This window comes from Misgurnus anguillicaudatus, unplaced genomic scaffold (genome assembly GCF_027580225.2).
Source record: "Misgurnus anguillicaudatus unplaced genomic scaffold, ASM2758022v2 HiC_scaffold_27, whole genome shotgun sequence".
Taxonomy (NCBI): Eukaryota; Metazoa; Chordata; class Actinopteri; order Cypriniformes; family Cobitidae; genus Misgurnus; species Misgurnus anguillicaudatus.
The window spans coordinates 2,450,277-2,518,108 of NW_027395277.1; the positions used below are offsets into that span (position 1 = coordinate 2,450,277).

The window sequence follows — 67,832 nt, forward strand, 5'->3', positions numbered from 1 at the left end:
CTTCACAAAAAAATGCAAGTTTCAGCTTTTCCCTCAAATTTTTTTTATTTTTTTCCTGTTTTGTTTTTTTGTTTATTGTTTGTTTATAAGCAGAGAGTCTGTTCTTTCATTTGATATATTTTTATGTTAAATATATATTCAAAAACAAAATTTTCCTGGAAGGCAAAATCACAAAAAATGCTGGCGGGCAACTTTTGAAAAAAAGGTTGGCGGGGAATAAGTTATTCCCTAATAATGGTAAAGTAAATGATAAAGTACAGTAAACAGGATAAACCAAAATTTTAAAATGACCCAGGGTTAAGTCTTTCAATTGTGAAAAGCCAAAAAAAATAGAGACCTGCCATTTTAACATGGGAGCAATTCCAGCATTATGGAAAATTTATAATTAAAAAATTAAAATTCTTATAGAATGCATTTATTACCAATATAGTGAATCACCTGTTTATATTTTCCTAAACCCCTGATCAGAAAAATATCAGTTTATATTTATATCTTTTTGGGAGATTACATACTTCAATTTAAATGCACAAACGAGAAGCAATAATACCCAAACAATAGAGAGGGGACCGGGTTTATTTTCATTTTTATGTGCACATTTATGAGGAAGAAACTACCTTATGGATGTGACCATTCTGAATGCTGAGCTTAACTATGGAAAATAAATTGCAAACTTTTTTGAAAACTTGGTATTTAAGCCACCAAATATTGACATCCGAGTCAGTATGGGTAAAAACGTTCGGTACAAACTTTATATTTTCATGGTAATGTTGACATTTGCATGCAAATTGCTTACAGGCTAGCAAAAACAACATATACACTTCTCAGTAAGACTTTAGCGATCACCTGTGAAGAACCCCTAGAGGTTTTTAAGTAAATATTTCAATAATTTAATAGCACATTTAACATTTATGCATTTGGCAGACACTTTTTATCCAAAACAACGACTTACCCCATATGGCAAAAATATATATATTTTAAAGGAACAGTATGTAGAAATTTATATCAATTAATCATAAAATGGCCCTAATATGTCTCTAGACATTAAGAAATAATTTTCATTTCAAATACTTATATCACTGACAACAGTGGTCCAGCCAGGATATTGTCATTTAAAAAGTGGAGTTGCAGCCCTCAACTGATGTTTATGTTGTCATGTTGTGTATTGGCCACCAGTTGTGTGATTGCAGTACCAGTTTTAGCCACAATCCTACATACTGTTCCTTTAAAGTCGCAATGAAATTGAAATGAAAAACTATATATATATATCTAATATTGTGGTATTATTAACAAATGACTTATCTGTGAGCTTCATTATTTTTTTAAAATTAGTGTGTGCTCATAATCTTTAATCAAAAATGCAAATCTCCTCCCCTCCTCAAAACGATCTCTCTTCACTTCCTGTCAAAAGTATGGCAGGTGGGCGGGGTCCGGGAGAAGATCGCAGTGATTAACAATTAAAGCCAATTTATACTTTTGCGTCGGGGTTACGCCGTAGGGTACGCCAGACGCTACGCACGTAGGCAACGCCGTCATGAGCATTTATACTTCTGCGTTTGTGTTGCTCTGCAGTTAACCGCCGAAATGCGTAGGAGGAAACACAATGCATTCACGCCGACCAATCACAGATCTTGCGGTCCGCGTCGTTTCGATGTGTAGTTACATTTTTGAGGAGGTGCACGTCAGGTACTGCGAAGGCTACGGCGACAGGGTTCGCGTCTATGCGTATGTTACGGCGTACATATAACGCGCACCTAACGCAAAAGTATAAATTGGCCTTTAGCAACACGACTCAACTTCAAACGATCCAATCAGATCTCGACGGACAAATTCAAATCCAGCCCTGCCTTATTTCAACTCAAAAGCTGTTTCATTCGGATATACGTCACCACAGGAAAAATAAGGCAATTTCTACTTCCGTTTCATGGCGACTTTAAATATAATTTTAAATAAATTACAAAATATACAAAAAATGGCCAAATTATATATGTACTAAAATATATTTTTGAAATATGTTAACAAAAATGTATTTTTCACCAATATATTTTTGGGCCATTTTTTGTATATATTGAAATATATTTTAAAAATAAATATATTTTAAAGCATATTAACGTCGCATTCAAAGAAAAACTTGTATGTTGCAAAATTGTAAACAAATTTGTATAATTTTATATTTTATACATACTTTTATATTTTATACTTATACTTTATACATTTTATACAAACATTTATATTTTTTTAATTATATGTTTACTTTAAAAACATTTATTTTTCATGTGTTTTAAGGTTTTTATCAAGATTATTGTACATGGTTATTGTTATAATACCCATAATTGGATTCATTATTTATTTACATTTAATGATATAATTTTCATTTATTTAATTTTTATCAACTCACAAACACCCTGCAATTCCCTTGCGAACCACCAGGAGAAACCCTGGATTGGTACATGGAAATGGAAAGAGTAGAAAAAAATGCTTTAAATAAAGCATAATAAAATAAATGTGGATAGCATAACATATGGAATTTTGTGATTCACAGTGCATTATGGTATATCATGCACTTAAACACAGATGTGTTACACAATGCCATTAAAGAACCATTTTTAGCTGTATAGTTCCATGTTTTCACAAAAGATTGATAAGGGTTCTAAGAACCTTGGACCAAACATGGTTCTTGAATGGCATTACCGTAAAGAACCCTTTTTAACACATTTATTTTTAAAAATGTAACTAGCAAGCCCTTCAAAATGGGCGGCCATGCGTAGTCATTTTTAACAGCCGAGTGGCCTCTTTGCTGCGAGTGGTGGAATTGTTCCCGACTAATTTGTGCACTGAGGGACGCGTTCGCCGCTGGGCTGCGTGCGCGAGGGATCTTTGTGTCTGAGGCAGAGGCCGAGGTCGCCCTCGCGGGGCTCCGCCGGGGGCTCGAACAAAAGCCACGGCAGGATAATCCACCCTGGGACAAAGTGTGCGATTAGCATAAGAAAGGCTCGGTTTGGCACCGTTGCCTTGGGCAGAGAGAGCGCGGAGTGGTGGTCTACAAGGGTTCGAGGGGAGAGACTTTGGAGGCATAGATTAATGCGTCGGTACGCAAACAAAAAGGCCTCAAAGGTGGTTTTCATCATCTAAGATGCTTTCGGTGGAAAAATCTAGATGTGGTTTGGTATCATTGAGCGTTGAGTATTAAGAGGATCCGTGACAGTCCTGCTGTGATGACTAAACTGATCCATTGAACGGCCGCTGTCCTAAGCCCCCACTATGCAGATTTCCCCTTTTTCACAAACTTTCTTGGACCTGCAAATTAAGAGGATGAGGCGAGCGGCGCTATGTAAACCCCCTCCACCTCCCAGGTCCCTGTTTTAGAGGAGCACAAGTAGCACTTGTTTTGTCTGGGTAATAAGAATGCTCATAGCAAATCCCTTATCTCATCTGTCTTTTCTAAGAGCGTTTGATGTGTTGAAGGACGGTATTAGATGTCCAAGCAGATGCTACGATGTTTCTCCTTTTTTCTGTCAAAATTTCTCTGAAGTTACACATTACATAAAGTAGATAATTGTCTACCATCGGGATTAAAATGCATGCTTAAAGGTGCAATGTGTAACTTTTAGGAGGATCTCTTAACAGAAATTAAATATAATATACATAACTATATTTTCAGGGGTGTATAAAGACATTACATAATGAACTGTATTGTTTTTATTACCTTAGAATGAGAAGTTTTTATCTACATACAACGTGGGTCCCCTTACATGAAAGTCATCCCCATATATATGTATAATAAAAGCTGGATGTCTTACAGGAGAGTCTCTAATGCTGCGTTCAGACCAGCCGCGGTAAAGGCGTCAAGCCCCAGTGATTTCAATGTTAAATCAATGTGAAGACGCGCGTCTGGAGGTCTCGCGGTGCGAATGAAGTGTTTAGCGGGGCACTGTAGACGCGTTTCCGCCTCGTTCGTGCGAATTGAGCGTTGAGCGGGAAACACGCAAGTTGAAAATTTTGAACTTTGGCGGAAAAACGCACCGCTTCCTCAGGAGCTTCCTCTAGTAGTGACGTGATAACAGGAAGCGAGCGGAGTCGCAAAAGCCCCTCCCATGACGTGAATATCCGCGTCAATGACTAGAATTTCACGCACGGCTTTTACACGCAAATGAAGCGAGTAAACCCAAATGTTCAAGCGGCAAACTAGACTCGAATTTGACACCTCAAGCGCGGCTGGTGTAAACACACAGTAATGTCATCACCGGTGGCCATCTTGTCTCAGTTAGCTCACTCACTCGTGGCATTGTGTTTGAATGGCGCATGCCCTTTTAAATAACCATAACTTGCTCAATTTTTTACCGATTTTTAACCGTTTTTGTTTCTTACAAATGTTATCAACGTGGCTATTATTCTGGATGCTTGAACATGTTTCATGAACATTATTCATAAGTATACAGCGTCATGGGTACATCTCTGACATTTATAACAAGCCAAACCGTTTGAAAATTGATAGAAAATTGAGCAAGTTATGGTAAAAGTACATGCACCATTAAAACACAATGTTATGAGTGAGCGAGCTGACTGAGACAAAAAAGTGCACGTGTAAATAATCAACACATGTAGAGCTCTTAAACTTTATTTTGTTTATAAATGTTTAACTTTCATAAATTGTTACATTGTTACATGTCTTCTCCTTAAGACTAAAATTGCATTTCATGTTTTCTTTTTTTAATATTTTAATGTATGCCTTTCAATTGTACACTACATCCAGACACGACGGTCTGAGTTCGCCCCCTAGTGGCAGTCGTAATGAAATTTCAGTTTAATCATAAATCTGTGTCAAGGCAAGAGATATCAGTCAGATATCAGTCGTTTTTAAGGGATTCAAGTGTTACTGATAAAGTTAAACAAAAAAGGATTAGTCGCCGAACTTAAATCCAAAGCTCAAACTGGATCTGATAATTATGTACCCGCGGATGGTTGGCATCCCGCGCAGCCCATTTCTGACTCTATTTCCGGTTTTTCGGCCATCATTTGTAATGTACAGTGGAAAGGAAAAAGTAACCACGCTGATTTTAAATAAGACAAAGATGACCAGTAGGCCAGATAAAGATAATTGGAGGGCCGCATTTGGGCTGCAGGCCGCCAGTTGACTACCCCTGCCCTATGGTCTTGTAGACTAAGCGAGCACGCACAATTTAGGGCCACGAGACAGAACATCCACAGGAAGTTCCCCATTTGGGACAGGACCTAAAAGCTACAAGAAGGTACAAAAGTTGTCACTGGGGCGGTACTTTTTCAAAAAGTACACATTTTTATTGTATTGATGCCTCTTTAACTCTTTCACCGCCAGCATTTTTTAAAAAAGTTGCCAGCCAGCGCCAGCGTTTTTCATGATTTTCACAAAAGTTTAATGCCTTCCAGAAAATTTTCTTCTTCAAATATATAAACATACAATATACCAAATGAAAGAACAGACCCTCTGCTTTAAAAAAAAAAACGTTTCATCCTACCTTGAGTAGTTCTTTTGTAATCAGCTTTTGAATATGGTTAGGTTTCTGCAAAAACACCACATTTTGAGCAAAAAGCAGAGATAATTCCATTTTTGTGACGGACTTTTCATAGAGATCCCATTCAGAGCGATCTTTAAAACAGACACGGACATGCAGCTGCTTGCCATAGGGCAATACTTCCGGGCTTAAAAAGTTGCGGAAGGGTAATTATAGCGGTATTGCGGAAAGACGGAAATACTCGTCATTGGCGGGGGAGCGTTTTCTCTTGATTGATGAGATATCTCGTCAATGGCGGGGAAAGAGTTAAGTAATATAATGAAATACAGTGTATCATAACTGCTCATTTTATTTTATTCTATTTTACTCATATTTCACTCATATTTATATCAAAAAGTACACATTTTTCGAATATGGACCCTATATTTTTATTGTATTGATGTCTCTTTAAGTAATATACTGAAATATGCATCATAACTGCTCTGTTTTATTTAATTATTTTATTATTTATTTTTATTTTATTTTATTTTATTTTATTTTTAAAATTGTTGAAATGTTAGTAAAAAGATGCAAAAAGTACACATTTGTACCTCAAAGGTACATATTAGGACCTTCTTAAAAGGTACTGTCCCAGTGACAACTTTTGTACTTTTTTTCTGCGAGTGTACACCGGTTAGTCTATTTGTAACGCATCGGTAACCGATAATCGCCGAATGATTCTGCATTAGTGACATCTGGGGTTATCAAAGAGGTCAAAAGTTCACCATACTGCCGCTCTGACTGGCAATATCTACAGATGCTTTTGTGTCTAGGCTTTGCCGCTTTGTTTCGGTGTGTGTACGAGTGTGTGTGGGTGCTTGTGTATTACCCTGTGATATTTTACGACTCCATTGTGTTCGGCCTTGTGTCTGCAAGTACCGTCTCTTCCTCTTTGGGGTAGAAGGCAGGTCAAAGCTTGAGCAAGATATCTCGGTTAAGTGATGCATTGTTCGGTCTTTGTCTCTAGGAAATAGCTGTGCGGATCGCTATAGCAACATGCGTTTGAAGTACAGTTACAGGAAGGCAACCGAATTTAGGGTGACAAAGAATCGTCGAGTAATTCAACAAAGATTTGTCTAACTTAATATTTCACAAAAGACGCCGGCTAACCAGACCAAGTTTTATAAAGAAGGTACTTTTACATTTTTCCGCTATTCGTTTACTTAAAAAAACTAAAACTGGCATAGATATAGTATAAGCAAAATGTAAAAGGATGATAAAAACTATTTTTGTGAAAGAGAAACATGAAAGTGTGAGGATGCTGGTTGCGAACCTACATCCCCATGAGCATGACACCACAAGCATGTGTATTACCCACTACACCATAGTTTTAACCCAACATTGGGTCAAAAAAGGACAAATTCAATTTGCTGGGTTGTAATTTAACATATGCTGGGTTGTTTTTAACCCATTGTTGGGTCAAATATAATTTTTTTTAGGTTAATTTAACCCAAGGTCTGGTCCCATTTTTGACCTAACACAAAATAACCCAGCATTTTTAGCTGTGCCATTTAAAACATTTTTCAAATTAAATAGCCTTTAACCCATTACATTAATGCATGAAACTTACAAGTGCTTTCCAGGTACATTTTTCCAGCATATGTTTTCTCTAAAAATCAAACCCATGACCTTTTGCGCTGCTGTACCATTTAAGCTTCATGAACTACTATCTTCTTTGTTTTTTCATGTCTGGGAACTTGAACGATTACGCGTTCAGTGGGCACAAATCAGGAATGAGGCCTATAGGCTAAAAATATCCACCCTGGTTCTCCTTTCTGTACCCTTTCTCATCTTGGTGCATATTCATCCTCATACCTGTGGGACAAAAGAAAGCAGAATAAATGATTTATTGCGCAAGGAAGAATATATATCTCATTTTGGGGGAATAGAATAAAGTTTGGGCTAAAATATATATCATGATTCAGCAACAAATGGGAAATTAGACAGTCAGCATTGAAGACATAAACTCTTGTGCGAGCTGGCTAAGAATCTTTCCTGGGTTTAGATCTTAATTTTTATTTAAAAGATTAGTGCATTTTCTTAAAAAAATCCAGATAATTTACTCACCACCATGTCATTCAAAATGTTGATGTCTTTCTTTGTTCAGTTGAGAAGAATTTATGTTTTTTGAGAAAAACATTGCAGGATTTTTCTTATTTTAATGGACTTTAATGGACCCCAACACTTAACAGTTTTAATGCAGTTTAAAATTGCAGTTTCAAAGGACTCTAAACGATCCCAAACGAGGCATAAGGGTCTTATCTAGTGAAACGATTGTCATTTTTGGCAAGAAAAATATAAAATATGCACATTTAATCCACAACGTCTCTTCTTCCTCCGGTCTTGTGATGCGCCAGCGCGACCTCACGTAATACGTCATCATGTCAAGAGGTCACGGATGACGTATCAAAACTACGCCCCAGTGTTTACAAGTGTGGAGAAAGAGGACCGTTCAGACGTTGTTGTATGTTGAATGATACTAATTTATGTCTGTGTCAGTTTATTGTTTAAAATGGTCCTCAAATGTTCGTTTCATATTTGTAACTCGTTTCGACATCATTACGCAATTACGTGAGGTTGCGCTGGCGCGTCACAGGACCGGAGAAAGACGAAAAGTTGTGGTTTAAAAGTGTTTTTTTTTCTTGCCAAAAATGACAATCGTTTCGCTAGATAAGACCCTTATGCCTCGTTTGGGATCGTTTAGAGTCCTTTGAAACTGCATTTTTAAACTGCATTAAAACTTAGGGTTAGGGTTAAGTGTTGGGGTCCATTAAAATGAGATAAATCCTGGAATGTTTTCTTTAAAAAACATAATTTCTTCTCGACTGAACAAAGAAAGACATCAACATTTTGGATGACATGGTGATGAGTAAATAATCTGGATTTTTTTAAGAAAATGGACTAATCCTTTAATTGTGTCTGACATTATTCTATGTATTGCATGCTTTTAAACAGTAGTAAAATGTGTAGTAATAACCCCATCTGAATTGGAAAAGAATTGGAGATATATGATTAGAGATACGTGAATGGGTAACAATCCTAAATGCTAAATTGTAAATTTACTGTAATTGATAAAGTTGTTCGTCGGGGATGCCAAATAATAGCATTAATTCGAGAGATAACCAAACTTCTGTACTATGATGAGAAATAAAATGTAAATAGAAAAAAAAAACGCGGAACGTAAAATATAATTAATATGAAAACTAAAGGAAAGTGCGCCATCGATTATAACCCCAATACTTTTCACCTGGGTGAATAAAAGTGTCTGCTGAATGCATAAATGTTAAGTAAATGTTAATTTAAAGTTTTAATAGCTAACTTTCACTATGACCAAACTATCATTTATCATTTAACTCAACCCAGTCTCATGTAGTTGAAAAATTCCAATTTTGCGTGCAAATGATACACCAATCCTTCCCGTTCACTTAATACGACGCATCTTTTTGTGTCATTTTATGTATTGGTGTCAATTTTTTTTCATTTTTTTTTTACTATTTTTGCTTGGGTTTGTGGTCAGATTTTTACCAAGCCCCTAAGATGACATTGGAGTAAAAAAAATCTAAAGTTTAGTTTCATGTGCACGTGAAACTTTCATGTGCTAACGCAAAACCTTCATGTGCAGAATTCTTTTTTTAAAGTTTAGTTTTGCGTGCTCACATGAAACTTTCGCATGCTCACGTGAAACTATCGCGTGATCATGTGAATCTATCGGGTGCGCATGTGAAAGGGAAAGTTTCATGTGTGCACGCGATAGTTTCACGTGCGCACGCAAAACTAAACTTTATTTAATTTTTGCTCCATGCCCCTTAGGGGCTCCGTAGATTTGGTATTTGCTTTAGGGTGTAATTTAATATATAGGTTCCTCAATGTTTTTACAGCGCATCTTTTTTTGTCATTTTTATGTATTGTTTTTTTTTACCATTTTTGCTTGGGTTTGTGGTTAGATTTGGGGTTTGGTTTAGGATGTCATTTTATGTAACAAAAAGTTGTTTTAACCCCAAACCCAAGCAACAATGGTAAAAAAACAGAAAAAATTTGAATAAACTAATAAAACGACACAAAAAGATGCCCGTATTAAGTGAACGAGAAGGACTGGCGTATCATATGCACGCAAAATTTGAATTTAGTGTCTGTATTGCACAAGTTTTCACAGCATCTCCATGAGATTGGGCCCAGTTAACTATCAAACACACTAAATGTGTTATGAATGACAAATAACCAGTGCTGTAGCTTTTATTCTGGGCCTTGATCTTTTTTCGTTCCCATCCGTTACCCTACCAGCTTACCCATTATAGATACACAAATACATACAAACACAAATGAGGCCCTTGTGGCGATGTTTTAATAATGAGATGATAGTATATTTACTATACCTGTCGACAGGACCGTGTTGGTTGCACAATCGCTCTACAAAATTATCAAAAGGTTGTCCGCCCTTATAGCACAACATCCTGTTTGAGTTTTTTACCCTTTTTCCTGTGATTTCTATTTGATAACATCAAAGATCAGGATACATTTACCAAACAAAAGTCCAATGCTTACACAATTAGACATCATTTGTGTCTACAGTAATGCACTTACAGTCAATAGGACATTGCAACAGTATAAACAATGCACGCTGTTTCACATGACCTAATATGAGACTATTGTGATAAGATCCATGTTGGAAATCTTATAGCCATTATTTTAATCCTATCATATAGTGAACGTATAAAGTAGAGCTGCACCGATATATCAGCTAATAATCGATATTGGACGATAGACGCAATTTTTCACACTACTGACTATCAGTGTTGGGGAAAGTAACTTTTAAAAGTAATGCAATATTGGGTTACTTCCCAAAAAGGGAACTAATTGCATTACTTAGTTACTTTTCATGGAAATTAATACTTGCATTACTTTTAAGTTACTTTTGCGTTACTTTTTCTTACTTGTCTGAGGCTTGATCTCTTTCAGGCCTTGTGGGTGTTTTTCATGACTGAGAAGTTCTGCATCAGAAATTGCATATTTCCATCGCAAAAATGTCAAGCTCTTGCCTGCCATCTCCGTTTCAGACTCAAACTGTTCCCGCACAGGTGCGCACGCATAGAGTTTGCGTAATTATACGTGACTATGTTCAGTTTAATTCAGTACATTATTTTTTTTAAATCAAATTAAGTAAACTGAAAAGTAACTTGCATAAGTAAGTAACTCAAAAATTAATGTGTACATTTAAAAAGTAATGCGTTACTTTACTCGTTACTTCAGAAAAGTAATATTATTACGTAATGCATGTTACTTGTAATGCGTTACCCCCAACACTGCTGGCTTTTAGTCGATAGCTTAAAAACAGCCCATAGTCACGGCCGATATATACTGTCATGTAATAAAGAGAAAGTTCGCAGACTGTTCTTCTCCCTTTATTTATAAAAATTCAAAGTGGCAACGTTTCAATCAAAATATCTTCATCAGGCCATTTGATACTTTTGAAAATAAAGCGAATGTACATACTTAAAAATACCAGATATATCCTGTCAATCAAAAGAGAACAGGAAATGAAATGAATTTGAGCTCTGTGTATAAAAAATTTAAAGAAACATCACTAGTTTAATGTTCATTATTAATCGTCATTATATGAATGAATAACAATTTTCAGAATTTAGTCGATGCAAGTTTAAAATAACCATAAACTATCGGTATCGGCAGGTATCAGTCTGAAAAAACTGTGGTATTGATGGATTTTTTTGTCAGTGCATCTCTTATGCTGCGTTTACACCAGTCGCGGTAGAGTGTCAAGCACGAGTGATTTCAATTTTAAGTCAATGTGAAGATACGTTGACATGCGTCTGGAGGTCTCGCGGCGCAAGTGAGGCGTTTGGCACGTCGCGGTAGATGCGATTCCGCCTCATTCGCGCATCTAGTTCGTGCGAATGGCGCAAATTGAGCGTCTGTCGTGGAACGCGCAAATGGTGCTTTTAATGCATTTTGCGTTTGACGCTGATGCCCGAGTTGAAAAATTCGGCGGATTTTTGCGCCGCGTTAACCAATCAGGAGGCTGCTTGCTGCTTTGGCGGCAGCCCCACCCGGAGTTACTCATTTAACATGAAGGAACGCTTGATATTGTCCGTAAGCAGTCACCCGGAGCTATACGACACAAGTTCTTATTTCTATAGAGACATAAAGAAAAAGGACCTCGCTGAAGAGTGTCAGTGAGGACATTCGGCAACCTGGTAAGTTGTAAATACACATTTCACTTTTGAGTCACGTTACATTTATCGACCCGCACCGTTTATTTTCCCCCTTTAGTAAGGTGACCAAATACAAACCGGTAACTCTCTCGATAAATGCACAACGTCAGCCTTCTGGCAAACAGACAACCGCATAGCACTTGCCCCTCCCACAAGAAGCGGATTTTGCCTCTGACGCGCGTCAAATGCTTGCTTTTTCTTCGCTTCTACTTTGCTCTACATGCGCGAATGCATTCAAACTGTTCAAGCAGCAAACTAGGCGTGGTAGACGTGATTTTGACGCATGAAACGCGGTTGGTGTTAACGCAGCATAAGTGCTTTAGGAAAATTATGAACATCACATTTTTGCCCTTTAAAGTCCCATCTTGACACATTCATTATGTAATGTAAGTAGCATATGCGTGAGTAAAATAGTTAAAATTTTACAAGCTGTCACTGAGACGGTTCCCTTTAAAAGGTCCTAATACCTTTGAGGTACAAATATGCACTCTTTTGTACCAGTATGTACCTCTGAGCTAATAAAATGAACTCTGTAGGTGCAAAGGTGCACTTTTTGAAATGGTACCACCCCAGTGACAGCTAGGGACTATTTAAAAAAAATTCAATTTAATACATTTTACTTACATTCTGCAGTCAATCTTTGTTAGACTTTTAAAACATCTATAAACACTGAAATTTGTCTTTTTGTTACTTAAATATTTGATTTAGCTACCGTACTCCAAAACACACTGTGTTGCATTTCTTCAGCTTGGATGATTTTAATGCAAGCGTTCTAGTTTTGTCACGCCGCATCATTGGCTGGCGGTGTAGACACAGTGTTAGGGTGATGGCTGAGTTCAGGGGTGGATCCCTCCGGCCCCTTTGACAGGCACAAACACAGAGAGTTGCTGGTGACCAGGACGGTCCGAGGGTGTGGAGATGTGGGGGGAGTTCACAGAGGTAAAGCACAGCCACTCCCTCTCCTGAATAGCCCTTCATTCTGGGCTGTTGTCCTGCTGAAGGGTAGGCAGTCCCGCCGGAGGCCGGGCCAGAACCGGGAACAAAAGACAAACTCAAAACCACATCACGACTCTCAACAGCTACTTTGTGCCTTTTATTCTCCATATTCCTTTGTGTGTGTGTTTCTGACATAGCTAACTTTCTCCTACAGCTATAATAGTCGAGGACAAAATGCCCACATATGTTATCTTTCAAAACTTCAATTTGGAATCTTCACTGTTGTATCAATGAAGCAAATCCCGTTAAACGCCACAACATTTTTCATCAAAGCCCTCAAAGGGCACAGAAGATTTGCATGAATTGTCAATTGTCGAGGAGGTTTACCGGATAGGATATTAACCATTTTTTTAGCATTTTACCTTTATTTAGAAAACACTTTTAATATTTTTATATTTTATTTTATTTATATTTTTGGTTTTAGCCAACTGTACCTATAAATAAAGCCGCTAATAAAAGGGATAGTTGTCCCAAAAATAAAATAAAAATCTGTCAGCATTTACTCTCATTTTGTTACAAACCTGTATACATTTCTGATGAACAAAAAAAGATATTTTGAGAAATATTTGTAACCAAACCGATCAGAGGCCCCATTGACTAGTATCAAAAAGTACAGCTCCGCACCTAAAGAGTTTATAAAGGGTACCAAAATAAATTATGGCATTTTAGTACCTCAGAGGTACATTATGGAACCAAAATATTGCATTTTCATACCTCAGGGGTACATAATGGTACCAAAAAGTGCATTTTAGTACTTCAGAGGTACATAATGGTACCAAAAAGTGCATTTTAGTACTTTAGAGGTACATAATGGTACCAAAAAGTGCCTTTTAGTCCCTCAGAGGTATATTATGGTACCAAAAAGTGCATTTTAGTACTTTAGAGGTACATAATGGTACCACAAAGTGCCTTTTAGTCCCTCAGAGATACATTATGGTACCAAAACAGTGCATTTTCATACCTCAGAGGTACATAATGGTACCAAAACATTGCATTTTCATAGCTCAGAGGTACATAATGGTACCAAAATAGTGCATATTAGTACCTTGGGGGGAATATATTGGTCCCAAATGTATACGTATCTGTACATAAATAGCATTAACGAGTAGCAAAAGTACACCTTTGCACTTAAATAGTTCATATTTGTATACATTTTGCATTTTAGTACCTCAGAGGTACATAATGGTACGAAAAAGTGCATTTTAGTACCCCAGAGATACATAATGGTACCAAAATATTGCATTTTCATACCTCAGATGTACATAATGGTACCAAAATATTAGTACCTTGGGGGGAACATATTGGTTCCAAATGTATACGTATTTGTACATAAATAGCATTAGCAAGTACCAAAAGTACACCTTTGCACTTAAATAGTTCATATTTGTATATATATTTTGCATTTTAGTACATCAAAGGTACATAATGGTACCAAAAAGTGCCTTTTTGTACCTCAGAGGTACATAAGGGTACCAAAATATTGCATTTTCATACCTCAGAGGTACATAATGGTGCCAAAATGTGCATTTTAGTACTTTAGAGGTACATAATGATACCAAAACATTGCATTTTCATACCTCAGAGGTACATAATGGTACCAAAATAGTGCATATTAGTACTTTGGGGGGAACATATTGGTCCCAAATGTATATGTATCTGTACATAAATAGCATTAACGAGTAGCAAAAGTACACCTTTGCACTTAAATAGTTCATATTTGTATACATTTTGCATTTTAGTACCTCAGAGGTACATAATGGTACGAAAACTGCATTTTACTACTTTAGAGGTACATAATGGTACGAAAAAGTGCATTTTAGTACCCCAGAGGTACATAATGGTACCAAAATATTAGTACCTTGGGGGGAATATATTGGTCCCAAATGTATACGTATCTGTACATAAATAGCATATGCAAGTACCAAAAGTACACCTTTGCACTTAAAGAGTTCATATTTGTATATATATTTTGCATTTTAGTACATCAAAGGTACATAATGGTACCAAAAAGTGCATTTTAGTACTTTAGAGGTACATAATGGTACCAAATAGTGCATATTAGTACCTTGGGGGGAACATATTGGTCCTAAATGTATACGTAGCTCTACATAAATAGCATTAGCAAGTAGCAAAAGTACACCTTTGCACTTAAAGAGTTCATATTTGTATATGCATTTTAGTACCTCAGAGGTACATAATGGTACCAAAATAGTGCAGTTTAGTACCTCAGAGGTACATAATGGTACCAAAAAGGCGTTTTAGTACTTGAGAGGTATATAATGGTATTAAAAAGTGCATTTTAGTACCTCAGAGGTACATTATGGTACCAAAATATTGCATTTTCATAGTTCAGAGGTACATATTGGTTCCGAAATATTGCATTTTAGTACCTCAGATGTACATGATGGTACCAAAAGAGTGCATATTAGTACCTCAGAGGTACATATTGGCATTCAAAAACTACACCTTTGTACCTAAAGAGTCCATGTTAGTACCTCAGAGGTACATATAGGTACCAAATGTATACATATGTGTACCTTAATGGTACATATTAGAAACTTTTACTGCCCCAGCTTTTGTACCCTTCGAGCGGACTAAAAAAAGGAGTTTTAGCACTTACTATACGTCCATCAAATACTTTTGCTTCAAATCTGCCTAATCCGGGCCTCAGGCCATTCAGAAATACAGGTTTGTGGGCAGAACCCATTAAACGCCACAACATTTTTTCAGCAAAGTCCTCTAAGGGCACCGAAGATTCACCCCAAATTGAAAATTCTGTCATCATTTACTTACTCTCATTTTGTTACAAACTTGTAAAAATGTCTTTGTTCTGATGAAAACAAAAGAGATATTTTGATAAATATTTGTAAACAAACCTATCAGAGGCCCCATTGACTATTCCTTTTTGAACTGTAGAACTCAATGGGGCCTTTGATGACAGAATTTTCATTTTTGGGTGAACTATCCCTTTAACTAAAGATACTAAATAATAAAAAAGTGTGTGAAGGATTGGTGTAACAGTTTAAACTTGCTTCTGTTCTTGTTTTAGTCTTTATATTTTGTTGGTCCATCAGGAATATTTATAAGAGACCAAACACACACGGTGCATTATGCTGATAAGGAAAGTATTTGTGATGAATGTGTGTTTCTTTGGTGCGAGCGAGCGTGCACGTAGCACATTGCATTTATTACTGATACGGAAACTCGTACATCATAAGCAGACAACAACGGGACCTTGATAAAGTAACAGTGGTCATTCGAGACCACACACATTGAGATTTTACTGCCAACAGGCACAGTGCATTATTTCTACTAGTGTAATGTGCTTTGGTATACTGTGCTGTACAATAACCCTCATTGACCTTTAGATTGCCCTTTATTGTGCAAACACAGAAAACAGCATCGTTTTTGTCTGTTTTACTCGGTTTCCACCTTGTAAGCTGGAATGTAGAAGACAAAAGTCAAACTCTTCAATGCATGCTTTCCCAGAGATCTCTGATGCGATGGTGAAACCCAGCAGTGGCTGTCAAATTAAACCAGTTGGTACTTTTCTCAAACACTGTACGAAATGCTAAAATGGTTTGATGGCAATTAAAATTTAAATGCGCTGGTCCCTAGCGGTCACTGCGGCTGTACCCTACCCAAAAAGAACATAATTGCACCTAAAGAGTTCATATCAGTACCTCAGCAGTGCATAATGGTACCTAATGGTACATATTAGTACCTCAGAGGTACATAATGGTACCAAACAGTGCATTTTAGTACCTCAGAGGTACATAATTGTACCAAAATAGGTCATATCAGTACCTCAAAGGTACAGAATGGTACCAAAAAAGTGCATTTTAGTACCTCAGAGGTACATAATGGTACCAAACAGTGCATTTTAGTACCTCAGAGGTACATAATTGTACCAAAATAGGTCATATCAGTACCTCAAAGGTACAGAATGGTACCAAAAAAGTGCATTTTAGTACCTCAGAGGTACATAACGGTACAAAAATATAGCATTTTAGTACCTCAGATGTACATAATGGTACCAAAAAAGTGCATTTCAGTACATCAGAGGTACATAATGGTACCAAAAAAGTGCATTTCAGTACCTCAGAGGTACATAATGGTACCAAAAAGTGCATTTTAGTACGTCAGAGGTGGTACCAAAATATTGCATAGTACCTCAGATGTACATAATGGTACCAAAAAACCCCCTGCATTTCAGTACATCAGAGGTACATAATGGTACCAAAAAAAGTGCATTTTAGTACCTCAGAGGTACATAATGGTACCAAAAAAGTGCATTTAAGTACCTCATAGGTACACAATGGTACCAAAAACGTGCATTTAAGTACCTCAGAGGTACATAATGGTACCAAAAAAGTGCATTTAAGTACCTCTGAGTTACATAATGGTACCAAAAAAGTGCATTTAAGTACCTCTGAGTTACATAATGGTACCAAAAAAGTGCATTTAAGTACCTCAGAGGTACACAATGGTACCAAAAACGTGAATTTTAGTACCAGATGTACATAATGGTACCAAAATATTGCATTTTCATACCTCAAAGGTACTTAATGGTACAAAAAACCGCATTTCAGTACATCAGAGGTACATAATGGTACCAAAAAGTGCATTTCAGTACATCAGAGGTACATAATGGTACCAAAAAAGTGCATTTTAGTACCTCAGAGGTACACAATGGTACCAAAAAAGTGCATTTCCGTACATCAGAGGTACATAATGGTACCAAAAAAGTGCATTTCAGTACATCAGAGGTACATAATGGTACCAAAAAAAGTGCATTTCAGTACATCAGAGGTACATAATGGTACCAAAAAAGTGCATTTCAGTACATCAGAGGTACATAATGGTACCAAAAAAGTGCATTTCAGAACATCAGAGGTACATAATGGTACCAAAAAAAGTGAATTTTAGTACCTCAGAGGTACATAATGGTACCAAAAGAGTGCATATTAGTACCTCAGAGGTACACAATGGTAACAAAAACGTGAATTTTAGTACCAGATGTACATAATGGTACCAAAATGGTGAAGTTTAGTACCTCAGAGGTACTTAATGGTACCAAAATATTGCATTTTCATACCTCAAAGGTACTTAATGGTACAAAAAAGTGCATTTTAGTACCAGAGGTACATAATGGTACCAAAATGGTGCAGTTTAGTACCTCAGAGGTACATTATGTTACCAAAATATTGCGTTTTCATACTTCAGAGGTACATAATGGTACCAAAATGGTGCAGTTTAGTACCTCAGAGTTACATAATGGTACCAAAAAAGTGCATTTAAGTACCTCAGAGGTACACAATGGTACCAAAAACGTGAATTTTAGTACCAGATGTACATAATGGTACCAAAATATTGCATTTTCATACCTCAAAGGTACTTAATGGTACAAAAAACCGCATTTCAGTACATCAGAGGTACATAATGGTACCAAAAAGTGCATTTCAGTACATCAGAGGTACATAATGGTACCAAAAAAGTGCATTTTAGTACCTCAGAGGTGCACAATGGTACCAAAAAAGTGCATTTCCGTACATCAGAGGTACATAATGGTACCAAAAAAGTGCATTTCAGTACATCAGAGGTACATAATGGTACCAAAAAAGTGCATTTCAGTACATCAGAGGTACATAATGGTACCAAAAAAGTGCATTTCAGTACATCAGAGGTACATAATGGTACCAAAAAAGTGCATTTCAGTACATCAGAGGTACATAATGGTACCAAAAAAAGTGAATTTTAGTACCTCAGAGGTACATAATGGTACCAAAAAAGTGCATATTAGTACCTCAGAGGTACATAATGGTACCAAAAAAGTGCATATTAGTACCTCAGAGGTACATAATGGTACCAAAAAAGTGCATATTAGTACCTCAGATGTACATATTGGTACCAAATCTATACATATCAGTACATAAATGGCCCACATTGGGACCTTTTTTAAAGGGTACTGCCCCCCAGTGTACTGCATTTTAGGGGATTTATTTTTTATTGGTACTCTCTTAAGGTTGTATTTGTTACCATTAGTTATTGCATAACTAAATGAACAATACTTCTTCAGCATTTATTCATCTTAATTCATATTAATTTCTGAATTGACTAATACACTTAAAATCACGTAAGTTAATGCACAATGAACAAACGTAAACATCTGTAATAGCATATTTTTATACAATAAATAAGTTGTAGCAACTCATCTAAATAGTAGTATGAAAAGACTTGTAAATCTGAGTTGATTGAACTTAAAAATTTAAGGCAGCAAAAAAAAATTTACAGTGTGGATTTTGAGCAACTTCAAAACTTATCATGTTGAAGACCACTAAATGACCAGCGTATGTGAATAAGTAGCTTTCATGCTTAAAGTTTTCCAACGACATTATTTAAAACAAGACGCGGGTCGACCAATGCAAACACTATGCAAAAGCGAGATAACGCAAGGCCGCAGTGAGCAAAGTTTTCTTATTCAAACTCTCTGAATGTTTCTTTCTCCATCTTGCTGTCTGTGTGCATACCACAAGCTGCCTTCTTTCTGATAATACCACAAAGAGGATTTCTGTGTTTGTAGATGTCTTAGTACGCAAGTTCCCACCCTGCTCAGAGTGTCTGCTCTCTGTGTTCAGGGTCTGCACGTGGGACGCTGCAAGCTGTTCTTTTCTGTCGGTGCGGGGTTTGAAACAGGGCCTGCACAGAATCAGATAAGATCCGGTAAGAAAGATCTGCAGAAGCCCTCTGTGGCAACAATACGCCACACTCACCACTGCCTCGCATCATTTACATCTGAAAAAACAATCTTATCTGAAGTGTACTGAAGCACAGGACTCAGATCGCTTGTGTGCTGGTTAACAGGTAGACCTGCAATGACAGAAATTTTATTGCTTCGATTCTGCTCTTTCAAAGATCAAGAGTTTCATGGAGTTCTCAGTTAGGTTTATTTTAGGTATCAACTTAGTCTCAGACGTTTCTTTTTCCCTTGGGGGAATAAAATAGAAAAAAAATAGTTAAAATACATTAAGAGTATCTGAAGCTGTAAATTTAATGTAGAATGCATTGGTAAAATAATCTGGATTTAAGTAAATTTGATGGGAAATGTTTGTTTAAATCTTTAATTTAATATTGACTTTTGGTTGCAGATTTGGCAAATCTGAGCTCAGTTTGTTTTCAGTTTTCTCATGAAACATCTGACTTGAGCAAAAAAGTCTTAAGCATTTGATCTCCGTTTAATCTCATTTAATGTCTACACTGTAAATAGTGAAAAGTTGGATCAATTAAAAAAATATTCAATTGTTAACACCTAAGAAAATGTAGTTGTCTCAACCTAAATGTTTTTACTTAAAGTATTTTCACTTAAACTTATAAGTTGAAAAAACTTACTTTCATTAGGTGTTACCAATTAAAGTAATTTTTTAAACGTTTATCCAACTTTTTACTTTTTACAGTGTAAGAGAAATAACTGAGATATTAAAGAGATATCTTGCATGCGAGTTTTTATTTTTATGAGGTAGAATCACACAAAGACACACGTTTTAGGGTATGGTGAATTGATAGAGACTTAAACTTTTATCTGTATGTTGACGCATATTTAGTTTAAAGTAAGTTAAAGTCTATATAATTATATTTTGCACATTTTCACTAACCATTTTGAAAGGTCCTGTGGTTTGATAAAAAAATAAATAATGCATTATAATGTCCAAAAACTGCTCCCATAAGAACAATGCACCTTAAAATAGTTTAAGATGGATTATAGCATGTCACAGAATAGCTCAGGAAATTTTCAAAAGTTGTACGCCATTGTGTATGAGGCTAATAATCACAAATAACTGGATGCAAAACACCACTCAGTAATTACACAAGCTGTGGTTTCCCAGACAGGAATTTCATTAGGAAATATAACTAGTTTTAACAAACATGCCTTACTAAAAACATTACTTGTGTGCATTTTGAGGCAAAACATACACTGAAAGAACGATTCATTCAATTTACTAAATTTTTAAGGGAAGTGGTTGCAATCAATTTATTTAAGTTTTTTGTTTAAAAAAATTGATTGCGACCACATACCTTAAAAAATTGAGTAATTGAATAAAAAATTATTTTTCAGTGTAGAGTACTGATATATTTTAAGATATGCCAATGCAAGTTGGTTTCAGTTTGGACAGCTCTTAAAACATTTTTAGTCTAGGACTAGTCTAATCCCTGTACGGGAAACCGCCTCTTAAAAAAACAAACACACAATTTAAAGATGAAATATTAAGGATCTATAGCAAAACCAAAAGGTAGTGTTTCCAAACATCACAGCACTCAGATAAGTGTCTTAAAGCCCAACAGGATGCAAAAAGACCACATCGAAAAGTGACAAAATGGGAAAATAAACTTGTTAAAACCCCTCCTGGTTTATTATGTGGATTCATGCTGCCACCTACTGGACAAGATAAGAAAGCACAAGTTTCAGAGTCTGACCTTAATGGAACTCATGTTGAGAATGCAATACTAAGCCTTCCTTTGTCTGGATTATAAATGACTTTAAATTGTTTTTTCTTCACTAAAAAAGATCCAATCTACTAAAATTGCAAGGAAAATGTGTAGTGACATCTAGGAAATTACTATTTTGATTAATCTCTCCTTATATACTGCTCTAAATATTATTTGTACTTAGCCTTTTGCCTTGTATTTAAGCATCTCCCCTTTTTGGTTTTATTTTTATCTGGAAATACTTTCTGTACTTTGACATCATGTATATTGTATGTACGCATGTATATCCTGTTCCCCAACGAGAATTTATGTTGGTGTTTTTTAAAAAACGAACTAATTTCCGAAAAAAAAGAGAATGCAAAACTAGTGTACATCTTACCCAAAAGTTTTTACTGTAAACTGCCTATATTTAAAAAATTATATGCAGAATGCAAGAATTGTTTGCATAATAATGTTGCATAGCAAGTGGTTTCCGGCATCAGCCAGAATATTATTTTGCAACTTTGATCCATTTTAAATAAATCGTAAAAATCTTTGTCTGACATAATGTTTGCATATACATTTTATCACTATTACATGATGATAAAGGGGCGGTTTACCAGACAGGGTTAATCCTAGTCCCAGACTAAAATGCATGTCTGAGCTGGCTTAATTAAAAAAAAAAAACTTGCATTGACATATATCAGTGCCATTGTTTTGTTTCAAAATGCACATCAGTATTATTTTTTGTAAGGTATGTTTGAATAAACTACTTAAATGTCCTAATATAACGAAAGCCTAGTCCTGGATTAATCTAAACCCTGTCCGGGAAACTGACCCATAATCATATAATCAGTGTTCGAATTGAGGGGGGCTGGGGTGGTCCCGGACCCCCTATAAAGCACTAAAATATAAATTAGGGGGTCCCCTGGTTTTTCATTCAAATTAAAGTACTACATGAATTTAAATTTTCATGCTGCGCTGCCACAAAGCGATAGTGTCCATTATTTGTAACAGTTCCACAATCAAATCCAAAAGATTTCTGTTCGATATAAACTCTTAAGTGAACCTTAGGCGTTTACTTTTAGCCAAACAACGTTTAAATCCATAAAAAATCTTTAATATTCGTCCAATTCTTTACAATAGAAATGATACAGTCTACAAATGTAACCTTCAAAGGCTTTTGTTTGAGAAACGGCCAGAATTTCACCTCCACGAGAAATCTTGTGACAATTAATTTCGCGATAACGTAACATATTTAATCTCGCAAGATCTCGTCGTCAAACCCCTAGTATTTACCATATTAAAAATATTTAAAAAATTATACCCAGAATGCAAGAATTGTTTGCATAATTATATTGCTTAGCAAGTGGTTTCCAGCATCAGCAAAATTATATTTTGTATCTTTGATTCAATTTTAAATAAATCGTAAAAATCTTTGTCTGACATAATAATGTTTGCATATACATTTTATCATGAGTACGTGATGATATAAAGGTGGTTTCCCAGACAGGGTTAATCCTAGTCCCAGTCTAGTCCCTAGTCTTAACATATATCAGTGCCATTGTTTACCTCAAGATGCACACCAGTGCTAATGTAACTAAGGCCTAGTCCTGGATTAATCTAAACCCTGTCCGGGAAACTGACCCATAATTATATAATCAGTGTTCGAATTGAGGGGGGCTGGGGTGGTCCCAGACCCCCTATAAAGCACAAAAATATAAATTAGGGGGTCCCCTGGTTTTTATTGAAATTAAAGTACTACATGAATTTAAAGTTCTCATGCTGCGCTGCCCCAAAACAATACTGTCTATTATATGTCCCAATTTCGCAATGAACCCAAAATATTTCTAAAAGAAATTTAAACTGAAGTGCACCTCATGCTGTTTTTTTGGAGGTATTGACAGATTGTTAGATTTAGAATTGGGTTCGGAGCTTTTAAAATTTTCCCCAAACTATTATTTTACACTAATTTAAGGGGGGGGGGGGTAATTAGGGTTTGAGTAAAGGGTAATTTGGGGTTGATCTAGGACTAACAAAAAATGTTGATCCAGGATCACGGCAACCCTATAATGAAGAGGGGGCTTCGTTGGGGGACCCCCATAATCTCTTACAAAATTCAAACTATGCATATAATGAAATAATGCAAACATTTGAAGTGCTTGATTGAACCTAAATTAAAACCGAAAGTAGGATTGAAATGATCAACATTATTAAAAAATGAAATAAAATGGCAAAGCAAATATTTGATCAGCATTTAATTTTATTTCATGTCATAACTGAGAACAATGTTATATACATAGGACCTTAAATTCATCAAAGAGTGTGCTTTGGTTTTAACAAACAGGTTGCAAATACTTTAGTGTCTGTATTTTTTTGAGCATCTGTAAACCACATTAAACCAAAAACGTACACAAAGACCTGTACTGAGAGTGGTAATAAAAGCTGCCGAAGCTTCTGAAGGCTTATTGGGTTGTGGAGAATATTGAAATACATCTGAACAAACACAGACAAAACATAGCTGCAAAATCATTGGTTAATGGCGCTTTATGGTTTAAAATTTATCGGTGCTAAAATGTTCCCTGAGGTTCGTAAAGGACGTGTAAGTGTCACAGTTTTGAAGTTAAGTTTCAAGTCCATAACTATTAAAAAGTTCCTGAATATTCTCAATTATTTTTATTGATTTACAGACAGTGTCAAACAAAACAAAAAGAAACCAAACAATGAAGAATCTATTATTTAAAGTACCCTTTTCATATTTGCCAAAACAGCTATAAAACCAATAACACAACCTCAAAATAAGATTTTGAGAGCCCTCCAGCATGCAAAAACATACAAAACACCCAGAGGTAGTTTAAAATAAACATCTCATAAAGAAATTAAAGCACAGTTAGAAATATCTAAAAGAGTAAAAGTATGTGATACACCATAAGCAACGTACATCACATGAATAAAAATATTTACACTAGGTATCGCTTTTGGTCTCATTTCAACACTAAACGCATGAACGCTAAATCTAACTTCAATTTTATAAGGACAATTCACATGCCACATCGGTAAAGCAAATACGCACAACATGCCATATAAATAAAGCCATTGGTTAAAGCATTGGAGAAAAAAAAAGAAAAAACCCCGAAATAAAGAAAGAAGACTCAAATATAAACCTGAATCGAAGCATAAATTAGACTTAAATATTTAGCAAGAATATAGATTTGGTTATAGTTTTACAGTATTTCTTTAGCATTTCAACATTCAATATTTCTTTGGAACTGTACATCAAAACACCCAGATCGCGTCTCTATAGTGAAGTATTGGCTTTCCCCCTTAAAAGTTTACATTAAAACAGGCAGTGTGTTTCCTTCCGGAACGGATGCCAGCTTATTATTTGAAAATCCTGCAAGAAAGCTAACGACTGAAACGTGGAAGACGGCGAACGTATCTAACGCGTAGTCTTAATCTCATACAGGCTTAACAGAGGGTTTGGTTTAATCTGAGGTAGCAAGTTTGTGTATTCAAGTAAACAATCTAGATAGCATTACTATAGAGGTCCGTATCCGAAGCGTAAACGAAATAAGATTCGTTATCAATTACATTCGAGAAGTATCACAGCTGTAAAAACAAAACAAAACATTCGTTCGCTTCAATTCTGAGAGGATTATACGATCATTTAAACTACATCTCTAAGTGGATAAACTTTGTTTTTAACTAGTACACACTAATGATAATAATTCATGCACGAGAATATTAAAGAACGTAATAAAGAGGTATAGCTGGAGTTGGCTTTTTTAACGTTTGAAAACAAACGCAAATTCAGCTCGTCTTTCACCCAGACCAAAGCTAATATGAAAATCTGAGGTATCGCTGAAGTTTCGGACTCTTTGACCTGTCCTAGGACGGTGAGGTATGCATCCGCATGTGACTAATGAGGTTTCTTTGTTGCGTAAACTTGCCCCCGCAGACCTGGCACTTGTACGGTTTCTCCCCCGAATGGACACGCATGTGCTCGGTGAGTCGATATTGCCTGGTGAAGCGCATCCCGCACTCCTCGCACGCGAACGGCTTCAGGCCGAGGTGGCTGCGCATGTGGCGCGTCATCGTTCCTCGCTGCGTGAACATCTTGCCGCAGATGTTGCATGGGAACGGACGCACGGTGTCTGCGTCTTTGAGCGACTTCGGTGGGCTTCGCTCCAGGTTCTCGGGAGCTTTTTGCGAGACTCTTGTGACTCCAGGGTCTCCGTTGCCTTCCTCCTCCTCCTCGTCGTCATCTTCAACCTTCACATCCATGTCTTCAACAATATGGGTTTCCACGTGAGATTTGAGGCTTTCGGAAGAAGGGAAGCCCTTTTCACACGGTATGCAAACGTAGGGGTTTTCCCCTTCGGATTCTTTCAAAAAGGTCTCCTTTTGATACACGAAATTGGTGCTGCCGTTTGGCGTATCATCTTGCGTTTTTCCTCCACTATCTTTCTCTTTCTTCACAGACAACTGGACGGTAAACGTTTGATTCTGACTTAGTTGATTTCCAGGCTTTCCCATAGGAATGTAACCATTAACCTTGGATTTTCTACGAGATCCCTCCTTTTTCCTCTCCTGAGCTCCATCCAAAGGAATGATCCACTTTTCCTCCTTTGGAACGCATTTTCCATTTATTCCCGGCTGCACGTTGTTGGAGATCGTTCTTGGTACGAAAACTTCATTGGCGTTCATTTCGATATTCAAATTTTTCTTTGACAAATCCAACCCCAAGTCTTGCTTTTTCCTCGAAATGTACCTACTTTCAACATTATGCCTCTTTTTGGGAGGGGTCATACACGTGTACGTTTCCGTGTCCGATGAATGCTCCTCGATTCCCCTGTCGTACAATCGGCCCGAAGATTTGTTTGAGGTAGGAGAGGAATACCTCTGCACTCGTAAGGACATCCCACGAGCCAGGTTACCGAGGGAGCCATTCTGGTTGATCTTACTGGAGCACAGGTTAGCGAGGTCATTAAGCTGGAGAAAGTTAGCTGTTGTGAGCAGCGAACTCAAATCCAGACTTTCGAGGGTCTCGTCTGAGAATCTGCCTGTGTAAATAAAGTCCAGGATCTGTTGGAAAACAACCGGGTCCACCATATCAGGGTCGAGGTGGATGAGGTTGTCGTGAAGAACGAGGGATTTGAAGTAGTGGCTGGTGGCGGCGAGGACGCTTTTGTGGGCTCGGAAAAGCGTGTTGTCGACCATGATGATGACGTCGCACAGGAAGCCCTTGGAGCGCTGTTGGTTGAGCTGGAGAAGCAGCTGACTGGCGTAATTGGGGAGCTCCATCGCCTACCCTTGATGTCTTGCATTGGTGTCACTGTAAGACAGGACGACATGGTTACAAACATTAAATATGGTGTCTAAGAAGTATGCAAACAAGATGCTTTTTATGTGGTATTGAGGTGTCACCTGGTACTAAATGTTTCTTTTAAAGACCTAGCATTAAATCTGAAAATGTCCCTTACAAAATAAATTACCACAGCAACTATAATTTTCACCAAAATAACAAGTTACTACAATATAAATGTGGTACATTTGTAGCCACCACTGACTTAAAAATAATAATAAAACAAAACATTGTTTACGTATTAAATTTAGGGATGCACGATATATCGTTATCGGCCGATAACTGCTTATTTTTAATATTATCGGTTATCAGTCTGATAGCAAAATTAGGCCGATAAATGAAAGCCGATAAATAATGGATTATTTTGGTTTGTTGAACCACTTCACTTGCTCATTGCTGGCCATGTGGAGTTTTGATTGGTGCTTTCTGTGACATAGCACGAAGATGACACATGTTGCGAGGCTTAAGAAAGAGTATGCTAGTCTAGCGCAAAGACAAGATGTCCGCGGTCTGGGAGTTTTTCATTGTGAAATTAATATGATTTTTTATCGACCTATATATATCGTTATCGGCCCCCAAATATAAAGAGTTATCGGTTATCGGTATTGGCCAAAATTTCCATATCGGTGCATCCCTAATTAAATTACATTAAGATTCTTAAGCAATAATTGCACTACATTTGCTTTTTTTAACTACCGTTACCATCTCTTACAAGGGGCGCAAATTCAAAATATGTGTTTGGGGTGTTATGTGAACCATGTGCATCATGCTTCATATCAAAATACGTGCCTGCTGCACACGCGTCACTAGGATTTATGATAAAAGAGACGCCCATGTTCACATAAAAAAACTCACAAGACGCTAACTTAACACTAAACTCTGAGTACACATGAGGGTGATTCTCGCGAAATTAGACTTATGAGGTGTCATGAAACATTTTGATAAAAAAACAAAATGCAAAGAGTATCAAAATAAGAAGCATACAGTTACAAACATCTCTTCATGTACTATTTTGCACATGATTTCAAATTACATCATACAAACCAATTTTGTTGTTTTTTTCCACATTTAAGGGCGAAATTTTTATTACCGCAATGTGTCCATGACTGTAATTGGGTTCTTTGACATGGAAATATTTATAATTAAAAAATCTAAAAAAGAAAAAGTTTCAGTGCATGTTATACTATAAACATTTACAGTAAAGAAACATGTGGTATTTGGTGATCATTGGAAAAAAGAGACAATAATAAGGAATATAAATGTGTCCAAAACCAATTTTCTCATCCTCCGCAACAATTTTCAATCATTGTTTAAGCCCTCAAGGAACTAACATTTTTTTTTAAATTAGTTGGAAGGGACATAATTGACTGTGACACTCAAGATGGCTACCAGGTAAGCAGTTCTTCTTATTTCTCTCCAGATAAAAGTTGATATTTTGTTTATTATAGTACCTAGACAACTTTTTATTTTAGTTCTCATTACCGAAACATGAGTTTGTAAATGCATATATTTAATGTTATACCATGTTGCGATAATGATAATTTCTGTTTATGATAATCTAAAAAATTTAAATATTCTATAAGAAATATTTTTAAATCCTCTAAAAATAATGGTTATAGTAAGGTCAGACCTTAATAAAAAATGGCTTCAAGGGCTTTGTAAACATTCTGATGCTGGACACTTTCTAAATCTGGATTTTGTGAGAATCACCCGCTCGTGTTCACAAAATACTCGCAAGATGCTAACTTAACCCTAAACTCTGATTATGCATGAGATTAAGCGAGTATCTGGCAAACGCGAGCATCTCTTTAATTATAACTTCTTTAGACGCGTCTGCAGCAGGCTCGTATTTTGACATCACACGTGACGCACATAAGTTAACATGACTGAGTACATATTTTGAAATGACGAGCCACACATATGACGGGCTAAATACATGTTATGACGAGTTTCGCATCGTGCGACATCGAAAAAAAAGTCACCAGCCGTCACTGGTTACCATCACACGAAAAATAATATGGTATATACTATTTACTACAATAAACTGTAGTATACTTCAGTAGTATAATAAAATTACTATAGTACATTATAGTATTTACTATAGTAAGGTTCAATAACTATTTTATCTACCACAGTAAATACAAGGACTCACAAAAATTAATAGCGCATACCGCGATATGCATTTGCAGATGGTTCGCAATAAATTCGATTTAATTTTAATACTTCAAAAAGTAACATATAGTCAAAGTTTTAGGTGGATAATATAGTATATGGCACGTGGATGCTAGTGGAATATGCATGCATGTGCAACTGCGCATGATGGTGGTGATATTTTTTTATTTTTAGATTTCTTTTTTTTTTTAGAAAAGTTTTATTTAACCGTAAAACATTGCTGTTCACACTTTCAGTAGTTGCTGCAATGCTTTTTTCCCTGATATAATTAAAATATATTTTATCGCATGTTTCTATATATTTTCTATCGCATTTTCTTTTAATACCGCACAGCCCTAGCCCCTAGTAAAATACTATAGTATTTTTCATGTTGGCATTTTCATTTAATGTACATTATATCAATGTGGTCACAGTTTTAGTATTAACAATTACGCTTGTTTTCATTTCGGTTATCTTGCATTAAGTTTGATAAAATTGATTATAAATGATACACGGTAAAACCCCAGAACAGCGCGCAATGTGCGCATGCGCTAATTAATGAGGGCTGGTCTTGGATTAAAAACTGAAGTAGCGCGCATAATAAACCGTGAGGTTTTATCAAATAAACATAAAATACACTCTTCAAAACTATGTAAACTAAACACACAAGCCCGGGCATGTGAAAACATGAGGGTTTGTGAAAACACGGGCGATTTGAAAGGCTTGTGAAAACATACGGGCGTTTGGTAGTAAAATACACGTATCCGTCTTAATAAATGCGGAACTGCGGTCACTAATCGCTTCATACAAATAACGCGTTTATCTGCCTATGTATCAAATGAATCATGTTATACATTTTATACGATGGCATTGATATTTTCGAAGAAGTGTATACTGAAGCATTTAAAGACCGTTTAAGAAAAAAGACAACAGGAAACGATACCTTGCCAGGCTGGTACGATTAGGTAAGCTAGGCAGAAACGTGTTTAATAGCACTACGGTTACACAAATCCCTCCAAATGCTAAACATTTCATCCATTCAACACAACAGCGAGGTTTATATCGTATATATGCGAGATCAAAAGTGTATATACATCACAAATACCTTTAAAACAAGGGCAGGGGTCCTCACTTCTCCCGTCGTCATCAAAACGCCATCTTAGGATCCTGTGACGTAGGCAGCATGACCCCTAACCCATCTGAGATCAATCTCACCCCCTACCTGTCCTGCTGAGGTATTACCATGATTTTACCCTTTAACCTGAGTTTTCACTTTAGCATGTGGTTAGTTTATTCACATAAAACAACTTTTGTATTAGTACTAGCAATTAATAGTTTAGTAAATTTAAACATCATTCAACAGTATAAATAAATATAGTTGTAAATGTATAAAAATAAACAATTAAAAAGTTTTATAAAAAATATATTTATTGAGTGCAATGAACAGATAAATTCCATTGATTTTTTTTAATACTAAACATATAGCTGTAAACAAATATAATGGCATGATGACAATATTTCACTGTTTTAAGCATTACAATAGTAGGTAATATATTTAATAACTAATAAAAAATATTCATTGTATGTAAAATCATTAGCCCAACTTAAAAGATAATAGAATAACAAATGCAATGATGAGCCACATATAAAAGTAACTAATATAAGTGCACTGCAAAAAACTGTTTTCAAGAAAAAAATTCTTAGTATTTTTGTCTTGTTTTCAGTAAAAATATATAAAAATTCTTAAATTAAGACACTTTTTCTTGAAGAGCAAAATGACCCAAGAAAATAAGTCTAGTTTTAGACAAAAAATATCTTGAAAATTTTTCCTAAACACTAAATTCAAGAAAAATTTGCTTACCCCATTGGCAGATTGTTTTGCTTGTTTTATGCACAAAATCACTTAAATTTGATATTTTTTGTCTAAAACTAGACTTATTTTCTTGGGTCATTTTGCTCATCAAGAAAAAGCATCTTAATTTAAGAATTTTAGATATTTTTACTGAAAACAAGACAAAAATACTAAGAATTTTTTTCTTGAAAATCATTTTTTGCAGTGTGATGAAATAACTTTGGGTCTTTCTCAAGTCTGATGCCTTTGGAAACGTCACACTTTCAGTAATTTTAAAGAACCATGGCTTCCTGAAAAGCTTCAATCCACCTATGAGAAAAAAATGTATATGAAATTATGTAAACTGCATATGCATTTGGCAGAAAAGGACTTGTACTGCATTCAAGCTATATTTTATTCAATCCATTCTCATCAATTGCATATAAATAGCACGCCTTTTGAAAAGTTATGCAATGCATATGCCAAAGTCAAATTTTCCTTGCATGTGATACATCAGTCCTTCCCGTTCACTTAACAGCACACATCTCTAATGCTATTTATATGCAATTGATGAGAATCGGGCTTATTTTATCAGTATGTGTGTATAATGGAATCAAACCCACAACTTTTGGGTTGCTAACACAATGCTCATATACAGAAATACTGAATGCTTAATAAAGAACAACTAATTTGGGGTTTGTCAACAGCTTGAGGGCTAGTATTGCATTAATCTATGTAAGATATTTTCATATAAAAAGTACCTTTGACAGGCTTGGCTGTCATTTGCCTTGAAAATGTAGTAAAGAGTGTTTTTGTGGTAAAGTTTAAATTGCATCGAAGTTTCTGGATTCACAGATTTCAGAGAGAATCCAAGAAGTGGTTGACTTTCCAAAGCAGCTACATCCTGGAGAAAAAAAAAGAAATGCTGGAATATATAGGTAGATTTGCTGTTTGTTTATTATAAAGAAAATAAGAGACAAAAAAATTCAAAGAAAGGCAAATATAAAGAGGAGAAATCGTGAATCCCTTCACTTCACACAGAATTGTTCAAAACGTTAAAGCGTTGAAAAATCTTTATTTAAAAACAAAAATTATGAAGTAAAGTGTACTTTGTGAACATTTTGTATTCTCGCTGTAGAAAAAAACTAGAAACCAATCTGAGAAAACAATCATTAGAAACATTTACACATGACTGGCCACATTAACATCACAGCTATTTGGTGTTCAGAAACTCAACCCGCCCAGTCTCGGTGATGTAATGAGGAATACGTAGGATACATAACTTTTACATTTATGCATTTGACAGACAATTGTATCCAAACTGACTAATGGTGCATTCATATGAGTCAATGACATGACATGCATATTTTTGTGTCAATGGGAATGATGTACTATAAAAAGCTTGATACATTTATGACATGTGTCACTTTATTCTTTATATACAACCCCCTTTTTTAATAATAAAACTCTTTTTTTTTGTATCTTAAAATTGTAAGATGGTAGGCAGGGCATTAAGGCAAATGTAAAAATGATGTTTAAATTATAAAAAAATTAATATAAGATACTTTGGCATTATTTTATGTTCGAAACCTTTCCTATAAACAAATTTCAAGAACGTTAGTTGTTGTTAGGATGTTATAGTAATTGAAAAATGTCTGCCCAACAATTTGGATGTTCTCAAATGTCGTACAATCACAATTATGGGGAATTTGTGAACTTTAGTTATAAAGTACCCCATTCATTCGTATACACTTCAAAAATGACTTTCTTACTTAGTATTTCTGTCTTGTTTTAAGAACAAATATAAAATTTCTTAAATCAAGATGCATTTCTTGATGAGCAAAATGACCTGAGTAAATAAGTCTAGTTTTTAGACAAAAACGATCAAATTGAAGTAAATTTGTGCTTAAAACGCGCAAAAAAAATCTGCAATTTTTTTTTTCTTAAACACTTAAAAAAAATTTAAAGAAAAAATTGCTTATTCCATTGACAGATTTTTTTCTTGTTTTAAGCAGAAATTCACTTCAATTCAATATTTTTTGTCTAAAAACTAGATTTATTTTATCAAAAATGCATTTTGATTTAAAAAAATTTAGATATTTGTATCAAAAATGCTAAGAAAGTCTTTTTTTGCAGTGTAAACATGCATGAATAACCAGTGTGCATTATTCAAACATTTAAGCCCCTCCCCTTGAACAACCTGTTAAATACAGACCACTTCTCACCAGCCATCGACAAAATCAAGTCCCACCCAACTTTTGTGTCTTTCAGGAATACATTAAATCATGTTTGTTTCAGGTTGACTTTGAACAGTTTTCTCTGGGGTGAAAAAGTTTATTTAATTCATATAATTTGGGATTTATAAATGATTACCTCACTGGCAGCATACGTGTACAGAACTTTATTCATGATGACAAACCAGAATCTTCTCCACTGTTTCTTATTGCCCTTCGTCCGCTCTAGGTAGCCGTTCATCGAGGATCCGTCCGTGTTAGCCGACACCTAAAATAAATCAATGAACAACGACTCTGATTTCAGAGTTAACCAATCAGATCTAGTTCCAATGTGGACCAGATTTACGTCTCATATCAAACGTCTGACTTTAGATCTAGCTGGCTTTGCTGGGAATTAAAAGACAGTGTAAAAAGTTGTTGGATTGTCACCTCTTTCAGTGTTGCTGGTATTTTCTTGGCCCTTTTGTGGAAAGATTTGCCATTAGGTGTCAGAGCTGTATTGCTGGGTCCCTGGTCACCTATTATTAGTAAAGAAACACATGATCTTATTTAACACAAACCAACACAAACATACAGGTGATTACATAACTACAATTACACAGTGAACAAACTCATTATTTGTTTCTTTTAAAATGTTTGTATTAATAATTATTTTATTAATTTAGTACTAATTGTCATGGATCACAAGATGTTACAAGCCATGACAAAATAATAGGTTTTTGTAAAACGTGTCTTATATAGCTGAAAATCATGATTTCTTGTTGTCCAAATTTGTCAGTGCACTGCAAAGAATGACTTTCTTACTTAGTATTTTTGTCTTGTTTTCAGTACAAATATCTAAAAATTCTTAAATGAAGATGTATTTTCTTGATGAGCAAAATGAAATAGTTTTTTAAAAAAACATATACAATTTAAGCAAATTTGTGCTTAAAACAAGCAAAAAAATCTGCAAATGGAATAAGAAACATTTTCTCTAATTACACTGCAAAAAATTATTTTCAGGAAAAAAATTGTTCAGTAAAAATATCAAAAAATTCTTAAATTAAGATGCTTTTTCTTGATGAGCAAAACGACCCCAAAAATAAGTCTAGTTTTTAGACCAAAAATATCAAATTTAAGTGATTTGTGCATAAAACAAGCAAAAAAATCTGCCAATGGGGTAAGCAAAAAAATCTTGAACATTTATCTTAACTCTTTCACCGCCAGCGTTTTTTAAAAAAGTTGCCAGCCAGCGCCAGCGTTTTTCATGATTTTCACCAAAGTTTAATGCCTTCCAGAAAATGTTCTTCTTTGAATATATAAACATACAATATACCAAATGAAAGAACAGACCCTCTGCTTTCAAACAAAAAAAACCGTTTCTTCCTACCTTCAGTGGTTCTTTTGTAATCAGCTTTTGAATATGGGTAGGTTTCTGCAAAAACACCACATTTTGAGCAAAAAGCAGAGATAATTCCATTTTTGTGACGGAGTTTTCATAGAGATCCCATTCAGAGCGATCTTTAAAACAGACACGGACATGCAGCAGCTTGTCAGAGGGCAATACTTCCGGGTTTAAAAGTTGCGGAAGTGCGCCACCTAGTGGACAATAGCGGTATTGCGGAAAGACGGAAAATCTCGTCATTGGCGGGGAAGCGTTTTCTCTTAATTGACGAGATATCTCGTCAATGGCGGGGAAAGAGTTAAAAACCAAATTCAAGAAAAATGTAAGAAAAATTTGCTTACCCCATTGGCAGATTTTTTTGCTTGTTTTATGCACAAAATCACTTAAATTTGATATTTTTGGTCTAAAACTAGACTTATTTTTCTTGGGTCGTTTTGCTCAACAAGAAAAAGCATCTTAATTTAAGAATTTTTAGATATTTTTACTGAAAATAAGACAAAAATACTAAGAATTTTTTTCTAAAGTTAACAAAGTAATTTTTTGCAGTGTGTCAACTTTGTTACCAAGGCAGAGTAACAGTGTTGACAGTCGTGTGTGTGTGTGTGTGTGTGTGTGTGTGTGTGTGTGTGTGTGTGTTTGTGTGTGAGAGAGAGAGAGAGAGAGAGAGAGAGAGAGAGAGAAAGAGCACTGCAAAAAATTACTTTCTTCCTTAGTATTTTTTTCTTGTTTTCATCAGAAATATCTAAAAATTCTTAAATCAAGATGTATGTTCTTCACTGAAAAAAATGACTCATTGAATTTAATCAATTTTTTTAAGGTAAGTGGTTGCAATCAATTTATTTAAGCTACATTTAAACAAAAAAGATTAGTAACGTAAAATAAAATATAAAACTTTTGTTTAAATGTAGCTTAAATAAATTGATTGCAACCACTTACCTTAAAAAATTTGATTAAATTCAATGAGTCATTTTTTTCAGTGTTGATAAGAAAAATGACCTAAGAAAACAATACTAGTTTTTAGACAAAAAATATACAATTTAAGTGAATTTGTCCTTAAAACAAGCAAAAATATCTGCCAATGGGGTGAGAAATTTTTACTTGAATTAAGTGTTTAAGAAAAAAGAAATCTTATTTCACAATTTTTTTTCTCACCCCATTGGCAGATAATTTTGCTTGTTTAAAGGACAATTTCACTTAAATTGTATATTATTTGTCTTAAAACTAGACTTATTTTCTTGGGTCATTTTGCTCATCAAGAAAAAGCATCTTAATTTAAGAATTTTTAGATATTTCTACTGAAAAAAAAAAAAATACTAAGTGAAAAAGTCATTTTTTGCAGTGAGAGAGAGAGAGAGAGAGAGAGAGCACTGCAAAAAATGACTTTCTTCCTTAGTATTTTTTTCTTGTTTTCATCAGAAATATCTAAAAATTCTTAAATCAAGATGTATTTTCTTGATAAGAAAAATGACCTAAGAAAACAATACTAGTTTTTAGACAAAAAATATACAATTTAAGTGAATTTGTCCTTAAAACAAGCAAAAATATCAGCCAATGGGGTGAGAAAATTTTACTTGAATTAAGTGTTTAAGAAAAACGAAATCTTATTTCACAATTTTTTTTCCACACAAGCTCCTCTGATGCTTTCTCGATAAAATGGGTGGATCAAGAACACATCCGGGGATTTTATGTGAACTTGGGTTTGATGCGAACTTTGATTTGGAACAGTACTTGGTCTGCAACTGATGACGTTTCCACAAGAACACAAGTACAGACAAGAACGCATATTGAGAAACAGCTAGAGAGAGAGATACTCTGTGTATGACTGCCAGTTCTGTTACATACTGTCAACACTGTCACTCTACCTTGGTAACAGAGTTTGACAGTAACAGAGTTGACACTATGTTAAACAACAGGAAATTATGATTTTTTTTTAGCTAAAGGACAATGTTTACAGAAAATATTATGTTGTTATTGCCTGTAACATCTTTTGATCCATGACAATGAGTACCAAATTCTTAACATTTGATAAATGAAGACTTTGGACATCAAATGTACTTGTGATTATCTAATCACCAATATGTTTGAACAGACAGATGATTCAGTTGGTAAATAAATGTAGGGATTGTGTGTGTGTGCGATGAACCTGAATTTCTCCTCTGCAGAACAGCAAAGCACAGATCACACACTCGTTCATGCTGATTCTTCAGATATTTTAATGGATGCTTGTTACTCGAGCAGGCTTGACACACAACCTAAAGAAAACGCACAAGCACCCATAAACCATCCTGTCAACAATTATTACGCAAAAAAGGTTTAAAAGAAAGAGCATCTATGTGATGTATGACATGTAGGTCTCTTTCAGCCTTGTTTACATTTGGTTTCATCTGTCAAGTGAATGGTTGCCCACCCCAAAAAAGCCTGCCTTATTTACTGATCAGTCTCTTATAAGAGAGTTCACAGTAACAAAGGTGCTGGATTATAATAACGCACTATAATCTTCTGAACGTCTTTACTCATGGAAACGTTGCCCTTCCCTGTCTAACCCGCAAAGAAATGATGCACAAGTGCTTTACCCCTGTTTACAGCGCTATCCATTCATGATCAGATTACAGAGGATGGATTAATACCAAGGAGGGTCTTTGATCTTCTCACCTTTCCACAAGCTCTACAGTGGTGACGTCTCCAGGTGAGGGTAAACTCACAGGTGCAGATCATGCACATGGTCGCCCGCTGGTCTGGGATCCATATTGGGGCTTTGGTTCCCAGCTGGGCATCATTATCTGTAACATCTTGGGTTACCTGCTACAAACGTGTCATCAAGGCAGCTTTAAACATTGACAGTTAACACCTTAGACATATCATTAAAGAAATATTTTAACTTCTGAGAGCATCTGCGGTATGCTGTTGATTATTGCAGACAAACTTGTCTGAATGGTTCTTTGGAGGCGGGGCTAGATTTTTAGGTGGATGAACTTATAGTAATGTTTCAGCGGTAGGAATTTGCTTGTTGTGTAAAATGCTTTACAGATAAATACGTCCAATTCTTGGTACTCTTGTGCTTGCTTGTCGCGTATAAATCACCGGTTAAGATGTATATGTTAAACACTCATATATTTAAGGTTTGATGCATACATTGGAAGCAATCCTATCAGATCCTATTATGGTTATATACATTCTTAAATGTGTGACAAATGTTTCATATGAATAAATTGTTTTACCATCTCAGGGTTTTTAACTGAATTGTCTTTGTTGTAATCTTCGATGGCGGTGGAAATCGCTTGCAGCCACTGATCTCGGCATACAGCAGAACTTTGAAAAGAATGAGAGTTTGGAGTTGGCAAAGGGTCAGATAAAGTTGCAAGGTACTTCAACTAGCCAGTAATATATAAGACCAATGTCTCAACCTGCATCTGAATATGCGTATTTCCCTGCTATACAATATGTAACAAGCAGTACTGTATGTGAAATGAGAAAGGTATACCCAAACCCCAGATGACATGTTGTTTCATGTGAGATTGTACTGTAATGTGTCAAACCAGTGGACACTTGCTATCCCCAAGGCCATAGTTGTTATTATTTAAATATATGTGTTTAACTACACCAGATTTTATTGTTTTTGCAGTTCTTGCCAAAAATGTATTTTAAATATATGCTAAATACATTTTTGTGGAAGGTAATGCTCAATTGAATATATTTTTGAATTTGGAAATATATTTAGTTTTAACCTTCATATATCAACATATATTTCAAAATGTATTTCGAGGGCAACCAAATACATTTTTAATTTTACATCCCATATAGACCGTTTCAGCAGTAACAACATAAACAAGCGGCTGCACGTAACTTCCGGTAAGAATAAATAACAACAAAGTCCTTTAAACGTAGTATATTTATGTAACAAGCAAAAAAACAACAACACATAGATTACTTAGGAAACCAAAACATTTGTTATTTTCGACGAGGCATTTGTTCAAGAGATCAATTTAGCAACTAGTCAGACCTTAAAAAAAACAAAACCGGAAGTAAGGTTAGGATCCAGACGTGTATCACGTGCGTCCGATGAAACCGTCTATAGCAAAAAGGTATTCTTTACCAAAAATATTTTAAATATATGCTAAATAGAAGTTAATTTTATAAAGTATATTTTTGAAGTTGAAAATATATTTAATTTGAACCTTTTTAAAACTGTTATGTTTACAGGTTCATATCATAAACAAAGTTTTTCTTCCAATGCGACGTGAATGTATTTCTTTCTTTTTAATATATGGAGGGCTAAATGCTTTAAAATGTATTTATTTTTAAAATATATTTCAAAATATACAAAAAATGGCCCCAAAATATATCGGTGAAGTAAACATATTCCAAAATATATTTCTGTAAACATATTCCAAAATATATTTCTGTAAACATATTCCAAAGTATATTTTTTGGTGATTTTTGTATATTTTGAAATATATAAATTAAAAAAAAAATTACATATGGGAATTAGGGCTGGGCCGATACCACTTTTTCATGTCTGATACCGATCTCGATACCACAACTTTGAGTATCTGTCGATACCGATACCGATCCAATACCATCTCTATCGCCATTTTAATCAATTAAGCTGCAAATAACACATTTGTTAGCCGTACAAAAAGCAAATTCAAAACTCAATGAAACATTGTGCAATACTGCTGCTTCATTTTTATTTAAATGTTTCAAACAGACTAGAGGCAACATTTTTTGTTAGTCAGCAAAACAATTCAAAATGTTAAGGTGTAACTTTGGACAATTTAAAGTGCAACTTTGTGCAAATTCATGTTGCTCAGCAAGTCGCGCTTTACCCCAAGTTGCCATGACAAGGTCTGTGTTGGTATTGGATCGGATTGTACTCCCCGGCCTCTTCGATATTCGATCCAGCCATTTTTGCAAATATCGGACTAATATTGATACCAAATATCGTATCGGCCCACCCCTAATGGGAATGTTCGGCAACTGAAACTATTCGGCTGAAAAAGCATTTTCGGTCAAAAGTGAAAAGACCGAATACATTTTATCAAAGAATAATGTTTTTGATGATGCCATCAAATAGCAACTAATGAGAGGTATGCATGGTTTATAAATGAAGAGTTCCGTTGCAAAACAAGATAACCACAATTGTTCAGAAATCTCGTTTTTTGGTTGTGCATTCCAATTAATATCAATTCAACTGCAGTTGGTTTGTTTTGATTTAAACCTTCATAACTTAAAAAATACAGCTAAGTAGCACCATAAAACAAAATAATAACATGATAACATAATAATAAACATGTTTTGACAAAAATTAAAAAAAATGGATTTATCTCGTTTTGCAACGAAACTCTTCAAATGCACCAAACATGCTGGCATTGTGGAAGCGTCAGACAAGATGCATTTTCGGCCGGTATCCCAACATTCGGTGCATCCCTAGATAAATAAACATATTTATAAAGTGCTTAACAGTGTAAAATAATAAATAATAATTTCTCACCTGGCAGACAGGATAAAAGATCGTTGAACACTTTCAATGTTTAGCTCGTGATAGTCTTCCTGATAACGTTTACTAACCTGGGGACAAAGCAGGTTGATATAAAATATTATTGTACTAATATGAAAATTTTGCTAAAGGTTTCAAAACACCATTTGTATGCTATCTAAATACAACAAACATTACTATTATAAAGAAACATTTATCTTTAAATTTAAGAGCTGTTCAGCCTTTAAAAAAGCAAAAAAAGCATAGCCCCCACACGAATTCATTCGCGTCTTTGCATTTACTTTGTATGTAATCTACTCATGCAAAAGTTACATTTGCTTTTGGTGTGTTAGCAGCATTACAACGTTATGGTTGCTTTTTTTCATTATTGTGATTTCGGTCTGGCACATTCATATCTGTATGAATTGAAGTAAAAGGATCGAAATGTCTAGTGTGACCGCGGTATTACTTGAAAGCGGCTCATAAATATTGGTGACTCATCTTGCACTACACAGATTTTCGCTCAAATGCTCTCTCATATGCTAAATCCTGCTGTTTAATAAAAATAGTGAAACAGTGTAATTTTAGTTCGTCTCTGAACGATATATAAAAAACATATACATTTCACCTTCATTCCAGCCAATGAAAGCATGTTGTTCACTCTGTAATTCCCAGATGGTAAAGGTGTGCTATACAGGAGACCGTCATTAAACTGTAAATGAGCAAAAAACATTATTACAGATCAAGTATTTTAATGAACATTAATACAGATTTATACAGTAGATCAGATTGCACGACAATGACCTGATATAAAACGTCATATGAATAAAGATCATAAAAACATGCATGGGCTAAACATGATAAATACAAAAATACTGTCATATTGTTGACATTAAATCCAATTAAATGTGGATACATTGTCACTTACTAAAAAGAACATTCGAGGCTGCATCACTTTCCTTGAGGATTTCATCAGGATTCCCTCCTTTAACAAAACCTAAGGACAAATACTTTATGGTTACATCCGGATGTTTCTAAAGGACTGTGAATCACTGAAATTGCAAGGCTATAAAACACTTGTATATTGTCTCATTTAAAGTTATCACTGACATTACAGCACCTCCATAGTTATTGAATTATCTTTCAACTTTGAGATTATCTAAAGGTGAATTTTGTGAATGTACCCGTCCTGGCTGGACAATGACATGTTGTCCGACGAGTCGACACTGAACCTCATAGAGCTTCTGAGAGTTATCCTGTTTGAAAATAACATTTTATATTTCAATCCATTTATAATGAAGAATAATAAAGAGTAAATGAGAATCATTTTTACTTATTACCTCCTGTCTTACGACTTCATTCGCATGATTGGCCACCTCCTTTACTATCACCAAAGCAGCTGTTAAGATTTTAAAGGAGTAAAAAAATGTCATTTTTTTCTAATAAAACTATGTAGAGTGGTATGTAGAAAGCATATTTAATTAAATTTAATCTTTTTACCTTCAGCATTTTTGTAGTCTGGAGAATCTTCATCAAGATGGTTTAAATAAGCTGATAGGAAAGCAAAAAAACTGCATGTTTGTCTTGATAAAAGTTTGGACTGTATTATAATCACAAACAGAGCTACAATCCTTATTTAGTTACGATTAGTTTAAACAGTCTTACATAATCAATGCATATTGCAGACATTTTTCACATTGTTGTACGATTAAGCTTGGACTGTTTGCTCAACCTAAAGACACGAGAATACGCGCCCAAACAAATCAGATTTTGTATTATTTCATAAGTCTGACAGATACGTCATTCAACCGCTCTGTATATGTAGACATGTCTGGTATTTTGGCACCGTCTAGTTGCAGACCTCACTCACAGTTTTCCAGGATACCATGCCATTGCACAACCTCTGATTAGTAAACTTTGCAGAGATTTATATTCCCGAAAAAAGGGGTGAATGTAGGTAACTTAATATTACAGGTTATTAAACTATAATAACTTTTAGAGGCAGTATCCTGGACAGGTTTTAGATTAAGCCAGGCCTAGGCACTTAAATAGTTTTAAAAACAAAAAGCATTACTGCTGTGCATCTTAAGACAAATCAATGGCACATACTGTATATATATTAAGATACAGTAATATGTCAGTGTAAGCTGTTTAGTCTTGAAGTAGACTTAAGACCTGTCCAGGAAACCGCCTCTTAATGTTGTGTTAGCAAACACTTTTGTCTTGGTGTATCGTGTTAGTTTAACAATGGTTATGTTTGGCTCAACAACATTTTTATAACTACGATTGTGGACACACAGTCAGCTTGCTCTTGGCTGTTTACAGACCTTCATGTCAGGGTTGCCAGATTTGCCAAACAAAACCAACCCAATGGCCAAATAAATCTAGCACCTTAGCTAGCCCAAATACACTTTATTTTTATTCAAAATGTATTTCTTTACCTAGCCGATAAAAACCCTGGCATCAACATTTAACCCGCAGGAAAAGCAAATCACATCACCAGTTTTAAAGTGATCATTGTAGACTTGGCAACACAGGTTAAAGGGATAGTTTATACAAAAATGAAAATTATGTCCTCAGGTTGTTACAAACCTTTATGAATTTCTTTGTTCTGCTGAACACAAAGTTAGATCTTTTGACAAATGTTTCTAAGCAAGCAGATCTGGGGCACCATTCACTTCTATAGTATTATTTTTTCCTATAGAAGTCAATGGTTTTCCTGTTTCCTGCTTGATGGCAAATATCTTCCTTGATGTTCAGCAAAACAGAAATTTATACACCTATGATGATAACAGAATTTTCATTTTTGGGTCAACTATCCGCCTTGGACTGTTCCAATATGACGGATGACTTGCGTATAGCTGCCCATAGAAACAACCGCTAATGCAAAAGCCACCACCACCAGCTTTGTTGTTTTAGCAAAGTTTATTTTTCACTCTTTTTTTAACTCCTTCTTGAGTTATCTCGTCAATTAAGAGAAAACATTTGCATAAAAAATGTGTTCCTGATAAATTTTTATGTTAATCTACAATACCGCGATTATCCTATTTATGAAAAACTGAAGCCAAAACATTATTTACTAATTTTAAACTCTGTGTATGTTTTGATAAACATTCTGAATGTGATATCTAACAAAATTTCTTCTCAAAAATGCAATTATTTCAGCTTATTGCTAAAAAATATTTTTAAAGAAAAATACCTATATTTAAGAGTTTATAAGCAGAGAAAAAATATAGATAGGATGAAACGTTTTTTCCCCGAGTTCTTTCATTTGATATATTTGTATGTTTATATATTTTTAGAAGAAAATTTTCCTAGAAGGCATATTGTGAAACTTTTGTGAAAATCACAAAAAATGCTGGCATGCAACTTTTCAAAAAATGGCTTGCGGGGAATGAGTTAAGATATAAACAGAAAATACAGGAAATATTTAAACAAAATTAAAAACAATTTTCAGAACTAAATGTCTTCAGGCATCAGTCAGTATTTAGTGTGACCTCTCTTGGCACGAAACACATCTTGAGCTTTTTTGAGGAGACTGAAGTCCTGAAGTCATTCGATTAGAATTAGAAATTAAGATTTCATTTCATTTAGGTTTAAGAGATCCTGCAGCTTCAGCTTATATTTTATACTGTTTTTAATTATACATACACATTTCCTGTATTTTCTGGTTGTATTCTAATAAAGAACCTGAGAAATAATAATATATGATCACTATACCATTGCAAAAACAACAAATCTAATGGTGGCCTACTTTTGCACAGTACTGTATCTATCTATGTATTTTATATATATATATATATATATTTTAGAGTGTGTATGTAGATAATTATCATGTGACTATTTGAGAAGTGTGCAGTAAATCAGACTATTTGAATTTTGCAAAGAATAAAACTGAAATACAATCCCCCAGACAACCAGAACACCGCACTTATAAGTTACTAAATAGCAACGCCCTGGGCACCACCCTTTTTAAAAAATTTTAAGATCTATTTTAGGTGTAAAAATGCTCACCGGTCAGTAGAAGTTGATACTGTGGAATCCTCTGAATGGGTTTAAGCATGTAATGTTTCACTGCCAGATTAGCACAGCATGGGTCGCTCTGTATCAGAAAGTCAAAGAGATGCCCGAGGGGAATTTTTGTCAGTACTTCAAGAACGTAAAAGGAAAATCGACAAACTATTCACATCTGAACAATGGTTGAGATGTAACTAGGTTAGCATTAGGAACTAAACCGAAAAAACAGGTCGGAGTGGTTTTGTTACCTCAAATTCACGGACGACTTTGGCAAACGCTGGGTTTTTCCGACAGTGCTCTTCCAGAAGAGCCACATTCTTGTCGAACTCGCGGATATAATTAGCGTACATTTTAAGGTATGGTCCTTTCTTCACAAATATGTCTGCTACGGTACAGTGCTCGTTCCTGTTGGAGAATAAAACATCATCATTATGTGTGTCTCAAAAATGGTTTGACACAAAAAAGTGAATGATCAAAATTTTACCCATGAATCTGGAAAATTGTAGGCACTTGTAGGCTAAATTACTATTGACATATTTCTTTGTAGGTGCAAGGGGCCATGGCATGAAAATTTTACTTTTTCCATGTTTCAACCACGGCACAGCCATTTAGTGCAGAGAGAAAGAGAGAAAATAATTGACAGCACAATTGAGTTTCAATTGCAACAAACCACCATCATTGTGATCAGCGTTTGAATTTTATCAGCTCATTTGCATTTTAAATGACGCACCCAAAACGGCAGATTTTTGCTCGCACCTACAAAGTGTCAATTTTAACATGTTATAATAAATTATCTATATGGTATTTTGAGCTAAAACTTCACATGTGTACTCTGGGGACACCAAAGATTTATTTTACATCTTAAAAAAGTCTTGTGACATGGCCCCTTTAAGTTTTACGTCATCAATGATGGTATGAGTATCACTAGCTGCGCAAAACTCAGCGTTATTTTCGAAATATCTACAAAATACTATTGCGAAATGAAGTCAATCGTTCATTAATCGATGATATGCGACGTAGTCATTTTAAATATCACGTTGACTGATGTTGGTAGGTTTACTAATATCACATCCACCACACTAGGCATTATTTTTAATCGTAGGAACGGCACCGTATAGGTGTTTCTTGGAGGTAATAGTACATTATTTTAAATCAAAAGAGATGTAGGAGTGATATCCGAACATTATTGGCTTGGAAAGCCTCTCATGCTGCGTTCACACCAGCCGTGGTAGAGGCACCAAGCTCGAGTGATTTCAATGTTAAGTCAATGTGAAGATGCATTGATGTGCGCCTAAAGGACTCGCGGCGCGAATGAGGCGTTTAGCACGGTAGATGCGATTCTGCCTCATTCGCGAATTGAGCGTTGCCATGTTGAAAAATTTGAACTTTGGCGGAAAAACATGCCGCATTAACCAATCAGGAGCCTGCTCTAGTTGTGACTACAGGAAGCGAGCAGAGTCGCGCGAATTTCTGCGTGAATGTCTCGATGACTAGAATTTCAAGCACGGCTTTCGCGCACGAATGAAGCGAGTAAACTCAAAATATTTAAGTGTCAAACTAGACGCAGTAGACGCCAATTTGACGCCTCATACGCGGCTGGTGTGAACCCACAGTTGGACGACGTCCGTTCGCTGTCTTCCATTGGTGAAAAGTGAAGCCGCCAGTGTCCACATACGGCGCTGACCTCTTGGGTCTTGAGTTTGCGCAGTAGCGATTTCAGGACCAGTCCTGCGCAGTAGCTAGCAGGAAGTAAAGCCGCGAAATCAAGACCCCGCCCTCGCAGAATGCACATATCACAGCTGTCAATCATGACGTCACACCACCGTTTTTATAGTATTAAATTACTAACTAAAAACAAACATCAGCGTGATAAAAACTACAGTAAATGACAGAAACCACCTTCGGAAAAAAGATAATTAAAGTGTAATAAAATTGTTTAGTTGGTCTCAAGTCCCATTGAATAACATGGGGGAGGCGGGATTTATGACCTATACTAGGACCAGTCACTGGGGGGCGATCGAGAAGTTTTTGCTTCACTTTTTATGGTTGTTCGGCACGCTTGGACTTAATTGCATCAAGTGACCTGAAAATGCGAAAAAAACATTGGAGTTTTGCGAAATCTCCTTTACCTCTGGCCATATTTTAAATTTGCGCAAAGGGTAATGGAAACGCAGCTATTGGCATCAAGTGGAATCTAAAAAAAAACCATGATACTTCATGGAACTTCTCTTTATTTTATAAATGACATTTAACCAACTGGTGTGATTTTTGCACACCAGGGACTTCCCATTTATGCAATGGTACTTCAGTATAAAGTTGGTTATCCTTTTATTGTTTTTATATATTTTTATACTTTATTTATTGTGTTTATATGAAAGTGAGTATTGTTTTAGAGGATGCACAAGTAAATTTCATTGTATGGTACTACTGCACAATGACAAATAAAAATCTATCTATCTATCTATTTTTAATGAATATATAAAGTCAAGTTTACACAGATGTCCTAGCAGAGTAACCACTTCGTTCATCTATTGTTGTACCATTTGAAACCTACAGTAAACAAAGCTTTCGAAGGTGTTTTGTGTTATGTTTCTTTAAAATAAACAAGCTGGTTTGATATTCAGTGACATTTTAAATTCTCTACATACATTCTCAGGCGATTGTATGTGTTAAACATGATTTCGTCTATCAAATGAAGACACAGTTCTGCAAGACTGACTCTATTATTAAAAGTGAATATGAAGTTATGCAGGGTTGTTGTTGATGTTGCATTACCAGTGAGCGACTCGTTTTTCCAGCTCTTTCAACAGGTTGCAATTCAGTTCGTAAAGCGTTGGCAAAGAGCACAAGATCTGATTCAAGATTCGCTCGTCAATCACGGCTTTCCCCGTCTGAACGGAGGCTTTTAACACAGCTTCACGGAAATCCTGTAGAGCACAAGTTAAGAAAACTGTAAGCGAGCAAGAGAACATCATTAGCCATAAAGCCCCAATAATGGCCACAGATGTTTTTATGATCTAAGAGAGACAGCTAGCAAAAATATTCATCTTTTTGACTACTTTTTGAAAAAATATTATGGTCACTCTTTTCCATATACGGAAAGCAAATGTGCAAAAAAAAATTTGCTTGCATTTAAATGTTGTTTGATCATTGTTAAAATGATCCCCGTTTACACAAATGCATGAAAGTGATTAAAAACTCTGTATTGTGCATGTCAGGCCAGTAGTTGACAATGAACATACTCATGATCCTCACATCAACATTTTCACAAATTTGCATCTTTACACTGAGACAATAATGAAAGCACTAGCTTCCAAAAGCTCATCCATCCACCGAAAACTAGCAATGGTTTTTTGTAATGTTAGGTCATGTCAACTTTCTCAGGAGCAGGCATACGGCTCTAGTTTGTAAAGTTTGAAATATAAATGTTTCCTTACACTTACAGGGTTCCCACACCTTAGTTAACTTCAAATTCAAGGACCTTTCAAGGACTTTCCAGGTCCAATACCCTTAAATTCAAGGAGTAAATGTGGGGACACATTTCAAGTGAGAGCAAGGTTACATCGTGTTACCTTTTAAGATACATTATTACAGTTCCCTTTCGAGGGAACTCGTGCTGCGTCACTGCAGTGACACTTTGGGGACGATTCCAGGGGTAAGTGCGTCTGAATGTGTAAATCAAATTTAGGGTTGGGTACCGTTCACATTTTTACCGGTACCGGTTCCGATACCGGTACCTGGAATTCGATACCGGTGCCCAGCGGTACCTTTTTCGGTACTTTACTCTGACTTAAAGTTGCAGTTTGTACATTTTAGCGGCATCTAGTGGTGAGGTTGCGAACTGCAACCAACGGCTTAGTCCATGTCTCACCCCTCGCTTTTGAAACACATAAAAAAGCTACGGTAGCCGCCACCGGACAAACATTTCATTGTTGGAGACAACTTAGTAAAAGAAATTGTCCTTTAAGGGCTTCTGTAGAAAACTGGCAGCACAAAATGGTGACTTCCATGTAAGGGGACCCTCAGAATATGTAGATAAAAAGGTCTCGTTTTAAGGTAATAAACACATAACGGTTCATTATGTAAGGTCTTTATACACCCCTGATTATATCGTTTTGTATATTATTTTGCATTTCTGTCAAAAGATCCTTCTAAAAATTACACACTGCACCTTTAAGTGACTTTCGGTGGACATAATAAGGCCAAACCTCTCATTTTCAACATTTTGTTATTTATTTCAAAATGTTTAATAATACACACAATCTTTACAAAAAAATCCCTATAACATCCAGGGCATATTTCTTACATATAAATAAATAAATAAATAAAATATTTAAGTAAGACAAATGATCAATGAACATAAACGTCTTAAAAGCAACATAAAAGTAAACTTTTATGTAGAAAACAATACAGAGCGAGTGTTCTCTACAGCAAGGGACACAGTGAGGATGTAGAAGAGGACTGGACACAGATACTTTTTTGCCAAGCTGGCCAGCATTGGCATTTGGTCCGCATGTGGATGAATGTGTTCGAATAGCCACACGGACCGCCTTCTCTCCGTCCATTTATCTAATCTGAGGTATTGAGCACAAAGTTTTACGTCATTTCTTACTTTAAGCGTGAACACACAGTCTTTAGGCTTTCATTGATAAAACTAAAAGCGGCTGATCTCCGCAGTTTCATTTTGCGAGCGCATGAAAGTTGCGCGATCTTATTTCATTAATTGCGCTGAAAAATCGGAGAAAGCGCCAACATATTCATGTACAAAACACTGTGCAGCATGTTTACTTAAAACACAAGCAGCGCCATATTAGTTCGCGTCCATTTAAACAGCAGCTCCAGCTCGCGTTAAAACGAAAGCAGAGGGACTTCCCCGCAGTCTCCACGGACCACCACTCAAAGTAATCAGGACAGAAGCGGTCGAAAGTGGACAAAAGAGACGGACTGGTGTTGATAAATACCAGGTGTTTAAAGAATTTGTCTCTCTCGTCCACTTATGATCCGATCGACGAAAACGCATCTTAATAAGCCCTCTTGTGCTTTAAATACACATTGTGTAAGTGCTTCCTCAGGTTGAATGTATTACCACTGCCTGCCTTGCACTTACTGTTACAAATATTGCAGGTAGCATTGTCTGCATCATCCTTTGTGAAATTTAACCACACGTTAGATCGCTGTTTGTTAGCCATTAAGCAAGTTGCAAAGGGGTGTCACCAAGTTCCCACGGTCTCTCTCTCTCTCTCGCGCGCGCGCGTACCAGACGCGGCGCGCTGACATGTTCTCTCAGGTACCGAAATTGAGCACCGATTGATTTTATGTGAATCGATACTGGGTAGTACCGACGCAATTCGGTCGGTGCCTATAAAAGTACCGAGTTCGGTGCCCATCCCTAATCAAATTCAACCAATAGTGAGGCTTAATGACAAAGACAGGGTGACGCGGGAGCCAGGATGTATATTGCTATCTGAAATATTGCCAAAGACGGTGTTACAGGAACGCAGGAAGTATGGCAAGGGAGACGCAGCGTCTCGTTCCCTTCTGAGGGAACAACAGTTACATACGTAACCAGAGACGTTTTCATGTGTCAAACTCAATTATCCAAAAAAGCATTTTGGTATGAATCAACATTTGCATACAGAAGATATAAGCATTTAAAGTGAACAGTTTAGGACGTGTGCTTAAAAAGTCTAGAATTTTTATGATATTATCCTACACTACACAGGGAATAATATGGAGATTTTTTCCAGAAAACTCCTTGCATAAAATTGATTCAAGCACTTTAAATGACCTGTATCTATGTATGTATATTTTCAAAAACTTCCTTTGAATTATTTCCCCCAGATTCACAAACTTTCAAGGATATCAAGAACCTGTGGGAACCCTGACATAATGCTGCACCTCCGAGGAGATTTAATAACTGCTTGTATTCGTATTTGATGGATGGATACGTTTCCTGGAGCTTTAAACATGGGGCACTATGCAAGGCCATTTTAAAGCTAAAAGAGCCAGAATATTATTTACAGTTTTTCTCCATTGGTTTGGCTCATTTCTTGAAACAGAAATTACATTCTCAAAACTCTAAGATAATTTGGCAAAACAGTCTTACAGTTCAGCTCAACACTATAGCTTACTTGCAAAAGCTCATATATTTCCCAAAACTGTTCACTCATGCTTCAAAAATAAATTCCTTTTTCATATAAAGCGTCAGTGCCACAAAAATGGCAAATATCCTTATCCTTGCTTTGGCTCATTTCTTGAAACAGACCGGACATTCTCAACACTCTTGGCGCTTTTGTCAAAATAACGTGGATGGTTCGGCACAACACCATGGTTCACCTGCATAAGCTCATACCTCTCCCAAAACCGTTCACTCATGTGTCAAAACTAAATTTCCTTCTCATTTAAACAGTCAATGCCCCCAAAATGCTTTATCCCTTTGGCATTGTGTAAGCACTGCAAGTCAAAATGTTTAGATGTTTTGTCACTATGGCAGAGGACCCTTGAAATATACCTTATGTCCACATTTCAGTCTTAGCCCAGTCCTTCATTGACAATGGTTACTGTACTGTTTTTTGTCTAGCTAACAGAATACAATTGTGTATAAACCTGAAAAAAGGGTAAGAGTAGCCTCCAAGGTTTGACACCACACATTGCACTCACACTGCCAAGGAAATTGTAACCACTTTTATTCACACACAAAGTAACTTCCATACACCAGACCAAAAAGAAAATATAAAAAGCATAATATACTCTAATATAAACACAAAAAACAATGAAAATTATATGCAGCCTACAGTGCTGTAGGAGAGGAAGGTGGTAGAAACACAATGACCATCCTTGGATGAGTAGTGAACCAGTCCCTGATTAGCAGGCCACGGTAGAAATTCACATTGTCCCATACAATGACATATTGTGGTAGGTGAGGCCCGACGAGACCTTTCTCATTTTGAGGGATCAAATCAAAATGAAGGTGGTCCAAGAAGATGAGGAGCATCTGTGTATAGTATGGGCCAAGACTGGGGATGTGAGGGCCACACCATTCTCAGATATGGCATCAAACATAGTAATATTGCCCCCTCACTGGCCTCGGACATCCACCGTGGCCCGGTGGGCAATATTTTATGGCCACGTCTTCGGCCCTTGGCCAGGTTGAACCCAGGTTCATCCACAAACACGAGGATGTGAAGGGCCTCGTTTCCTTCCAATGCCATTATTCTCTACAAAAGCGTAAACTCCTACTTTGTTAGTCGAGTTTTAGTTTTACCTGACTGTCAATTGCTGTAATAAATTTATCAAATGTTCAAAGTATTCATATATGTTATTCATGGTATTATGTTCTTGACTATTTTTGCCAATTGAACAGACTATTGTGCATGTGATGACTTATACAATGAAATGACGCTGACACATTTTGGAGTGAACAACCATTAGACTGAGAATCAACCAATCAGTTTAGATCAACAAGATCTATTCCCTTGGAAATTGTGCTAAATGTAGGCTACCTGTACTTAATCAGTTGCAAAGATGTACTGAGCTATTGAGACATGTACTTAGATATTTGCAATTTGATGAAATGAATGAGAAATTTAATTCTGTTGTGAACACTTGCAAAGTAGTTTGGAGGTTTGTCCATGTTGTTTTGAGAATGTAATTTCTGTTTCAAGAAATGAGCCAAACCAATGGAGAAAAACTGTAATATAACTTCAACTGTGTTTGGCTAAAAAAAGAAAGCCACATACACCTAGGATGGCTTGAGGGTGAGTAAAATATGGGCTACATTTCACTGATGCTCACAGAAAACATTTGAAGTATAAGGTGCAGATTTAAAGTGTGTCAATGTGACTGCGACTTACTCATATTTCCGTAAACAGGCATATAAGCCGGGCTTTACATAGGACGTTATGTAACGTCTCCTACATAACATGACTGGCTAAACCACTTAAACAGGATATAATATACAGTACACTTACAATATGCAGGAGTTTCAGTACGCTCACGAATCTGTAAACAAATAAAACAAACAAATGAATGAAATAGTTGTGTGAAGACAACCACCCTACAATAAAAAACCAACCACTCTTTCTTTAAAAAAAAATCTTTAGACATGCTGTTTTGATTCTCTTATCATTGTGATGTCACACTGATAAAGCCCCGCCCACAACCACTGACTGACAGTCCTGCATTACCATAGTTTCCGCCCTCAGTGAGTTATACGCTGCCTGCCATATCTCAGTAGTGAGATTGTATTGTCTCAGACTGTATTCCACAGAAATCAGATATTGTTTAACTAAAATGGCTCACTGTCTGTTGGTAAGGCAGTAAGGAGCTGTAGTTCATTTACATTTAAAGGTACAGACACAAAAACTCCCACCCAATATTGACATGCTATAATAAATGATTTGTGGGGTATTTTTAGCTGAAACTTCACAGACGCATTCTGGGCACACCGTAGACTGAGATATTACATCATGTAAAAATATGCATAATAGGTCCCCTTTAATTAATCAATATCACTATATCCTTTTAATAGCTCTGTTCTAACTTTAAAATCAAGTATGATACTTTTTGGCATATCAAATCATTTGACTGTACAACACAAAAGTCGTATGGACAAATTTCATAAATTTCATGCTTTTAAATCACATGACTGGAATGAAAATTAATAACGTCCTGGTTACTTCTTAAAGCAAGAATTAGTGTAAATGTTAAAACAAAACATACTTACATTTTCTCCGAAGTCATGATTTCATTGACAATGTGTTCAACCTTGTTCTTCTTAGCCTCAATCTAAATAGAATTAAAACATTAATTTATATTCTTTTGTACCAATTGTCTTACAAAAAAACAACAACATAAAAATAACATCATATTGTATGTACTGCAAGTGTTGCTTTTGTAACAAATAATAAATATAAATACGATACCCGTCTCTCTATAATCGTGGGGTTATCTTCATCTTCCTCTAGGCTGCTTTCATCTTCCTCTGAATGAGTGTCATCAAATTCGTCCATTTCATCAAGTGCATTTCTGAAAAAACAGATTTTAAAGTCCACAGGAACTGAAAGAGTGTCATGAATATCTCAAAACACCATATGAAGAGCTCAAAAAATTAGATAATGACCAAAATGCTCTTGGTACGTATTATATTGTCACAAAATACTTTCGAGTCAAATCAGCTTAATCCCAGCCGTAGGTCATTCAGAAATACTGGTTTGTTCCATTTAACGTCATGACCACTTTTCAGCAAAAATCTTAAAGGGCATTGAAGAAAAGTTGGATGACCGATGGCCTGTATGTCAAGGCAAGTTTTTACCCAGTTAAATGAAGTTAATCGAATATATCAGGATATTGACCAAATTTTTTAGCCTTTTACCTTCATTCAGAAAGGACAGTGAAGAGTGACAGAAACAGGGTTCTCACACCTTAGTAAACTTCAAATTCAAGGACCTTTCAAGGACTTTCCATGTCCAATACCCTCAAATTCAAGGACTAAATGTGGGGACACATTTCAAGTTAGGGCAAAGTTACATCGTGTTACCTTTTAAGATACATTGTTACAGTTCCCTATCGAGGGAACTTGCGCCAGGAAGTATATCGCTATTTGAAATATTACCAAAGACGACATTACAGGGACGCAGGAAGTATGGCAAGGGAGACGCAGCGTCTCGTTCCCTTCTCAGGGAACAACAGTTACATACGTAACCCGAGACATTTTCATGTGTCAAACACAACTATGCAAAAAGCATTTTGGTATGAATAAACATGTATGCATATTTTCAAAAACTTCCCAGGGGCTTGATTTGTCCCCCCAGATTCACAAACTTTCAAGGATTTTAGTGACCCGTGGGAACCCTGCAGAAAACATTTTCAAAAGGGGAGATTTATGAATGCACTTGGAGGGATTTGCAGCAAAATGTAAATAATTAAGCAATATCGCTCGAGTAGGAGTGTAGAGCTATATCACACGATTCCGAGAGCGATATTGCTTTTATACAACAGTTCGATGGCACACGTTTGAAAAAAGAAAACTAGAAAACAACAACGGAGTTATTTTAAAAGCCTCTTTGTTTGGGAACTACTTTCTTCCGCCACGGATTTGAGGGCGGCCTGAATGACAGGTAACACTTTCGGCTGCTTTGAATCTCATAACAACTCAATGGACGGAAAAGTCGTTTCTTTATATTACCGTTTCTTGGTCACAAAGTGTAGTTTTAAGATTAGTTCAGTCGAGAATGTATATGTATTATATTTAAATCTACAGTCGATTAGTAAAGATAGCGCCTGTTTGAATGTTTGCTTAGTGAGATTCGGTACGTATGAGAACCAAAGCATGAGCGGACGTCAGTGTTCACTCACCCCGCTGACCACCACCCTCTCTGGGCTACATCTCTGACAGGGATTCCCTGGCTCTCATGTTGGCCTTGTCTGTGTTTGATGGTCAAAAATGAGATCAAATCAGCAGTATTTGATGTCATAATGAAACTATTACTTGTTTTCTTATTCATATTTAGTCTCTTTTGTGTTGTTATTGTTTGGGCGCGAGGTAAAAGTTAATAAAACTATACTTATATAATGTTACTCTTGCTTTCCCATTTATTCTTAACGCGATACTTGATTATTATTAAACTTTGTTCTTGTCAGTACTATATAAAACTGTTTTTTATAAGTGTCAGAGAGATGTTTTTGCATGCTGCTTATAAATATATAAGTGGCGATATCTCATAACATTTTAATAGTCACGTCACGATAAAATAAATGATCAATGTCCACATTTAAAAGCTGCGGTGCTTACCTGCAGTTCCACGGTGTTTTCGCGTTCTGAGAAGAGATATTGCTCCAGAAAAAAATAGTTTACATTCCTCTTTCCAAGTGTTAATCATCCACACGATGTGACAAGACATTAAAGACATTACTTCCATTAAGTTTAACGTAACATCCAAGAGCGCTGATCTTTGACGGAATAGTCGCTTCCGATTGGGATTCACAGACTGATTTACGAGCTAGTGAACTAATGAGACACACGGAGAGTGTTTAAAAACAGCGCGTCTGTATTTGTCCGTGTGTGCGTGCAGTTTTTCCAGTCAGAGATGAGCCTGTTTAAAGGACCTCCATTCACTAGGTGGCGGAATGATACGAAAGGTGAAGTGGTTACTGTGCCGTTATCAGTAGAATCGCATAGCTCTTAGCCAATCAGATTCGAGAACCAGAAAGAACTGTTGTATAATGGTATATAACAACAGTGAAACATAATCACATTCCTTTGAGTGTCTAAATTCTGTTTTGAAAGTAAAACCAGATCTACAACTACTGGCTAAATCTCCCATGAACACGTAAATGAACCTTATAGAGTTTATGTACCTTTCCTGAAGCTCCTGCTGTTCTGAGTTTGTGGGGTTTTGAGAGTACACTTCTGGATATTCATAAAGGCCATCGTCCTCATACATGCTAAGAGAAGCCATAAAACAAATTAGTCCAGTCTTACCTTAAAACAGTATTTGCTTATAATGTATGTGATCCTCTTTGTGAAATCCAGGCTAAAGTCTCACAATCTTATTATAAAATAATAAGAGCATCAAAGTTTGATTTCTCATTGACTTCAATATTTGATCTTACTCGGTCTATATTAAAAATATATAGGTTATATTTTCACAGAATGTTCTTTATAGAAAATCACAAAAGATGACTTTAGCTGGGTTTTCACAGACAGTCACAAAAAAGTTTAATTTATTGATATACTATATGTGACCCTGGACCACTAAACCAGTCTTAAGTAGCATGAGTATATTTGTAGCAATAGGCAACAATACATTATAATGGTAAAATTATCTTTTTTATGTTAAAATCAGTAGGATATTAAAGGATTAGTCAATTTTCTTAAAAAAAATCCAGTTAATTTACTCACCACCATGTCATCCAAAATGTTGATGTCTTTCTTTGTTCAGTCGAGAAGAAATTATGTTTTCTCATTTTAATGGACTTTAATGGATCCCAACACGTAACAGTTTTAATGCAGTTTGAAACTGCAATTTTAAACTGCATTAAAACTGTTAAGTTTTGGGGTCCATTAAAGTCCTTTAAAACGAGAAAAATCCTGGAATGTTTTACTCAAAAAACATAATTTATTCTCGACTAAACAAAGTAAGACATCAACATTTTGGATGACATGGTGGGGAGTAAATTATCTGGATTTTTTTTTTTTGTAAGAAAATTGACTAATCCTTTAAGTTAAGATCATATTGCATGAAGATATTTTGTAAATTCTTATTATAAATATATAAAAAATGTATTTATCATTAGTAATATGTGTTACTTAATACTTCATTTGGACGTCTTTAAAGGAAAACAACACCGTTTTTCAATATTTTACTATGTTCTTACCTCAACTTAGATGAATTAATACATACCTATCTTTTTTCAATGCATGCACTTTTAATCTTTGTATGGCGCTTCTTGAATGTGTTAGCATTTAGCCTAGCCCCATTCATTCCTATGGCTCCAAACAAAAGTTTTATTTTGTGCCACCATATTTACTCGTGTAACTACTCCTCTTTAAATAGGGAAAACATGGAAGTGTTTGGTGGCTTATAAATCATCCCTGTTTGGAGCCATAGGAATGAATGGGGCTAGGCTAAATGCTAACACATTCACGAGGTGCTGTACAAAGTGCACGCATTGAAAAAAGATAGGTATGTATTAATTAGTCTAAGTTGAGGTAAGAACATAGTAAAATATTGAAAAACGGTGGTGTTTTCCTTTAAAGGCGAATTTCTTAATATTTCGATTTTTTGCAACCTCAGATTTTCAAATAGTTGAATCGTGAACAAATTTTTTCCTATCCTAAAACATACATAAACTGTATAAATCTTAATTTTAAAAAATTGACACTTATGATTAGTTTTGTGGTCCAGGGTCACATGAATTTCTTTGCATTATGTAACACAATCTTAATCTAAGTGGTAAATGTCAAAAAAGTGCCTAAACATGTTTTCTTCATTTTGAAGATTATATTTAGTGTTTGATTTAAAACAAAAATTTAAATTTGTGTAATTTTTCGCATTGCTATTTTTGAGGGCCACTATACATTGTAAAACCTGAAAAGTTAATTCATCTCAAAACCATTTGGGGAAACAGATTGTCTCAAACCATTTAACCATGTAAGTTTTAAAACACATGAGCACGGTGAACTTAAATATAAGAGCATATTTGCATATGACTCAAAGTTCAAAGTACTCGTATGTATGTGTTTTAAAACTTAAATGGTTTAAGCCGGCAATCTGTTTCCTCGAACGGTTTGAGTTGAGTTCACTTATCAGGTTTTACAGTAAAACAGATCCATAACTGGTGGTTAAATGATGGTTTAACACTTGGTTACTTAAAATTGATAAGTTTATGTACCTTTGAAGAAGCTCCTGCTGCTTTTTGGAGTTTGTTGGGTTTTCAAAGATCACATCTGGATAGTCATAAAAACCATCGTTTTCATCCATGACTGTCTGGTTTTGACAATTATTGGTGACCTCTACCTGTGTGGTGCTAAGATGAGGCAAATATTCATATTCTGCCACATCATCATACACATGTTCATCATCTACATGTATGTCAAGGTCGTCCCCATCAACACTTTGCTCGATTTCTACGTTATTTCTATATATATTATTGAGCATGGGTCTTTCAGAACGGACCTGGTTTTGGATTTCTTCCGAATAAAACTCAGCGTCCACCGACTGCTCGTTCTTAACCGTAGGGAAACCAAGGTCCTGTCTATTTTTGGTGGGCACCTTTTTATCGCTAAAGTCAAGGTGTACAATCTTTAAGAAGGATTTTTTTACACCATCAGGCCTTAGCAAGTCGACTGAGGATAAAGACCTGGATTTAGGTTTGAGGTTCACTTTGGGATTCTTGCTTGGAGTGACGTTTCCTTTAGGACTGGCTGGTGGTTTCACTTCTGCATCGTTTTTAATGTCAGTCATAGGACTTCTGAACATATTTGTCTTGTTTAAAAGTCCATCTACTGAACGTTCTGTAGTCCCAATGTTCCCCAAATCAGGTCTGGGTTTTTGGGGAACCCTCCTCCATTTAGGATAATGATGGCCATCAACATGTAAATCCAGATTTTGTGCTTTAACCTCAGTCCCCCGTGCAGCAACACTTTTGCGAACATCTTGGGTTTTATTTTGTTGCAACCGAGGGATCTTCTGGCGTGGGGTGGGTATCGGGGTCACCCACCTGTCATTTTGGGTACCTTCAATGTCTACAGTACCTTTGCTCTCACTAGTATGTCCTACGTTGGTAATATTTACCTTTCTTATTAACACATCTGTACTATTTACATCCACAGGTGAGACAGTAAGACTCCTGGTAGGTCCCATCGACTCTTGAAGGACAGCGTTGGGTTGTTCCATCCTAACTTTTCGAGGCACAGCTACAGGTTTCCTAAAAGGTTGCATTTGATCTGGATATTGACTACGATGTACATCATCATTTGAGATTTTACATTCATTGAGCTTGGGGGTCGGCATACTATCAACAGGTGAAGTAATGCCAGAAACAATGTTCTGTTGTATTCGGGAAGCTGGCATCTCAATGTTTTTCCATTTCGGAATGATGCTCTGATTTGCCTTTGCATAATCCGAGGTCTGAATCTGAGGTTTTTCATGCTGTTGGGAATTATTATTATTATTTAATGAGCCATTTCCAGAGAAGCTCTTGGATAAGGTCGGTGTAGATAGAGTCTTTCTGGCAACTTCTTTCGTACCAGGAGACCTTTCGTGTTGAAGACCATTATGGTTGTTGTCCTTTGATGCAACGCAATCTGCACAGTTTCCATGATCGCAAACACAAATCGGAATTACGTAATCCCACACCTCCGCATGCGTTCCATTCCTTATATTAAGAAGTCCGACGTTCCTCGTAGCATCAGGCTTTTGCTGAAGATGAGCTTGGTGCTCAACCTTGGATTTGAGAGGTTTTGAGTTAAAAGCATGAGGGGAAATATTGGAGAGGTACGGCTTTGGTGCCACGGCAGGCTTTTCTTTCTGTTCAACAGCCGGTGAGGAACGTTGTTGATAAGCAAACAATCTCGAAGCAAGCTCTGTTTGCACTGCTGCCGGTTTCACGCTTGGTTTTGGTGCCAAGGGTGGTTTCTGCACACCTGCTGGGTGACAACAATAACAATAGACATGAACAAAAAGGGAACTTTGTGCCTATCTATAATGTAATCATAAAAACAACATGGCTGACTGACTTCCTGTAATGCTGTTACTGTAAAATTGAGTAGACATATATGGGGTTAAACCAAATTAACCAAACAATTTAAGTCTTGACATACTCCCTATAATATTATTTTATTATGTACAGTTAAGTGCATGTATTGTTGGTGCAATGACAATAAAGTACTCTAATGAACTTTATAGTGTATAGTATAATTTTAAAAACCACCAGACTGTCATTTTCAGTTTCAATATTGATGCACCATAGAAATTGTCTGAAAAGTCTTAAGTTAAACTAAACACCATTACTAAAAAAAAAATCAAGAAATCTACAATATTTTGTAATAATAATAAATCTACCACTTAAAATACCTAACTTAGATTTCAGACATACATATACTTAGCTTGACATGACATTATATGACCTAACGTAGCTGTTCATGACAACTCAAAATAAAGTTTCCTCGTTGTGTTATTATCTGCATATATATCATTAAACCTGTCTTCATTAAAATCGACTTCAAATTACATATTAGTTTACTTTAATTTTGTAAATCCTCTGTTAAATCATTCTTTAAAATCGCAAAATTCACTCACCTGCTCGCTTCATCTTCTCTGACGTCACTTATTCATAACATGTAAACACCACAGACTTTCCTTCGTGTTTGTTTTTCGTGTACATGATTTTTTTCAGAGTTTAAAGCATAAATCCAGACGATATTTACAATAATGTATGATGAGGAAAGGTTAAAACTCGTTTAGTTTCGGAAAGGGCGGGTTATACCGATAACAAGCACTGCCTACTGCTTTGTTGTAATCCATTGTATTAGATATGTTCGACTTCATGCGGCGCAGCAAGAAACGACTGGCGGATGACGTCAAAGTAACGCGAGAGCGAGTCGAACTAAGACTTCTCCGCATGGTTTGTCGAATCGTTCTCGCGGTACTTTGACGTCACCGCCTGTCGTTTCTTGCGGCGCAGCCTGAAGTCGAAGAAGACCATTTGGTCTGTGGCCGTTTCTCACCCAGAAGGCTGCGGCTCGCATATGCAGGCTGCATACGTCATCAAGCCTGGTTTATTTTAGTTAACTGAGCATTACATTCGCAAGTCATAAGCAGATTATAACAATTTACAATTTACTAAGAATAATAGTCAACTTTATAATTGTTAATATTCTGAAATAAGACAGTCTTGATGACGTATGCAGCCGGAGGCTGCAGCCTTCGGATTGAGAAACGGCCTGTGTGTGTTGAACTTAAATTAACAGAGTTCACAACAAACTTTGCATACATTATTAAGTTACATACATAATTTCTCTCTTTTTTTGGATGACGACAAAATTGTAGTCCAACATTTTCGGTTCGTCGTTATAAAAAGCGTGCAGCTGGATTTAATCCATAATAATCACTATGAGAAACGTGTAAAACCCTTAATGCATTTCAAGAGATGAAACAAGTGGATTTTAAGGGGTAGAAATACTAAACTGTTTATTAAATGCACCGTAAACGCAGACGTTTATTCTATAGCCATAATGTAGATCAACTGCGCCCTCTTGTGTAAAGGGGAAAATAAACATCTCGTGTTAAAAAAAATAGATATTTATTTTAAAAAGCATATTTTAATAGCAAAAGCAGAGTTTACCCAAATATGAAAATTCTGTGATAATTTCTCACCCTCATGTTGTTACAAACCTGTATACATTTCTTTGTTCAGTAGCACCATTGACTTCCATAGTAGTTAAAACAAATACTATGAAAGTCAATGGTGCTCACAAATGCTTTGGTTACAAACATTGTACAAAATATCTTCCTTTGTGTTCAACACTCAACAGAACAAAGAAATTTATACAGGTCATGTAACTTTGTCTTTGCCCATTTGCTCTCTTTCCTGAATCTAATATGAAGCTGCTTTAAAACAATATTATAGAAATACATTTTAATTTATCTGAATTAAAACCAACTTCCTGACTACTTTGATGCTAATATAATCTCACAATCAGATTAACCTGGATTTCACAGACAGGGTCACATAAAAACACTGTGTTAATAAAACAACACTGGGATTTTTTTTGCCAAACAATATAGGGTAAATATTTATGACAGAACACATGTTGTTCATTTTAATCCAGCAAACAAGTTGTTTGTTTAACCCAAGGGATGCTTTCAATTTTCATTAAAACACTGGGTTCATTTTATTTCATAAATGGGCTAATATGTTGGGGTTTTCTTTATTTATTGCAAATGTCATATACACCAAACACGTGAACGTGGTACAATCTCATTTCTTCATTAATAACATACATACAGTTTACATCAGTCAATAAAATCTAAGAGCTTACAATAAAACTAAATGCACATTTATAAACTTTCATTTTCCCAGATGAAATGTTTAGTCAATGAAAATGAGTTTATTTGGATGTTCCTATGCTCTTATATGCTGCCTTGTGTGTGTGTTTTTGTTCGCTGTACATCATTTTGTCTTTGCACATCATGCCTGATCTCGCGTCATTGCCTGTGAAACATGTGACCCTGTCTGTGAAATCCAGGCTAAAGTCTCATAATCTTATTATAAGATTAAGAACATCAAAGTAGTCATAGCCATGGCTTTTTAAACAATGATTTCAGTCCTTGTCATGGTCTTACTCGGTCAATATTAAAAATATCAAGGTTATATTTTCACAGAATTTCCTTTACATCATGAAGGAAAACTTAATAACAGCAAATCACTATAATGTCTTTAGCTATAAATGGGTGACAGCCTTAAAAACCTTTGAAAAAAGTACACTATTGACTTTATAAAAGTACATTCTGTGAAAGTTTAACCTTGATATCTTAAATATTGACTGAGTAAGACCAAGTCAGTGATTGAATTGAATGTTTATGAAGCCTTCTGGTATTTTGTGCTCCTAATCTCATAATCAGATTATGAGACTTTAGCCTGGATTTCAAAGAGGGGTCACATATAAGAACGGCTCGAGTCGTTTATGTGTCGCAGTTTAGCTCCAAACACTGGATTCTCCTCAAAAAGGTATTTGTCTTTTATTAAATGTCCATTATTATATCATTGTGTTTGATTATAGGAATGATTCCAGGTGCTGTGTTATTTTTGGGATGTTTAAAGAAAAGAAATAGGAGTTTTTTTCTTTGATCTCTTTCTCTGTCTCAGTATTTCATAATGTTACATGCATTACATTTAAATCACATTTGTTTGTATAGAGCTTTTCACAGTACATACACGTGTATGTTTCTAGATTTCAAAACAAAAATAGCAATAGATGCAATGAGTATGTTGTGATCATTATGATTACAATATTTAAACATAAATTTGGCAATTCTGTAATATTGATTTAAAGCAAACAGAATAAAATTATGGAAAAGAAGAAATAAAGTGAACAATGTGTCTTTAAATAAGCTAAAAAGGAACTGACATTTTAATGCATCCACTGGTTTCATAATAAATGCAGTTTAAAGCTATTTATATAAAGAGTCACTAGATGGCACTGCAGCACAGACACAATAAACCCGCTTTCAATGATTACGTGTTGATGCATGGCATGGATGCATGGAAATGGGGATCAGGGACTTTGAAGCCCAATAAATGCATCCATCCTTCACAGAAGTAATCCACACGGCTCCAAATGGTTAATATAAATGATTTTGCGGGTAATCGATGCAATATCGTAAGAAAAACATCCATATTTTAAACTTTATAAACTATAATAACTAACTTCCGGTAACGGCGCCATCTTGGACTCACGCGATTCACGAGCGTCACTGCTCAACGGTACCCATGGCAACAAACGCGCACTACGCTTAAACTGAATCCAAGATGGCGCCGTTACCGGAAGCTAGTTATAGTTTATAAAGTTTAAAAACTGGATATTTTTCTTACAAAACTGCATAGATTACCCACAGAAGACCTTTATTAATCCACTGAAGATGTTTGGTGAAGGATGGATGCACTTTTGGGGGTCAAAAGTTGTTTGCTGATCACTGTTTTGCTTGGAAGAGCAAGGACATACTAATAAACTACCACACATGCAACATTACAGACTAGGGCTGTGCAAAACTATCGATATTTCGGTCTCTACTATCGATATTTTAAAACCCATCAAATCCCTCTGTGTGCGTCAAACGACCTCCTCCGCCCACTGCTGTAGTTGTCACTGTCCAGTTGTCTGCCATATACGGCCATTCGGCCAATGTCTCAGAAGTCAGAGAAATTTTAAAAACAGTTCGGCTCTATTTTTAAAAAACATTTTTTATAAAAAAAAAAGAAAAAGTATTGCAATGTATGGCCAATTGCCAATACCCAGCCCTATTACAGACAGTACTAAAATACAACCTTTAGGAAAATACAGTGACACCGCTAAAGCTGGGCAACACAATTAAAAAGTGCAGGTAAATGTTGTCCATGTATGTACAATATCCCATGAAAAATCTGTGAGTTTTGTTATTGATTTGAGACAGACAGCATTTCTGTAGGTAGGGGATTGACTTCATCTCTTCACAGGTCATGGGTCACCTGAAGACATCTTAACACATTATACCATAGACATATGGTTTAAGTTAATTCAGTCTGATTCTCATGTTTAAATCATTTTAAAATCTGTTTTTTATTTCTCTTTAGGACTTCTGGAGAGATTACTTGCACGTTTCTTTTCAGCAACATCATCAACTTGATATTGACCCATGGATTTTGTTTGTAGATAGGAAATTGTATTTCTCAATGTAACCAAACCATTAACTGAGCTCCAATTCAGAAATAAACACACAGATGTCTCACCCAGTGGTTCAAGTGGAAAGACAAAGTCTTAGTGGGCGTCCAAGGACTGTAATACCTATAGAACACATCGTATATCTACTGAAGATTGGGCTTCCTGTCAAAACTATTTCTCGTTTGCTGGGAGTTTCTCGAGCGACACTCTTTAGGAGGCTGACAGAGAACAACCTAACGGTTCGAGGACTGTACAGTAGCTGCACCGATGAAGAACTCGATCAACTTGTTTTAAAAGTAAAGGACATGATGCCGCATGCAGGTTACAGGTTGATTAAAGAAGCACTGAAAGCACAAGGTTACCGACTACAGTGGAACAGAGTACAAGCAGCGATACAGCGAGTAGAAAGTGTTGGGATTCACTCAAGAACCACTCAGTTGGGAACAAACTCAGTGCCGTGCCCAAAGTATTTAGTACATATAGACACAAACCATAAACTTGTCAGGTAACCTGATGTGGCTTTAACTTTGTTCTTTATTATGAATACATTTAACATTCTTGATGGATGTAAATGAGCGTTGTTTTTATGCTACTGTATTCAAATAGTGTTTAATAGCATGTTTTTTTCTTCAGGTACAATATTGTTATCTTTGCAGGCATTGATGTCTTTTCACGTAAGGTAATATGCTTTATAATATGCTTTATATTCATATGCTTTTTCTTGATGAGCAAAACGACCCAAGAAAAAAGTCAAAACCAAAAATATCAAATTTAAGTGATTTTGTGCATAAAACAAGCAAAAAAAATCTGCCAATGGGGTAAGCAAATTTTTCTTGAATTGTTTTTGAAATTAGTGTTTAAGAAAAATGTTCAAGATTTTTTTGCTTAACCCATTGGCAGATTTTTTTCTTGGGTCGTTTTGCTCATCAAGAAAAAGCATCTTAATTTAAGAATTTTTAGATATTTTTACTGAAAACAAGACAAAAATACTAAGAATTTTTTTCTTGAAAATCTTTTTGCAGTGTAGTGTAATGGTAATGTACTTCAATAATTATGACAAAACCAGATAAAGTTTTGTAGGGTATACTAAAACATTTAAATAATATTTGTAATAATAAGTAAATGTAATTGTTTAAAAACATGTTTTAATGTGGTGTACGCCTTTTTCAGTATGAACTGTTTATTAAAGTATGATTATAATTTTTTATTACTGGTTAAAATGTTAGTTTTGCTCAAATAGTTTTTTTGTAAAACATTGTCCTTGTGTTGTTTTGTATAGATAATGTACCTGAGAGCTGCAGACAACAACCGATCTGACACAACCCTGTCTTTCTTCAGCCAGGCTGTTGAGAAATTTGGATGCCCACTAAAGTAAAAGCATTCATTAAGCTTTTATAAATGTGACTTAGAATAAACATTACTGGTGTGCATCTTGAGACAAAACAAGTTGGGGTTGTTTTAGTTAAAGGGATAGTTCACCCAAAATGAAAATGATGTCCTCATTTTCTCATCCTCATGTTGTTCTAAACCTGTATGAATTAATTTTTTCTCACCAACACAAAAGAAGATATTTTAATAAATGATGGCAAACAGTTGATGGTACCCATTACATTCCATCTTATTTGTTTTTCCTACTATGGAAGTCAATGGTTACCATCAGCTGTGTGCTTACCACCATTTATCCTATCTTCTTTTGGGTTCAGAAAAAATACATTCGTAAAGGTTTTTTGGGTAAACTATCCCTTTAAGACAGATCAAACATGCATTTTAATCTGGGACAAAACATACACTGTAAAAAAAATGATTTTCAAGAAAAAAAATCTTAGTATTTTTGTCTTGTTTTCAGTAAAATTATCTAAAAATTCTTAAATTAAGATGATTTTTCTTGATGATTAAAATGACCCAAGAAATAAGTCTAGTTTTTAGACCAAAAATATCAAATTTAAGTGATTTTGACAATGGGGTAAGCAAAAAAATCTTGAACATTTTCTTAAACACTAAATTCAAGAAAAATTCAAGATAAATTTGCATACCCCATTGGCAGATTTTTTTGCTTGTTCATGCACAAAATCACTTAAATTTGATATTTTTGGTCTAAAAACTACTTATTTTCTTGGGTCATTTTACTCATCAAGAAAAAGCATCCTAATTTAAGAATTTTTAGATATTTTTTTTTACTGATAGCAAGACAAAAATACTAAGATTTTTTTTCTTGAAAATCATTTTTTGAAGTGTAAGCGCCTTCACTGCAAAAAATGACTTTCTCACTTAGTATTTTTGTCTTGATTTCAATAGAAATATTTTAAAATGATGATTTATCTTGTTGAGCAAAATGACCTAAGAAAAATATACAATTTAAGTAAATTTGAACTTAAAACAAGCAAAAATATCTGCCAATGGGGTAATAAAAAAAAAATTTAAAAACAAGTTTTCTTTTTTCTTAAACACTTAATTTAGGCAACATTTTCTCACTCCATTGGCAGATAATTTTGCTTGTTTCAAACACAAATTCACTTAAATTGTGTATTTTTTTGTCTAAAAACTAGACTTATTTTCTTAAGTCGTTTTGCTCATCAAGATAAAGCATCTTAATTTAAGATTTTTTTAGATATTGCTACTCAACACAAGACAAAAATACTAAGCAAGAAAGTCATTTTTTGCAGTGTTGTCCGTGAAACAGGTTCTGTTTACATTTAGTTTGATATTACACACATAAGCATTTTTTAAAATCGCAGCTAATGAGATATGAATGTAAATTTCTGTCTCTTTATTGTTTTATTATTGTATAGAGTTCAAGCTAATCACGGAGGAGAAAATAATGGTGTGGCTCGGTTGATGTTTACTGTACGTGGATCAGACAGTAACTGTTTTATAGCAGACAAAAGTGTCCACAGTCACAGGTAAGATTGTTTATTTCTTTAAATGTATACTTTAATCACAAAGTTTTAATGTAATTCGTCTGGGGTTTTTGTTTTAGATTAGAGAGCCTATGGCGTGATCTCTGGATAGGGGTCACTGGCTTATTCTACCATATTTTACACACACTAGAGGAACAGGACATGCTGGATCTGAGTAGCGCTCTTCAATTATTTTGCTGCCATTTTGTGTTTTTGCCTCGACTGCAAGCAAACCTAGATTTGTTTCATGAGAGATGGGACAATCACCTGCTGACAACGGAGCAAAACCTCACACCAAACCAGCTGTGGGAGATCGGACAGATGGAAAATCCCATTGCTAAAACAGAGGTATTAAAGTAATTATATATTAAAAATAACATCAGAGACTTGAATGCTATTTGTGTTGTATTTATAATAACCAAATGAACTGTGAATTATGATGATGTAAATAATAAACCTTATGTTTTATGTTAGGAGATGACCATTCCTGATATCAAAAGAGAGGATAGTGGATCTATCGAAGATAAACACACGGCGATGAATGATCCACAGTTTAAAGGGCCTATAAGTCCTGAACATATGGAGCAGTTAAGACAAAGTATTAATCCTTTACAACCCTCCAAGTACAATGGCATGGACATTTATATGAGCACAGTTCAGTTTGTGCAAAATCTGCATACTGAAAAGTAGATCTTGTTGCATGTACTGTGCTTTTCATTATTTTTTAAACTGTGTATACTTTTTTACTAGTAGATCATTCATCAATAAACACAATTTCTTGTATAATCTTTTTTGTTGAGCACATTACAATGAACATTAAGTCCTTAAATACAAAGCTAGCAAAGGACAAACCCACCCTCTACAGACATTAGACCTATCATCATGTCTGCTGTTAAAGCTGAGAAATATGTTTAATAACAAGTATGCTTTTTGTTTTGGTTGACTCCACTTGACTGAACAATTACCAGGTTAACTTTGCACAACTTTCCAGCTTCTTTATTGTTATAATGAGTTTGATAAACACTGATTGTTATGACTTTTACCTGTGAGTAAATCAATATCACCTCCATCTGTCATGTGCTTAACATTGTATGAGATGTTCCTTGAAAAATACTGTTTGTTTGCTGAAATATGTTGGATATAATAAACTGAAATAAATGTGCAGTTATATTTTGTTTTTAAGTTAGCACATGACTGTTTACTCCACATACAATAGAAAAAGATGAATATTTATGAAATACTAATACAGAGATGTTACTGTTTTGTATTTTTTAAACAACCCTGTAATAAGATTCAGTTTCTATTATACACTGCAAAAAATTATTTTCAAGAAAAAAAT

The 67,832-nt window shown here is 35.5% G+C and overlaps 3 protein-coding genes across 5 annotated transcripts; 1 reads left to right on the top strand and 2 right to left on the bottom strand.

The window, feature by feature from the left end:
- Positions 1-23,471: 23,471 nt before the first annotated feature.
- LOC141362470 (hypermethylated in cancer 2 protein-like) lies at positions 23,472-29,974 on the bottom strand. The gene is made up of 2 exons (XM_073864575.1): positions 29,836-29,974; positions 23,472-26,549 (listed from the first exon to the last, which is right to left on the bottom strand). Exon 2 carries the CDS (start codon positions 26,516-26,518, stop codon positions 25,103-25,105), a length of 1,416 nt encoding a protein of 471 aa, XP_073720676.1. The 5' UTR covers positions 26,519-26,549; positions 29,836-29,974; the 3' UTR covers positions 23,472-25,102.
- Positions 29,975-30,738: 764 nt separating this feature from the next.
- Positions 30,739-59,712, bottom strand: LOC141362440 (uncharacterized). Of its 3 annotated transcripts, none has more exons than XM_073864517.1 (22): positions 59,476-59,712; positions 57,068-58,820; positions 55,031-55,117; positions 52,597-52,699; positions 52,398-52,459; positions 51,643-51,673; positions 46,448-46,599; positions 43,921-44,077; positions 43,670-43,757; positions 41,156-41,206; positions 40,996-41,054; positions 40,840-40,911; positions 40,584-40,652; positions 40,284-40,367; positions 39,671-39,747; positions 37,398-37,488; positions 36,832-36,981; positions 36,323-36,431; positions 33,225-33,313; positions 32,935-33,063; positions 31,323-31,465; positions 30,739-30,891 (listed from the first exon to the last, which is right to left on the bottom strand). In XM_073864517.1, exons 1-22 carry the CDS (start codon positions 59,486-59,488, stop codon positions 30,855-30,857), a joined length of 3,606 nt encoding a protein of 1,201 aa, XP_073720618.1. In that variant the 5' UTR covers positions 59,489-59,712; the 3' UTR covers positions 30,739-30,854. The 3 variants fall into 3 exon arrangements, with proteins under 3 accessions (XP_073720618.1, XP_073720619.1, XP_073720617.1); XM_073864518.1 differs by having other exon boundaries at positions 36,832-36,978; positions 57,068-58,823; XM_073864516.1 differs by having other exon boundaries at positions 57,068-58,823.
- Positions 59,713-63,655: 3,943 nt separating this feature from the next.
- On the top strand, positions 63,656-67,639 carry LOC141362451 (uncharacterized). The gene is made up of 5 exons (XM_073864541.1): positions 63,656-63,976; positions 64,876-64,967; positions 66,386-66,496; positions 66,574-66,841; positions 66,968-67,639. The coding sequence occupies exons 1-5, from the start codon at positions 63,656-63,658 to the stop codon at positions 67,181-67,183; spliced, it is 1,008 nt and encodes a 335-aa protein (XP_073720642.1). The 3' UTR covers positions 67,184-67,639.
- The last annotated feature ends 193 nt before the right edge of the window (positions 67,640-67,832 follow it).

Excerpts from the sequence above, each read along its gene's own strand:
- LOC141362440 (XM_073864516.1), bottom strand. Across the intron at positions 41,207-43,669 it reads GTATCAACTTCTACTGACCG|CTTATTTAAACCATCTTGAT; the intron begins GTGAGCATTTTT and ends CTTTCCTATCAG. Across the intron at positions 41,055-41,155 it reads AGACTACAAAAATGCTGAAG|CTGCTTTGGTGATAGTAAAG; the intron begins GTAAAAAGATTA and ends AAATCTTAACAG.
- LOC141362451 (XM_073864541.1), top strand. The coding sequence starts at position 63,656 with ATGTCTCACCCAGTGGTTCAAGTGGAAAGACAAAGTCTTAGTGGGCGT. Across the intron at positions 64,968-66,385 it reads AAATTTGGATGCCCACTAAA|AGTTCAAGCTAATCACGGAG; the intron begins GTAAAAGCATTC and ends ATTATTGTATAG. Across the intron at positions 66,842-66,967 it reads ATCCCATTGCTAAAACAGAG|GAGATGACCATTCCTGATAT; the intron begins GTATTAAAGTAA and ends GTTTTATGTTAG.
- LOC141362470 (XM_073864575.1), bottom strand. The coding sequence starts at position 26,518 with ATGGAGCTCCCCAATTACGCCAGTCAGCTGCTTCTCCAGCTCAACCAA.